The sequence below is a fragment of the Epinephelus moara genome, chromosome 6 (genome assembly GCF_006386435.1).
Source record: "Epinephelus moara isolate mb chromosome 6, YSFRI_EMoa_1.0, whole genome shotgun sequence".
NCBI classification, from domain to species: domain Eukaryota; kingdom Metazoa; phylum Chordata; class Actinopteri; order Perciformes; family Serranidae; genus Epinephelus; species Epinephelus moara.
In genome coordinates, this window is record NC_065511.1 from 12,282,781 (window position 1) to 12,354,869 (window position 72,089).

Consider the following 72,089-nt stretch of genomic DNA (forward strand, 5'->3'; position numbering starts at 1 on the left):
TGTTGCTCCGCATCTAACGTCATAGTCCACAGATAGAAATGAGGCGTTGCATGTTACTACATTGCACATTATTTAGTCTTGGAGGGTACATGAATATTAATGTCTGTCATGTCTGTCTTGTTTACATCTAAGTGAGATGGAAAACCTATGTGCCTACACATCATGCATCATGTATGATTAGTCTCCTCACTTCAGCATTAGGCCAGGCTACCAAAGCCGTGCAGAGAAGCACAAACACTTACATTTAGGGAAACTGTGGGTAAAGCATCATGGCATTATCTCAGGGTCTGAAAAGTGAAGCCAATGTGGACGTGCAGCGGGGCTGACTCCACTGGTTGTAAGAATAAGTCTGATTGTGAACAAGTCTATCACCCTACTTCTTACTAGATTTATTACTTCATTCATATTTTCCTAATGACTTTATGACTCAATCCCTTGCTTTAAGTCTTTTTCAATACAGCATGATAAAGATGATAAAGCAAGGCATGCTTCAGGGCACAGCAACCTTTTGTCTGACAGGTTGCTGCCATAGCCTGTATAAAATAATAGATAGAGCAACTATGACATTAAGCATTGGCTTGTGAACTGCTTCAAATTTGAAGCTTCAAATTTAGAATCTAGACCAGGGGTCTGCAACCTTTGCCATTAAAAGAGCCATTTTTGACCAAAAATAATTTGAAAAAATCTGTGTGGAGCCGCAAAACATGTTTGAGCCTTATAATCAAGGTAAATAGCCTATTAAGTCTAAATTAGCGTATACTTATGGTCTAAATAAGCATTTGTTAATATGTTTTACCACAAGGTGGCCACTGTGCAGGGCACTATTAATAATTATCTGGTACTTAAATTTTGCAGAGCTGGCAGTGAGAGCAAACAAATCTGTCCACGCACTACTACATTCTCTATTTTATTCAATTTACTTTTTTGGATTTGGCATCCATAGCTAACCAGCCACTGCTATCGAGGTTCAGCAACATTTGGATTCATAGAATGAATTTCCATAGACTTCTTTTCTCAAAGGCTCAAGGAGCCGCTGGACAGGGGCTAAAGAGCCACATGTGGCTCCGGAGCCACAGGTTGCCTACCCCTGATCTAGGCCATCATCATCTTGATTTTGAGGCCAGAATTTACCATATTTGAACGAAAAGGGTGGAGCTGTGGAGGAGCGAGGGGTGGATCTGACTCATACACTGTGATGATGCCTCGCAAACTGCCTGTCACTCAAGTGGACCCGCCCTTAAAGGAGCAATAAGCGAAATTCATCATTTCTAGATTGAAGGAATTAAAAAATCGCTATGTGAAGAACTAGAGGTGTAATTTAATCTGGAGTATAGCATGACCTCACACACCCTCTCTCTGTGTTGATCTCCAGCCCCTTGTTTACAAGCCGGTCCGGCTGCGCGTTCATGTACGTCCCTACTCTTCTCCGTGAATCAGAGCCCGCCAGGCTCATGGGCTCACGGAGAAGAGTAGGAACGTTAGCGTGGCAGCCGACTAGTGCTAATGCTAACAGGAAAGCAGGGAAATAGCTAAACACAGCAGAGACTGAAAGTGAGTGAAAGACATCGCTAACTGCTAAACTAAGCCAAACTTAGTTGGCTGTTTAGGTTTAATTTCCTCGCCCCTGTGGTGAGTGAATCTGCCTGTAGTGAAACTGGGGCTAACCGGTGCTTCCTCCTCAGGCTCCACTTCACTCAGCTGCCAGCACAGCCAGTTAGCCTCCGCTAGCCTCCCAGCTAGCGTTAGCCCCGGCTCTCCGTTTGGATCCAACCAGAGTACCGAGCCCTGGTTTGTTATTCAGGTTAATGTGGGAAGAAGCAGCGGGTATATCGGGCAGCTGAACGAAGTGGAGCCTGCAGAAGAAACACCGGGACTGTCTGGATGTAATAGTCCATGGAGATGCTGCGGTGCTCGGCTGCACAGACGAGACGAGTGGGGTGGGGGGTGGAGAGCAGAGGTAGAGGGAGGTGTGGCTCATGACACACTTTGTTTTAGTCTATAGGCAGTGCACAACAGCAAACCTAGCGGTGAAATGATTTTGCTTTTTGCCCCTTTATATATGCATAACTTTGGGCCTTAATAAAATTTAAACAAGTGAGTTATATAAAAATTCACCCTTCTACAGTTGTCACAAGTGGGGAAATTAACAACAAAGAGCAAAACTGTTTTTTGTACCAGGCTGTGAAAATGTTTATTTCTTCTGTAAAGCTGGGCTTTTTTAACATGGGGGTCTATGGGGATTGACTGGAGCCAGCCTCAAGTGGCTGTTCAAAGAACTGCAGTTTTTGGCACTTCCATGTTGGCTTCATTTTCAGGTTGCAGCTTGAGTAAAAAAGATGATAAGGCTGGATATGCTCCAGAGCATGGTCGGTACCACGCCAGCGTTCTCAGGTTCTCGTTCAGATCCACTTCCCTCTCTTTCACAGTCACAAGAGGAAGATGCTGACAAAACGGTTTCAAAAACAGTTTCAAAACGGTAGTCCACAACGGTAGTTGTGGATGCAGAGAGGTGCCCATAGAGAATGCAGATGTACAGGGTTTAGGGTGTCATGGAGCCTTTTGGCTTAGAGGATCGTCATATCATATGTTAGTCAAAGAAAATATACTGTATAGAACGAATGTAGTTAGAATAGTAAATTAATATTATTTATTATGTATATTGAAATATATAGCTGTATTATATCTTTTTTTTTGTTTATTCTATCTTTTATAGAGCCCCATTAAATGTGTTGGTTTGAAGTGCTGCCTGCATTAGCTACCTGTTAGGGGCTGCTGACATTAGAAGGTGGGGTGAATAGTCAAATAACTTTGTGATAAGGTAACAACAGTCTTTGGTACATAGAAATGACACTTTTTGGTGATTGGTCTTCTTACTTCAGTAATGACACAGACAGACAGACAGACAGACAGACAGACAGACAGACAGAGAGATAGAGAGATAGAGAGATAGATAGATAGATAGATAGATAGATAGATAGATAGATAGATAGATTCAGATACCTTTTGAATTTTTTATTTCCTATTCAATTTCAGCCCGGAATCCACGTGTGTTTAATTATATACATTTCAAAGACGGACAAAGGCATTGATTAAATCTTTGCCTGTTGTAGTGTGAACTAACACAAAAGCAGTTTTGAGTACTTTGCCAGGTCTGCCTGCCTGTCTGCCTGTCTGTGGACAGATTTTGTCACCGCAATAGTGTCTCAACTATGCAATTACCTGATCTGTGCATATTTCATAATATTTTTTAGTGAAGTAAAGTAAGTTTTATATGTTTTGTGCCTTCACCATGTAATCAGCTGTTTTGGAATTAATTCCACCGAACATTCCAGAAAAACAGGCTGAAATTAAGCGTAATGTGTAGCTTTTGTCTGTGAGTTGTACAGCTCTCTGTTGTTTCATACCACTAAATGATGCCTCTCAGGGCTGTCAGCGTCTGGAGCAGAGGATGTTATTACAGCAGCCTTTTTTCTCTGATCTCCCTCTGTCTCTGCTTGTTATCCAATAGCTCCTTCGTTACTTGAACAGCACCATCAACACTGTACAGAGTGGCTGCAGAGGAAAGCAGCAGGCCATGAAGACTGGGCTTATGTCACTAATGTTGTGTGTCATGACGTTGTGGTGCTTATAGGATGCAGTATGTACATTTCATCAGTGCTCATGGTGAAAATGCAACTCCTGCTTAGAGAGGGTGACTAACTGGCCAGTAGGGACGATGATGTGATTACAGTGTGTGTGCATGCACAGCCGATCTGTTGTCATTAACATTTTACACTCCTCTTTGTAACATCAGTGTACCACAGTATTATTGCCTGTGGCCTTGGCCTGCCTGCAACCCTGCCAGCCTGGTTCAGGATCACTGCTGATGAGCTGAGGATGTTTGAAAACTTCGTTAATGGGCACAACGAGGAGGAAGCGTTTCATTTTTCCAGAGCAGCTGTCTGCTTGACTTTGTACACCATCTCTTTCACACACACACACACACACACACACACACACACACACACACACACACACACACACACACACACACACATCCTTATAGTCTCTCCCTCGCTAATTAAAGTTGCCGTTTACCTGATGTCCTTGGAAGTAAATTAACTCACAATCTGCAGTTCTTGATTTTCAAAAAGTTTATTTATATTTCAAAACAACCAATGGATGCACACGTATTGAAACACCATCATCATAAGATAAGATAAGCCTTTATTGATCCTCAGAGGGAAATTTCAGGTGTTGCCGCATCACAAAGACAGAAATAAGAACAGATGATTAGAGAAGGAAAAAAATGAATAAAATAAGAGCTATAAACAACTAGTATAGAAAAGATGTAAGGACATCAAAGTTACATGTTTGGAGTCTGGTTTATATGTAAACAGTGTACACCAGAATAATTAAAGACTATCACAATACTTGGTGTTCTCTGTATTAATATAGCAAAATATAAATATAATGTGTATGATGTGGTAAGACAGTACAACATAACATAATACAGATATATGATATAATACAGTATAGTATATGTGGTATAAGATATATTAAAAGGTGCAATGTAATAGCAATAGGACTTTGTATAATACAGTATAACATATTGTATAGAATGCAGTATAACAGAATATCAAATACAATATGGCATAGAATACAGAATTAAAGTATGTTATATGGGCTACTACACCATATTACATCATATCATCATCACCATAATATAATTATACATACACATACACAGAGCACATTTTATTCAGTCAGGTTATGTATTAAGGCATCAAAAGTTGATGTACTGTAGTTGTAGTAACATCAGTGTTTTTGACCAAATTGTCTTAAGATGTAAGAAGATCTTGTTTTGTTGTGATATCAAGAATGGTTTTGTCATGATCTGAATTTCAGATTATGAACTAATACCACGATAAAAGAAGATCACAAAGGAGTCTGTCCCAGGATCGCAAATAAGTAACTGATTTCTGTTATAGATCAAAAATTGTTGTTATGATGTCACTGCTTGACATTGGTGAAAGAAGTCTTCGTATTCTTAAGTTACATTTAAGTTACAATGCCATAATTAACCAATAAATTAAATTAATTTACACGTAAAAAAAAAAAAAAAACTGGCTTTGAAATTCTACTTAAGCAGAAGTACAAATGTGAGCAAAATGTACTTCAGTTTCAAAAATGGATAAGATATGTATTTTTACCAGCTGCAAGAGCAAGGCTGGTATTGTTTTCACCTTGTCAGTGTGTGTGTGTGTGTGTGTGTGTGTGTGAGTGCATAATGTGGTCCTGGGGGCATCTATTGTAGTGGGAACTACCACAGACAGTGTTTTGAATATTTTGCCAGGTGTTTATGTCTGTTGACAGATTTTGTCAATGTCATAGTTACTTTCCACCAGTGCTACCAATAGTGCAACTGATGAGTATACAGACTCTGTGAGATAAATCAGTGATCAATACATTTAAATTGTGCTTTATTCAAATACAACATACACACAACAAAGGCAGAAAATTCAGCAGATAATGTATTCTATATTATGTATTCCGATACCTGAATACATTATGATCTCTAAAAGACTCTTAATTATGTGACAATGAAAAATGCAATGATTGATGGTTATAGGAAGACAATAGAAAACTCATTAGTAAGCAAGAGAGATCTCACAGTAGCATCATTACATGCAAATACAAAGTCCCCCAAAAAACAAAACTGTTTTTGAGACAGCCAAGAAATCTTTATCAGATGACTGCGGGTCTGGTAGGTCACAGTGGAGGCGCAAGGTGAAAGAGATCTGGCTGGAATGAAGTAGAAGTTAACATTAACACACAGCTCACCTCATTTCTTAATCTATATTCTCCATCAAATCAAGGAGGTATTTGTGGCGTAACAAAGCCCCCGAGTCATTTCATAGGATTCATTTGAAATAAATGAATCTTTGAAAAATGGGGTCTCTGAGGGAAGATGGGAGAAAATGGAAGTTGAGAGGAAGATAAAGGGAGGGGGAAATCATCAGGAGAATGGCATATTTTGTCTTGGAACGCAGCTACTTCAGCACATAACTCTGAGGTGACTGAATTGACACCCATTTTGACTGCTCACTCATGGACCCCCTAAACCACAGGGCTGGTTGTCAGATCAAACTTTCTGCCCATGTTTATCCTCACATTGTTTTAGGGATTTGCGTAAGAGTGTGATAGATTAATCCCTCTTGAGCTGCACTTTTTGTATACTTCAGTGAATTGCAAGAATTTGGTTTTATCAGGAGAAAGTGGATTTTCAACTAGTGACGATAAACCAATAAGACAGGTCTTAACCTGTTGTTTGATCCTACAAAGAAAATGTGGAATATGTGAGCTGGTATGTAGAGTGGGCAGCACCTTACAAAAGCTAATTGAGTTTTTATCCCTCTCATCTCGGATTGGCTTATGTACAGAGGGGTAACCGGAGAGATCCTAATTGCCCAAAGCGTTGGCTTGTGGACGGTAATAGAGGTATCGTCAAGTACTATCTGATATCTACATATGAAGCTCATGTTACACAGCACTTTAAGAATATTGCATTTCATCTGTCGGGAGGCTGTCTGAGCCTACGCTGTCTCTGAAGCCTATTTCATTATTCTCCGGAGCTGCTGCCAGACTGCTTTGCTGGCGTGGAGACTCGTCTCATTTCATACAGAGAATAGAAAATGACAAGATGGAGCGCAAAGGGGCGGAACGACGTACTTGACAACTGGGGGCCGAGATTGTAACTGGAGAAATGTGAATGTAAGTATTTTCACATTCACTGAAGCTCCCAGGAGAGAGGGCTCTATTTGAGGTCTTGGATATTATACACACATATCACGAGCTGACAAAGTACAGAGCCCTGGAAGTGACAAAATGTTGCAAAAGGTTATCAGACAATTCAACGTACAACTGAATACATCAATAAATAATACTGTTGAATAAATAATTAAAATGGAGTGTAAAAATAAATATAAAGCTTTATCTTTGTCATCCAGTCCATTTGACACACACACACACACACACACACACACATACACACACACACACACACACACAGAGGTTTAAGAAGTCATTCCTTCACCGCTCTGTTGATCATCCATACAATAATGCAACTGCAAACTGCTGTAACGCTACTGTAAACTCTTGTAACAGTAGCTAACACATATTTTAGCCAGCAAGCAAACATGAATGAGGTTAGCTAGTGAACATTCATTCATGATATTATCTTCTTGAAGTTCATGTCGCTCTTGTCTTCAAGGGCTGCAATGGAAAGTCTTGGATTTGTGTTGTCTTTATTATTTTGTAGACTTGTGTGACTTAATGTTTGCCCTCTCGTGGTGTCAAACTAAATTCAAAAGTTCTAAATTGTATTATTTAGCAAAGTTTGTTATTGTCAGCTTGCTGGCTTAAGTGCTTTAACTCATGATGTAATAACAGTATGCAGTATATATATGACGTGCACATGTTAGGGGAGACTGGGTTGGTTGGCACACTATTCACTCTCTACCATATTTCTTTGGCATTATTCATGTTTGAATATTCTAACCAGCATCAAATGAAAGGTTAATGTCTTAGCTATAAATAAATAAATATGATATAATGTACACAAATGTGTTCTATAATTAGGTGATTCATGATTCAAGTCGTGTTGGGTATTTGTGCCATCCAGTCCCATCACATTATGGGGTTGGTTGGCAAAATGTTATAACAAAAAATGTAGAAACTAATAGAAACAATTTGAACATTTAACTCAAACAAGAACCAAAAAACATAAACAACAATTAACTGACCATTAACAATTAATAGAACATCTACCCATTACCTACCCCTACCCAAAATCAACGTGCCAACTAACCTCACTCACATTTAACCCAACTTTGTAATAAAATTATATTTGATGTTAGAAATCTATGTATATTAACTAGAAGTGACACATTTCCAGTATCTCTATCTAACAGTTTTATAAGTCCACAATACTCTGCTCTGGACTCTGTATCATGGTGCATTGAGATTTATTACCAACTGTAAGCCACAAACTCATCCCTGTATCCTGTTTGCTTGGGTTGGCTGGCTCTCTTTACAATTTGGTAGACTTTTTCATTGGTGTTCTTTTGTTTACAAAGCTATTCATGGCCTACTCCCAGCATTCTTATGTGTGCACGTTAAACAAAAAATTGAAAATGGGTGTGCTTTCCATTCTCAGAACATGTTTCTATTGTCTGTGCCAAGGGTACGCACAGAGTTTGGCAAGCCTGACTCTCAGCCGTTTCAAATCACTGTTGCAGGATTTCTGTACACCATCTTCTATATGCCAATGTCATGGTGTTTCTTAGCTGGTCTTTGTAATCATGTCTGGTTGCCCTTTTTTGCATTGTTATGGTTCACTTCCAGTATATATGAACATACGTTTCGGCTTTTCTTTGTATTAATCTTATTTTGTGTTTTACATTGCTTGTTTTAGAGCTGTACAATTTTATTCTGTATTTTTGATCTGTGTCTGTCTGTAACTTGTGTTGTTGTCTGGCTTGGTCAGGACACTCTTGATTAAGAGTGTCAAGAGGTTTTTCTGGTTAAATAAACTTAAATAAATAAAATAAGAAAAAAATATAAAACTGAAATGATTACTCACTAAAAAAGTTGGAGACTTTTTTTTTTAACATAGTAGATGAGTGCAGGTTATAAAAGCAAACATTCTGATATTACATTTTTGTTTCTGGGACTTTCAAGGGACCAGAACATAGCTACGTGCCAACCAATGGGCATCAAGAAAAAAAGATGAAAATGGGAAATGTTGCCAATGGAAAAAAAAAGGAAAGAGGTCAGTGGTTAATGTTTGCCAATTCCAAAGAATGGGTTAAAATAAGGGGTCAAAAAAGTTTTTGCATTTCTTACCAACTGATTGGCAGCTGATGGAAAATACATTATGCACTACATTCATACTACATTTTGTCATTTGGGGGCCAAATAGCAAAGTGGGACTATGTTGTATCAATAATGCTCCTTCTTAACCTTCCCCATAGATGGCATGATCCATAATAAAGATCATATAAGATCAGGTGTAACATGAAGAGAAGAAGAAATTGTTTTCCATTCCTAAACACACATGTATAACACCAGAGTGGGGCAGGTTTTTTTCTCATCTGGCTGCCTTGTGTAAAGAGCTGTGAAATATTGGATCATTTTAGGCAACATAACAAATTCCTATTTCCTCTCTAAGTGTTGTAGCCGCAGGAGTTGAACCAGTGTCCACTTTAACACCTCTTGTACCAACAGATTAATGGCAGGAACACAGTTTTCATATTCTGTGTGAACCATGTTACACCATTTCTCCAAGGCTTGCTGAGCATTCTAATTTGGAGGGGGAAAAAAAGGAAGCGTTTTTAAATAGGAGTTTTGCACCACATGACCTTGTAAAAGCATCACAGGATGGCGTGATCGAGCTCCTCCTGGCTCTCTCTGCTCCCAGTGCCTGGCTGCTGTGTTGCTGAGGTCATTACTCACTGTGACACCCTCCGCTGATCTACATCATATTACCAAGCGTTTAATGTTGTTCCCCGCTGACCGCGCGGCCTCGCCAAACAAACACAGAGAGGACTACCAGGCTGTACTAAATGCATCATCACGAATGTTAAAGTGCCTTCCTCAGCAAATCCCTCACGCTGCTACTTCTTTTGGAAAACTTTTTAATTTTTGCTTTGCAACTTTGTTTGACATTCTGCTTGATTAATTATCGATCATGTCCTCTGAAGAACTCGGAGAAAATGCACACACTATGCAAACAAAATCTTTTTATATTTTACCACCTGAGGTGTAAAATGCTCAGAACTCAGTGTGAAAAACAATACTGGGTACAGTATAGTCTTCAGTTATTCTTTCGACCTCACACTACAAATTGGAAAGAAAATGCACGCAAAGAACAGAAAGCATCCAAGATGATTTTCTGTATAGACCTGAGGCTACTGTATTTTCCTACAGTTATTCTCCTCTCTGGATCGGTTTCACTTCTTTCCCTACAAACCTCAGATTATATAAGAACCACTTTAGCTTTACCAGATGGCAAAAATTCATCACTGGGATGTCATGGTTTATTTGGACATACGGGTGAGAAAAATTAACATGTGCTCTTGGTTGTGGTCCCTCTTAAATGCTTAGAAAGCAGACAAGAAATGCACAGACACACACACCTCAAGTGTTGTTTAGATTGGAGCGTATCCACAGGGAAATTTTAATATGTTGGAGTGGTACTAATTTTTTATTTTTAGCACTTTAGCCTGTGGAGTCTTCCTTAAAGGGAGACATGATGAAGAGAGCAGCATAAACACTAACATGAACATTTTTTGCTATCTTGACAGGGGCCCGTGTTGCATAGAATACTCAGCACATCTAAAGTCCTAAAGATAAACTGAGGGGAAAACATTCACTAAAATGTATCATGGTGGTTTCTTTCTTGTGACGCCTTCAAAGTTAATGTTTAGGCTATTACTTCAGTTTTTATTTTTATTTTTTTTTGTACTCATGGGGCTCTGTTATTGACATATTGACAAGAAATGGCGAGTTAATAATGGTGACTTCATGCAGAGGCTCTGGCTCAGGGGCCCCTTGAGCCCTAGGCCCGTTCGGTTATATAACCATGATGACAGAGAGGAAGCTCAATACTACTCACATAAAGCTACAGCTTGGAGACATGTAGCTTGGCTTAGCATAAAGACTGGAAACAGATGGAAACAGCTAGCCTGACTGTAAAGAATCCACCAACCAGCACCTCTAAAGCTCATTAATGAACATGTTGCGTCTTTATGTTGCACAAAAACAGAAGTGTAAAAATGATAGTGTGTCCTTTTACAGGGAGTTGGGTGTTGGATTATATCTTGGCCAAGTGGATTGACTTTCTGGAGTCCTGTGGTCACCATAAGGTTGCCAGTATGTTTGCTAGCAAGCTCATGGTGACCACACAGTGATCAAAAGTATTTCTCTAAAGAATTCAACCAACAGCATACAATTGTATCAACACTCTCAAAGTCATTTTAGAAAAATGATGACGTGAAATAACTGAGAAAACAGTCTCACTTGGTCTACTTTTTAGCCAGTGTGGAGGTGTCAAACATGTGACATGATCTGCAAATGGAGTTTACCAAGTTGTCATAAAACTTTCTGAGTAGGTAGCCTACAGCTGCGGCTGGAACAGCTACTAGACCCACTCACCAGCTACAGTACATGACTCACCCAACATCGGTCCATGATCAGCCCCCTTAAATCCTTGGTCCAGAAGCAGAAGCCCTGGAATGATAGCGAAGTTAGCATTTAGCTAGCTGTGAAGAGTTAGGTTAAAAGGTTAAGTTGAGGGACATGTTTGGTGTCACTGGCCTAACACACTGCGTTGTGAGTTTGAACAGCTGGGTTTGTCTTGTAGTGGTGGCAGGCATGGTTTGTAGGGACATGTCCTGTAGGCTTCAAACGCAATACGGCTGAAGCTATACATCTCATCTCAATCACGCGTGATTCAAAGCCTAAAAACAGTTACTAAATGGAACTTGTGTTGAGGTTTTTTCTTGACTGCTATATCCAAGGTCTAAGATTGACCTGTAAAACTAATACTCATATACACTGCTCAAAAAAATTAAGCAAACACTTAATCGTCAGTATAGTACAGTATAACAAGTCAGTTAAACTTTAGCGATATCAATCTGTCCATTTAGGAAGCACAAGTGATTGTGAATCAGTTTCACCTGATTTGGTGCAAATGACAGTGACAACAGGTGCAATGGAGAGGCAAAGGCAAGACAACCCCCCATTGATTCAACTGACTGGCCCTCTCATTTCCCTTACCTAAATCCAATTGAGCACCTATGGGACTTTATCGGTGCATCTGACGCCGCCAAGTACCGCCACAGGCTGTCCAGGAGCTCATTCTGGGAGAAGATCCCCCATGACACCGACTCATCAAGAGCACATCCAGATGTTGCCAGAGTCCACACAGGCATGCGGGGGCCACACACACTACTGAGTCACATTATGAGTTGCTGTGATAAAATTCACGTAAGTTGGATCAGCCTGTGATTTAAATTTTTTACTTGGATTTTCGGTGTGATTTTGAATCCAGCCCTCAGTGGGTTGATGATTTTGGTGTGCAGTGTTCTGTCATTTTTTTCTCAACAACTTATACAATGTGCAAGATTTATGTGCAATTTAAATGTTCCCCAAATGTTTTTGAGCAGTGTATTTGCATTACTTGTTAAGATAGTGAGTATGCAGCCGCTTGGAGGGCTGTGGGCATCCTAGCTTCACATATTGACTTTATAAGTGATTAGAGGTGAGTAATCGGTGTTCAGACATTATAAAATTGTGTTCACTCAGGGCTGTTTGGATTGGATCATGACCCAGCGTAAACACAGAGATGGTGTAACGGAGCTGTACAATAACCTGCCTCCGTGAGCTCAGGGTTGAAAGTGTTATCTGGTCTGGAGCAGGTTTACAGAATACTGAATCCAGCTCATTGATCTAATAATTTAAATTTAGCTTCTTTTCTCTTCTACCTCATTGTTATGCACAGACAGTGCACAATTGTTGTTAATTGGCATCCTACAAGTCCACGGACCAAGAGGTTGTTTGATCATTAACACTCTGTATTAGCTATCTGTCTACAGGGGTGATACTCACCAGACACCCATCCTGAGTCTTCTGATCTTTTGTTTCATTATTACTGAAAACCACCAAGGCCAAAGACAAAGCATTTTCAGGCCTGTTTTGGGTGTTTGTAACCAAAGATGACTGACTGTAAAAGCATCTTCTCTGCACGCCTGTCAGGCTATCAGCTCATTTATGTAACAAAGGAGTGTAAAAACACTTCTCGCTTTCTGTTTAAGAGCACTTGATGGCTGAGCCCAGCAGTAGATGTACATGTCCACACATTAATCAGTCTCTAGTGGTTTTAAAATGCAATGGAAACACCACTCATGTCCCTCACATAACATGGGCTTCAAGTTTGAGTATGTACTGAATGTACTGAAGGAAAACACTGGCTCCTGTTGAGACTGGCCCATTGATCAGCTATGCCATCGAGTGCTGAGAAATCAACACAAAAATCACCCATGTGTGCCTGATAGATTCCTAGCCGCAGCGCTCAGAGGTAACACTTCAACATTTACTATGCTGAGTGAAGACTGACTTTTAAAACATGAAAGGTTGTGGGATGTGAGATGTATCACACAGTCTGACCTCTCGATTCATAAAACTGAAAAATTAAACATCATTAACTGTGTGTGGACTTGTGTGTGTGGTGAGTTTCAGCTGTAAACTGAGATCATATTTAATTTCAGATTTTATGCTTTATTTTTCTTACAAATCTCTTCTTTGATTTAGCTTTTGAGCTGCATAATGATTTCATTCTCTCACTACAAGGATGCTTGTTGTCTAACACAGTGCATGAAATCAGCCAGTAACACACAAAGGTTTTGGCGTCTATAATCAAGGTATGTTAATACTCAGACAGGAAATGTATTCTTATTTGCGGGGAAATCTTGTGCAAATCCTGTACCACATAAAAAAGAAAAATGACGTCTTTTTGAAATGATTAAATCTATTCTCTGAAGTCTTCCAAGAGTAAAGGTTACCCAGGAAAGGTCAGTATATTATTAACATTTTACATCCTCAACTATCATGCAGTTACTCAACATTCTGTAAAAACAAACTAGTAGCCTTACCTGACCCTCAGAGCGGGAAATTCTACACATAAAGGTCATTCTCAGTGTGTATTTTGACATTTTACATGCATCACATTGACTTCTGTCTTTGTACAAGCCACCAGATATCTTAGCCTGATCTACAACGCTGCATTCGCCTCCTGATCTCTTCCTATCCCTGCATGTGTCCCTCAAGCACGGTTGGCAGATGCTGTACGGCCGAGCTGGCTCAGAGAGGCCGCGGTGCTGTCAGCTCAGATCCGTCTTCGTTTAGGAGGCCCCTTGTTCATTAAGTCCAGCACGGCTCAACAGGAGGGAGGCTTCCACAACACGCTCATGTAGGGCATCATAAATCCACATTAGAGAAGCAGAGGCATCTCATGTGGAGGGAGGCTGCAGAGGTGGCGGTTGACGACAAGTAGTCCAGGCCGTCGATGCGCAAGGATCAGGAGCAACGGTGGGTGTGTCAGAGAGGGGATTTCTGTTGCTTTTGTTAACAAATCTTTATCATAATTTCAGTCTACAAAGCATGCCCCATATGACTGCCATTTACATAGCCTGATTTTTTTTCTGAGGGAAAGGTCAGCGGCTGGGGCAACTTGCCAGGTGTTTGTGGAGCAGCAGACCAGTGCGGTGCGGTGAATGTAATTACGGCACTCTGGCAATCTGATAACCTGCCAGTCTGTCTCTCAACACTGGGAAAGTGCACTGGCATATTAAACGCGGCTCAACAAACATGGTTGTGAGCAGTGGGAGCAGTGTCTGTGCGTGCAGTATCATGGGGTAGGGGTGGTGGGGGTGGACAGAGTTTGACTGATAATCAAGTTTTGAAGGACAGTATGTTTGTCAACTGCAGGTGTTTTACTTGAAAGGGTCAGACCACTAAATTTTTTAAGTCTAAATATAACTCTCATTGGCCAATTTCGACATTAAAAAAAAATTCACAGTGATTAGAGCTGGGTTATGACTGTATATACTGTGCGACAATAGAGATTTGGCAAAACTATTTATACTGCAGGAGCTATGTAATGTATCAGGGCTGGATTCTCACATGGGCGCGTGATCTCGCAAATCCAGTGGCCCTGCAACGTAGCCTGATTTGGACAGATTGAGACTGACTGATTGAAATTATTGTTCTCAAGAACCATAACGATTTATTGTAGAAAGAATTTCAGTTTTACTGTTTTAAATCTTTTGCTTTTAACTCAAGTGTTGACCCATGAGCAGTTGTTTTTGTGTGTGTATGGAAGTTCCAAATAAAAGAAGTAAAGAATCAAATGTGATGAAGTTCAATATGGTTATTTTTTAACAATTTCTTCAATGAATTTTCAGAACAACCTCTGTATCATATTATATATACCGTTATCATGGTATAAAATTACATATACTGTGATACAAGATTTTGGACATATCGGCAAAATTGTCAGCTGTGATCATTTCTCCTTTTCATACCGGCTGTTAAGTGATCTCTTTTGCAGCTCTTTGTTCTATGACTGTTATTGGTGTCATATCGCAGTTTTTCTGCTGTTTGACTGAGTTAAATAACATGCTGTCATGTGTGTGCTTCATATATGTAGTTGTGGTACTGTTTAAACTGCACTCTATTTCATCCCCACACAAGGCTTGTGAGTCATGAAACAGCAGCGAGGGATGAGACTTTTGCTTCTTGAGTTTATCCTAAAGACGGCGCTTCCCCCCAGGATGTATGCCCATTGTCACCGCCTTTAATTCTAAAGGCCAGGAACAAAAGTCTCCAAAGTGCAGTTACAGCATGAGTTAAAGCCACAGATTACATGAGAGATTGGAACATAATTGGCTGCAGCCTTGCCTTGCAAGAGATTCATATCTGGCTGGAACAAAAATGAGGCTCCAGAAATGTGAGTTACCGAATCTAAGTTTAAAGGGTTTTTTTGTACCAAATTTACTTTAAGTGTTTCCATAGACAGTATTTGGCTCCTGAGCCGCAGGGAACGATAAGACAAGTGTGATTTTTTTTTAAAAAGTCTGTAACTTTGCAAGATACACACCTGGCCTGTCTGACTCAGACTGCTTAAATTAGCAATTTGTGCTGAACGAAGACCGTGGATTTTGTCTCTTACATTGAAGTTGCACAAGGGCTCACTTCATAGCCATTCAATGTAAATGTGGGCAAAACTCTGAACTTATCCTTTAAACCTAGAGTAAAAATAAAAAAGTACATTCATGCATATTTGAATATTAGGGCCTCCAACTGACCATCAGTGTAATGTTAATTAGTTCTACAATAAAAGACCTAGAGGTACATGACACTCATTCAACATCTGCTTCAGTAAAAGATCAAGAAATCTGTTCACAGAGGTAACACCACACACCAAGATGACGGACTGTTGAGACAAAAAAGTAGCCTTGGGATAAAAACAGTGTTTCTGTCTGCAATCATGTCATCGCCGGGGCCTCAGTAGGTCAGATAAACAACAAAGGAGAGGAGACCAAACATGGTTGACTGCAGTGTCTGCAACATGGCCTGTGTTTAGTGACAAGAACAAACAGCAGTCCTGTTCCTGCCCTAACAGACAGCTGAGAGAGTCCAGGGAGCTGCCCGAGACACACTCCTGCCTCTCTGGATCTCAGTTGACACCATAAGTCAATGACCGGCTATTTAGACGTCGAAGCTGTTTGGAGACCAGTGTTAACAAGCACAAAGGGGCCACTGAGCGAGCCAGGAGAGGTGTCGCCGCGCTTTTAGAACAAAGAGCACTCTCAACACTCATCTGTTTCACTCTTCTTCCCCTTCAACCATTCACTGTCTCGCTTGCTTGCTTTTTTCTCGCTGTAATTACACCTGCTCTGCCAAGCGTAGCTCGAGGCGTGGCTGGGCAAAATCACTCGTTAATATGAATCTGCAGAGTGTGTGAGGAGGAGGACTGCTCACCGACAGTCTCTGTGGAAACATTAGGTTGTAAGCAGCCTGCACCTGTATGTCCCTCCTGGGACAAAGAGGTAAGGAAGCCTCACTTCGGGGAATTGTGTGTGTGTGTAGTGAGACCATCCATTTCCAAAATGAACCTGCAACAATTACAAATCTGTAGTGAGGAGACAAGCCTGTAACTAACGGCTTTTGAGCTTGGGATTCAAGGCCATAGGTTTCATTTTTTACATTTGGGGGGGCACATGAATCTCGGGGTTTGGGGTCCTCCCCCAGGAAATTTTTAACCCCAAACACTTAATTTCCTGCATTCTGGAGCTTTTTCTGCATCAATTTATGGTGGAAATGTCTTTATTTCTGTTAGGATTGTTTAACTGGCCTAAATCAATCTGCAAAATCATGATTATAGACATAAGAGAAGCAGAAATGAAGGTGTGATCATCAGAATAGAAATCTGAGAAACGCACCTTGAAGCCAATGAGAGTAATAATCCTATTAAAAGAAAACTTGCAGCTACACACTCCCTGTTATCTACAAGATTGGCCATGCTGTTCCTGAACAAAAGTCTCCCAGACAAAAAAGATTTCCAGGCGGGAAGTGTGAAGCCGAAAGTGTGACGACACGTCTCCAGCCCACAGAGACAGTTGGAACGGCTGCTGTGTTTGTCAGGAGACATATAGAGCAGTAACACCAGCCAGAGCACCAGACCAGACAGATAGTGTTACACAGGCGCTTCCCTTCCTTGTGTTGAAAGGGTGTAATCAGACACATCCGGAGACAATCACAATTATTGCATTTGCTGATCACAAAAATGTTTTTCATAGTGAAACACAAAGATATGACGACACGCTGTGTTGCTGCGAGATGCAGGCTGGGGAATCTGTGCAAGAGCCATGCTGTTATACTGCAAATAATGACATGTAGCTGCAGGCTCTGTAAGGCCCAGTTGTTAGAGTTGTTGTGTGTTTGTGCGCAAATGAAGGAGAGATGGAGGGAGAGGGAAGTTATTATCTATCCAGGTGCTCTTCAAAAGGGCCAAGGAAGGTCATTCCTGTGTGCAGACACAACAAACATCTTCATTAATTTAGACTGCTAGACACCAACATGCATGGTATACCCTACAGAAGACCACAGATTAATTATTCATCCATACCATACTGGACGGCATATAAAATAGCAATTGATAGTCGAATATAAAACGCTAATGGAGAACGCTTTTTCCGAGGATGCTAGTTTCCTTAAAACAGGGTTACATGAAAAGCCGCTTGAGCTCATTTCCATAATACCTCTGTGTGCCCCATGAGAATCGCGGGTTCAGTTTGCCTTCATTTGCATGTGCCACGAAACAGCATATAGCATTTCTTCCCAGTTTTTGCAGCTGGGGAACACTGAAACGCTTTCAGTTTACTGGCAGGGGCTATCGGATGTGAAACCTGCCCACTGGCTGCAGCTCACACACGTTATTTTTGGGGAGTTTGCAGCAGAGCCAGGGATCTTTATCAGATTCACAGCAGGAAGCAAATTGGATGGGAGATAAAAAGTTTGCTCCTCTCATCACCTATAGACCTACAGATAGAAGCCCATTTAAATTCAGACAGCATGTGTCCTCTACTTAACTTCTTAATTTGACTTTATTTCCTGCTGCAGCAACTCACTTGTTAACACAATACGCCCTTAAAGGGACAGTTCACCCCAAAAATCAAAAGCAAATATTTTTCGTCTTACCTTTAATACTATTTATCAGTCTAGATTGTTTCGGTGTAAGTTGCAGAGTGTTGGAGATATCGGCCACAGAGATGTCTGCCTTCTCTCTAATATAATGGAACTAGATGGCACTCGGCTCGTGGTGCTCATAGTCTCAAAAAAAAATATCTAAAAACAGCAGTGTCTCTTTCCAGAATCATGACCCGGATGCTTAAGTTAATCCACAGACCTTGTTGTGAGCAGTTTCATGTGGGAACTACTTTCTCTCTAACTACACCTGCCAACCATATCATCAAGAGGCTCATGCTTGTTACAGCGCGAGATATACTGTAAACATGACGGCGTCCTTCTCTGCTGAGCTGTAACGTTAGCTAAGCTTAGCACAGTGGTGCTAGAAGAGCTAGCAGTTGATGCACACATCCTTCTGCACAGTTGATGGGTGTAGACTGGTAGAAAGAAAATAGTTCCTACATGAAACTGCTCACAACAAGGTCTGTGGATCATTGTGAGTCACGAGTCAGGATTTCTGGAAAGAGACATTGCTGTTGAGTTTTTCAAATGTAGTTTTTGTGTGCTTTAAGTACCACAAACCAAGTGCTATCTAGTTCCATTATATTTGAGAGTAGGACGCATCTCTACAGCCCATATTTCCAACCCTCGGCAACTCACACCCAAACAATCTAGACTGACAAACAGCGCTACAGGTAAGAAGAAAAATATTTGCTTTTGATTTTTGGGGTGAACTGTCCCTTTAAACTGATGTAGTAGTGATACTGTAGTATAAATTTACACATTGTTGAACTAGCTGACAACTTTCAAGATTTGGTGTTTGTCACATGGTTCATGCTAGGTGTGGCACTGCCTCAGGAATGTGTGTCTCTCCTGTATCAAAGCCTTTGAATCACATTCCTCAGTCTTAAGATTAAAAGGTCGTCAGTGGAGACAGATACCAGCAATCCAGAGGCGTTTTATTTAGCCGAATATCTTCACAGAAAAAAGAGCAATTACATCCACCTACTAAAATCCAAAAAAACTATGCAATGTGCACTATAATCATTCAAGAGGCATACTGTATATCACAAAATTCACATATTATAAAGAACAAACTCATAAACAAGCAGCAGAGGCATAATGAGAAGGATGCAATGACCAGCAGTATGTTTTCTTTCGCTTAAAAGTCACGTCGTACGTTTATCCTTTAGGAAAAATAAAAATAGAACATAGCACTCTTTGCAACTCTCCAGGAAAAAAACCTTCGCCATTTCATTGTCCATGCAATGTTACACGGAAGTAACGCAGTTGACATCACAGCTGCCAGGTACTTGTGTAGGACATGCGGCAGTGGTTGAATGGAGGTTGTGAGGGAGGGTAATTAGGAGCCATGACAGTTGTAAAATCTGAATAGCATCATGGGGGATAAGGAGGGAAGGGGAGGAAGACTTTCATGCAAATTTTAACAGTAGAAGTCATTTAATATCTCACTGCGGGATCCCAGACAGTGTCCCTCTTGGCTCACACATCCGAATTGATGCTCAGGTTGGCCAAACGTGGGTCAGAGTTTATCTCGTACCTGTAATGGTACCCCTCCATGTGGTCCCTACAAGCATCCCGGATGTTGTACATCCACCGCTTGATGCCTTTTCTGTTCAGGTAGAGCACCAGCAGGAATATGACGCCAATGAGGGCCAGCACCAGGCCCAGGAAAACATAAGAGGTCTCCAGCACGCCCTCCATGTCGCCTGAACACTTCAGCTGTGACAGCTCTAACTGCAGGAGCGGCTGGCGTCTCAGGGCCTTGGGGTCTTTGCAGGTCAGGTTCTGCATGTCAATGATCTGAGTGGAGTTTTTCAGCCACAGCAGCATGTCGTCGATGAAGCAGTCGCAGCGCCAGGGGTTCCCCGCCAGCCGGATGTGAAGAGCAGGCTTGAGGCTGAACTCTGCCAGCGTGGTGGTGGGCAGGCCACTCAGGCTGTTGTCCCTCAAGTCAAGGTCACGCAGCGGTGGCACCTTCAGCGTCCCGTTAGGAATGGAGACGATGGAGCTGTTCTGCAGGCTGAGGTTGACCAGGTTGGAGAGGCTGCCGAAGATGCCATCTGGGAGAATCACAAGGTCATTGTTGGACAAGTCCAAGGCCGTCAGCTGGAGGAGGTTTCCACTCTGTAGAACGCTTAAGACCATATCCACAGTGGAGTAATTGTGGAAACACCTACTGAGGTTCAAGAACTGCACTTTATTATCATCAGGGAAAGCTCTTTCACTGAAATCCTGGATGTTGTTGTTGCTCAGGTCCAGCCGCACAAGGTTTGGCAAGTTATCAAATACCATTGCATCCACAGACTCCATCTCATTCCCACTGAGATAGAGATCTGTTAATTGTTCCAAGCGGGTTGGGAAAGAGTCCACACTGATCCGGGAAATGTTGTTTCCAGTGACGAACAGGAATTTGGTATTGGTCGGCAAAGAATGCGGTATCGCGTCCAAGTCCTGGTTTTGGCATTTCACAGTTTGTGAGAAGCACAAGCATTTGTCCGGACAGCCTTGACAGGACAGCACGGCCGCGAGGAGGAAGAGAAACTGAATCATTCCGGTCATGTGTATTCTCCCTTGGATTTCGCCGCGGTCACATCCGCACGACGTGCTCAACAGGCGCATCTTGGACTGTACAAATCTGTCTGCGCAGACCGTGCGTAAAGATTACTTTACAACAATCCAACCCACTCGCCACCGTGACTCACCAGGGGGAAAGTTTTTCGACTGTGTCTCCCGCCTTAATCCTTTCCAAAATCTCACCCAGTCCCAACTCAGACTCCATAAAACTACCCCCAAACCATCCTTGTGGAGGGGAAGTCTACGTTTCCATGAGGATAAACGTGATGTGGGCGAAGCTCGCAAACTCTTCGTTTGTCTCCCAAACCTCAGGCGTTTACGGTGTTTTTCCAGTCCTTGTAAAACAATACAGTCCACTGTAAAATATCAACTTTGCAAAAAACTTACTCGAGCTGCTGGTTCCGAGACAGACAATGCTCCTTGTCTCCCAAAGGTGGCATGAATTACTACATGCGTACTTCCAGCCTGCCGCTTTCCTAAACGCTGGGAGTCTGGAGGGAAGGACCAAACACAGCAGCACAGTGCAGACCAGTGGAAGGAGGGAGCGTACCATTTCCCAACAAAAGGGGGGTGAACAGAAAACTCATACAAGTTTCGTTCATATTTTTATTCAGATTTTCCACTTATGACGATGCCAGACATGGTTTTTAAATTGATTTTTATTTGACAGTCAAACATGTAGCTATAAAAACCACAGCTAGTTTTCTTAAAATGACCTGTAGCATACTAGCGCTGCTACTGAAATTGAGCCCGGTGTCTTGGGGTCCAGGGACCTCTAGGGGTACCTCAGGGAGCTCCAGTGACGTCCCAAACAATGTAAAGAACAATTTAGCCTCACTGCTTCACTCTTGGAGAAGGCTGCAGTCTATACAATACAGTGTAGAGAAATATATAATCTTCTGTTCAGACTTTTATACAAAAGTGATGATTTTTGCAATCCCATATTAAATCAGAACCAACCACAAACATCTCTTCAGATGGCATTTCTTGGAGTAAAATATTTTTACATAATGCTGTTGCATATAAGCAAATGACTTCACATGTAGGAGAATAGGAAATGTTGTGTTTCCCGAGGTAAAGCCAGTTTGATCTATTAGGCGTATCATAATATCTGCTATCTTATCCAGTTCAACAAAAAAAACATTTAGTACGTCATAATCTCAGTGGAAAGCAGCTTAAAGGTATCGAGAAGCAAAAAGAAAACTGGTAAAGGAAACACATTAATCATGTGATCCACTGATAATGTCACTTTGCTGCTATTTTGAAAAGCCAACCCGTTTTAGGATCTGTGAGGATTAGGTCTCTGTAGCCTACCATACCCGATGAAGCCAGGGAAAAAATATTGTCAAGATTTATTGCATGTTTACTTGTATGTTGACACAATAGAGAACCACATAGATAACAAACTCAAAATAAGAGCAAAGATGGCTTGTAAAGATTCGAATGAAGGTGTCAGGCTTAGATTTTTTTAAGTGTTGAGGTAAAGTTTTATACAAATTTCCCAAAAAGACAAAAGGTCATCATCCTTTAATGCAAACAGTCATTTGAAACACCACATTTTGGTGAAATAAAGTTTCCCATTTTAGGGGGAAAAATCGTGAATGTATGAAAATACTACATGTGACCTTGAAAAAACATTCTCTTCACACTGTCATCTCTGCACTTAAAGAAAATTGTCTCAGCTTTTGGTCCATGGATGGAGCAAAGATTTATGATTTATATTTTACAAGTGTTACTGGTGCAAAGAAATGTTTAGGAACTCTTGGATCTTACCAAAATGAGCGACTGCATCAACGGTACACAAACATGATATTATTGTAGAAAACAATAGAATGGTCAAATTCCTTTATCTATTTTCATGCTCTGTATTTTCAAAGCTCCCTCTGAGAAATTACTTAAGTGGTGACCTTGTCTGCTGGATTGTGCACAACTGTGGATATGTTCATGTATGAAAGGTGAGGGAGGGCGAGCTCATCAATATGTCATATTTGGAAGCCCCTGTGTAGATCCTTGTGTAACCCTAGCTTTACCCTCCTTTGACCCCTTCCTATTCTTTGCCTAGGTCAGTGTGACAATCATCTGAGTACTTCAATGACACCTGGATCAAGGCTGTAAGTGATACTCCGCCCGAAGTCTATCTGTTGAATATGAAACTATTGGAACAAAAATGATGCTCTTGTGAAATATCAACAAGCCTTTTTCATTCTTTCATGCCCACACTAGCCTACTGAAGGTGTGGTGTGCTCAACAGATAATGTTTGGGTGGAAGATCGAACAAACTTTATTCTCTATTAAAGGCACAATCCATTATCTTGTGATACTTGTGCAGAAATTACTTTAGAACAACTCTGAAACATTTCCCCTGCTTCTCTTGCTTCTTATTGCATCTAGGGGGAAATATAGGCCTATTTAGTGAGAATTTCAATGTCTGTTCATTAAAGCAAATGGCATCAACGCTTTGTAAATTAGCTCTAAATAATACAAAAAGTGTTGTATCATTTAAGATTAATTCATAAGGTATACACTATTTTTTGAAGTATAGTTTTTAGTAAGTTATTGTATCACCCTGTTTTCATATATGTTTTATTTCAATAATTATATTTTCAACGTAAACCATAAAATAAAAACAGTAAAGTAAAATTTCCTATGACATCATAGATGCAGCAACAGCACATTCAGAGCACAGCTAACACCCCCCAAAAAGAAACCAATTAATTATCGGGATGTACAAGCTCTGACCAATCAGAAGTCTCGACATTACCGAGTTTTTTTCCCTACCCTGCAGGCTTACAAGCGTTCAGTCCTGTCAAAATTTGCACCAGAAAAATACCGCTAGCGTTTTCTGTTTGTAGTAATGACACAGTGGATGTACGTCGTTGATGCTACTTTCTCCATGTCATCTTTTTTCTTTCACTAGCGGAAGGTAAGAGATGCTGCGACGTTAATTTCCCTTCGCAAAACAGCTGGCTAACGCAAAGTTAGCTTTCGGTGATGTGTCAGTCAAGCTAAGTTAGCTGCTAATGTAGCATTAGCTAACGCCAGCTAACAATATTTGACAAACGTATACGTTTATAGGTGTTTTTTCCAGGATACGCGTCTAGTTAACTGTCAGAATTGAAAATACATACGAAATTACGATGTGACTTGACATAACGACATCCAGTTTGGGCACTATGAGCTAATATTTGGGTGAAGTAGCGGTTAGTTAGCCGTCAGTGCCTATGCAAAGCTTGCTAGCAAGTTTGTCATCTCTGTAGGCAATGGGAGCGAGTTAACGTTATTTTATTCTACCAAAGACGTAGGTTTCAATAGCTTCAACAAACTGGTTCTATTACGCAGACCAAAATGGGGGGTTGAATTCTGCAAGCAACATGGAAAATTAACAAGCTAATGGCTAACTTAGCCTGTTACATAATTCTGCAGTGTAGTCAATATTAAGAATCTCTCTTACCAAGGCTAGAGCACTATCTTCACTAAAACATTCCCCATAATGCAAACTGTATGTAAAGTTTAAATTTGCCTCAATCTTATTTGCACAACGTTGTCAAATAGCTGTCTTGCAAACCTGCCAACTCAGCTGGTCTGTGCTTTGTGAGTCTATAATTAGGTCAAACTTGCCCTGACCTTTGCACTTGCAGTTTTGGAACTCATGTCAGTTCTGCGTTCTGCACACAAAGCTGTAGTTGCATTTTGCAGTTTGCAAGTACTCAAGTGTGACTGTAGGCCATTATTTTTCCACTGAGAACTCTTACATTTTCTCCCTCAGGTGCACTCTACAATTATGGAGTTTTGAAAAGGAAAGTGGGAATTTTGGGGGGAAAGGGGGCCTTTCCCCTCAAGTTTGATGGTTGGACTGCTGGACGAGAAGGTCAGAGGGTGGTTTAAATTTTTTTGCCTTTTGTAAATGATTAAAAGAATATATAAAGGAGAAACTATTTTTGCAAACATTGAAATGTACAATTTTGTATAAAATGCACAAGAGGTTTTCTATTTATTGAATTCTTGATACCAGTGTCATGCTGCAAGCACCTTAGTTTGTGTTCAATTCTTGGTTGAAATGGTGGACTGAATCGAGTCGCAGGAAGGCTCGGGGGTTGCTAGGGTGCAGTGGAACCTCAACACAAGCACAATTCTAGCACTCCAAACCATCTCGACCTTTTGTTGACACATTTGTTTTCTTTGTTTTTTTTTGGTAGTACTTTACTTTTTTCTTCTTGGAGAGCAGCTCTGTTACAGTGCGCAGTTTTCGCGACAGTATTTTTGATTCGTCACCTTACATTGTATTGTTTTTGAGTTTTTTCTTTTGTGGGTGGTGGGCTGTCACGGACTTTGTTATACACAAGGGAGGTGGGTTCACTGTGAAGATTTGGCTGAGGTCAGGATGAGTCTGGCACTGCCTGACTGCGGCCCCAAATGCCGCTCAGAGCAGCATGCAGACGAGGTGATGGCCGCACTAACAAGCGGCTCTGAGGGGCAGCTGCGGGCGTTCTTGACCTCACACTGTCACAATGCGACCACCTTGCGGGATGCCTATGGTCGCACTGCCCTGCACATGGCATCCTCATTGGGAAAGAAGGCCATCATGGAGTGGCTGTTGGAGCATAAGGGTGCTGACCTGATGGTGAAGGATAAGGAGTCCTGCTGGACCGCTCTGCATCGCAGCACTTTTTACGGACATATCCACTGTCTCATATCGTTGATCAAGGTATGTATTTAAAGCACATCCCAAAAAATGTGCTGTCCAGATTTGTTGAGTTGTTCAAGGTGTTCCCATTTACCAGATTAGTCAAATAATGCAACAATATGGAAAGTAACCTGTGGTGCCATCAAAGGAAAAATAAGGCTTGCTACTTGCTAATTGTAAAGATTTTGGCTTCGCTTTGAATATCTCTTTTTGTCTTGACTTTGTTGTAGCATGGAGGACTTCTCTCCACTCAGGACAAGGAAGGTCTTTCTGTCCTTGACCTTACAATGAAGGACCGACCAGCACATGTTGTGTTCAAAAACAGTGGTAAGAAAAGCTGATGAGTTCTTGCACTTAAGTTGAGTAGAGATTTCTGGCATTGAGAGGGGGAAAAGTCAAAAGAGGTCAAAACTCCTTTATTTTACTGGGTAATTCCAGGGTTGGAAATGAACTTTTTTGCTCACTTGCACTGTGGCTGGTGGATTCCAAAACCTACCAGCCACTCAGTAGATTACCATTGGTTTTTTTTGGCTGATGAGTGAGGTAAATTTAACAGCCACCTGCATATTTTACCAGCATTTGGCTGGTGGCTGGCACTAATACCCAACCCTGGTATTTCCAGAGTTTTCGGGAAACTTAAGGCTTGAATTTGAAGCATAGTGTAGGATTATCGAACCTGAAACAACCCAGTCTAAAAAGTTAACTAGAGACCTTTTATGACTGTATAACATTAATGTTTTTATGTTTGTTTTTTGTGTATTACATGAAGATGAGTTGCTAATAGCATTTCCATGTCATTCACTATGTCTGCATGCTTCCTAGCCTAGGCATCAGGACCGCAATGGAAATAACTCATTCGACTTTATTGCTATATCCTGAAGAATTTTAGTACAGCATATACATTTGTGTACGGTATTCTAATTTAACAACAACAAGAAATCAGTCAATTAATTGTGAGACCAACAGGTTTGGTCCTGTAGGGTCATCATACACCACTTTACAAAGAACATTGTTCCTTGACATTATCGTGCATCATGACGTGCGTCATGGTGACTCATTCTATTTTAATGATGCGTTTCACACTTGCAAATGCATGGGATTTAACGCTCCCTGTGCTACATCACATCTTATGAGCCATTGTGATTTGTGATTTTTACATTATATAGAAAAGGATGTAGTGCCCACTGTGGATGAACATGACATCTTATGTTGGATCTGTTTTACTCTATCGTAGCTTATTTTTATCTTCTGTTTTATTTAACCATTATAAATCCTGTCTTAATGTGTCTTTTTATATTGCCTGGTGTTTCTTTTCTTAATGCCTTTCATGTCTTATGCAAAACACTTTAATTTGCCTTGTTGATAAAAAGTGCTATGCAAAAGACCAGTGGTTAAATCAAGCTTGAGGTAGAAGCAGTCAGTGTTGTGGATGTTTTTGTAATTGTGTTTTCTTCCTCATTACAGACCCAACTGAAGTATACACATGGGGAAACAATACTAATTTCAGTCTCGGGCACGGTAATCAGGAGAGCCGACAGCACCCTGAGCTTGTGGACGTGTTTGCCAGGACTGGGGTTTACATCAAACAGGTAGACTTAACAACATGCTGTTTTTCTTCCAGCTCTCCAGGGACTAAGAACGTGTTTTCCAACAGCATAGGGCTTCCCTACCCTGATACCCCACTCACATGTATCACACCAGTAATGGCCTCATGCTTCAACTCTGTGCCAACATGTGTGGCATTAGGAAAAAAGCCAATGCACATGGGTACTCCAGATAAGGCACACCACCTGGGTAAAACAGCAAAACACTCCCTCCCTAGAGTCCTGTATTACCTAACCTTCTCCTCAGGGTAAATCATCTTTTGTAAAAAATGTTTTGTACGCCATGCGTTGCTCACACTGGCCCATACTTTCTCAAGGTGATGCCACTGATGTGTAAATGTTGGTTATGCTCAAGAGTTATAAATTGTATGTTTGATGAATGAATTAAGTTTGTGGTTACAGCTAGGGCTGCATGATGTGAAAAAAATGCGAAATAACATTCAACAATATTTCTTGCGATTTATAAACAACAGATATTAATGTGTACTCAGTTCTTGACTCAGACTTACACAGTCCCTCTGCTTGTATATATTCATGTTTATTTGGTTCTTGAGGAGCAACAGTGTTTATTTAAGGACAAACTGAAACCTAAGCTGTACATTTCCTACTACTAAACTTGATAAACTTAACTGATAATTTCTTCTCTGTGCCAAGTGCCAATACCTGTCTTTTTGGAGCACTCGTCCAAATGGGCAACAGACTGAATATATTTACTGGCCCAACATAACTTTTTACTGGCGCCCACACCATCAGGAAATCCTTATTGTTGGATGCTACCTAGAGAGATAACAGCATGGCGAGTATCAGGACAAAATAGGGCCTGCAGACAGTGTCATTTTATACGTTGTTAGTATATTCAAAGTGCAGTATCACAGTCTGTAACAGTGTTCTCACTGCAGAAGTTATAATCATGATGACAATATCTATAGTGCAGCCCTAGTTACAGCCATTATCACGAAAAACAAGAGACTATCAGTAATATTGTTTGAGTCAAATAGAGGGCATAGTTGGTGTGTCAGGTGTGGACTTATAAGCTTTGTCTTCTCCTGTATAGTCTTCATTTGACTTTCGTTAAGCTGGTCTGTGCATGGTTAAACCATCCTGCCACACTGTGCCAGCCTGGCTACAGTTTCATGCATTTGTTGTGTGGATCCTCTTAGTGTGATTAATAGAGCCACTGGCAGCAGTACAACTACCCCCAGTGGTGTGTACACACACCAGATGCTAGTTATAGTAGATTAAATAATGACTGTGTTAGATATGTTGTCATTATAATCCATTCTTAAGACTTGGTATTTGTGTGCGGTTTGTGTATTTGTTGATAAATGATTAATCTGGGCTTCATGTCACAGTGTTATTGGTGTTAACAGAGGAAACAGTGTTTGAAGGTTTTTTTTCTGACATGCAGGACTTGTCGTGCAGAGTAATTTCATAAAGCCTAGTGGGGGACAGATGGATCTGATTTCATGACCACACAATGACCCAGTGGCACTGCGTATACTCTTTGTCTTCCTGGCCCAAGCCAGCAGGTGCCAGAGGTTAAATATTAATTCCACAATGACATGTTTTTAATTAAATGAACTACACTGGTGTGTATGCATGTGTGTGAATGTCCACATCAATGTGATACTTTGGGGAACATCCCTGTGCTCTATTGAAAGCTTGAGGGTAGCAATGCATTAGTAATGATGTTTGCTTTTCCACTTGTGCCCTGGCCTTTATTGGTATAGTGTTTTACTATCACTACAAGAGGGCTTGGCCGAGGGACGTGGAAAGAGATGCATCGCAGCCTCTGCCATGAGGTCAAAATTATAATGACAAGAGCCTCAATCAGCACAAACTTCAGACTTTTTCTTTTAACCTTAAAATAGGTAACACAGTGTATTAAATAGGGCTGGGCGATCAATCAGAAGAAGAAGAAATACTAATATAAAGCAAAAATGGAAAAATGGCAGTCATGTTGATGTTGTTGATGTTGATGATCTTCTTCTTGCAGGTGGTCCTGTGTAAGTTCCACTCTGTGTTCCTGTCTCAGAAAGGCCAGGTCTTCACCTGTGGGCATGGACAGGGAGGACGACTTGGCCACGGAGATGAACAGACTTACCTGGTGAGACTTGTTAAAGGGCATTATATGGGTTTAAAATGTTTGTATGTACAGTTATCTTTTTCAATGTTAGGAATATGAAACTGATAAAGGATTTGTGAGCTGATGTCTCTGCCTTCATTTTAAAGCAGAGGGTTTGTAAGTTGATTCACTTGAAAAGGCCAATTATCCATCTTGTCAAATTGCAAAAAGGAATTATATTAGAGGGATGTTAAATTTAGGCTGTGCTTGCTTGCACATCATGGCTTTAAAGGCCTGTTAGAAGATACTGATTAATCAATTTCAGTCAGTCATGTTGTCCACCACTGATAAATGTGTGGGTTCCTCCCAGACCGCAGCTGCATACTGCTAACACAGACTTTAAATTTCAGTGGATATGTGTTTGTTTTCTGTCTCCATGGTTAAATGCCTGAGGCTGCTGATGCTGGAGACTAACTTCCTAAGATTCAGTGTTTAAATGCTATTTCTAAAGTATTGTCACTCCGAAGAAAAGATACACAGAGTGGCCACTTTATTAGGTGCAACAGTAAAATCTAATACAGTTCAATACAACAGCTCAGTCAGTTCTACCTTTACAAAGATATTAATGTTCAGTTTTTATTGACACTGTCAGAGAGATGTTAATTTAATTACATCTTCATCACTGAGGTTGTACTTGCAGTATTGATGAACTGGATCACATATTATATTGAGAATTGTTTAACAGATCTAAATGGTACTCTAGCTTCATAAAGGAAGAGTATGTGGCACAGTCTTTGTACTGGATTGCATATGATTGTTCAATTGTTTGTAATTAAATACAAAGTAATAATGTATTTTTAAATGTGATTGTTCACTTTTGGAACCTGAAGTCTAAAAAGTGTTCTGCTAAATTGTTTAAGGCATTGCATGGTGGGTGGCTATGAATTGCATGGATTTTGCCTTAATCACTTAAGGTAGAGCAGTCGCTGCCATCTCCTCTGCAACAGAGTGGTGCAAGGATGATGTTTTATTTTGTAGGCCAACTCGAAACTCTGTGTCACCCTGGTAACCCAGAAAAAAGACAACAGGATTTTTCCATTTGATTTTGAATTACTGCAGGAGATAACATCTGTGGCACACAAAAGTTTATTATACTTTAGCCGTATAAACTTCACAAATGAACACCACTTTGTGATTTGTGAAGCCTAAATTCAATCACCAGAGGTAAAAAGCTAATGTCAGGCTATAAATGAACTACACTTTAGTTGCATGGCTACAAAGAGGCTGTGTAACCTCGTTGGGCCTTATGACATTCTGTGGTCTCATTTAGCTACTTTAGCCACATAAAACCTTCAAAATTCACAAGTGGGGTATTAACTGAAGTATTTTATGTTGGAGAACAAAATGTGAAAGTCTATTAATCTGTGTTTACCACAGACTTTATTTTAGGCATCTAACCAAAATCCAATTTAAAAAAAACCCACTGACTTCAAGACGGGGGCTCAGGGAGTGCAAAAATGCTAACTCATTTCCACTGTTTTTGGACTCATTCCTGCAGCACCCTGTACACATTTGATAACTTGTAAAACTTGTAAAAATGAACCACAGCGCTTATGTTGATTGTAAAGAAGGAACATGTTTATCAGTGTAGCAGTGAGGGTCACTGGTGTGTTTCTAATAATGTTTTAACAACTATGGAGCTCCATGGCACAGAGGAATAAGATATATCAGGGTTTGGATACACCCACAGTACTTGTTAGCAGGATCAATTCATTGATTGTTTTGCTCTTTTCATGGGATTTGCTGACAATGAGAAAACAAAGCTATTGCCAGACTTGTCCTTTTAAATTAGTTTTTTCAGCAAATGAATTTGGCATAACAGTAAACAGCAGGGCTCCTGCTGCGACAGTGCCATTTCAGTGGCAGAATAACTGGCAAAAAAAGTTATAAATAATGCACTGTTATACACAGGGATGCATTTGTGCCAAAAATTCAGGCACTGGATGCTGTCAGGAGTAAATGCACAGAAAACTCTGCAATCGCTTTATTAGTTAAACACAAACTGATACATTGAGCTTGAACTGTTAAACTGTTTGTACACTCACTTGTTTCTCATGACCTCCTCCTTCTCGCTCCTCTCCCCAGATTCCTCGGATGGTGGAGGGTCTGATGTCCCACCACTGCTCCCAGGTGGCGGCGGCTAAAGACCACACAGTGGTGCTGACAGAAGAAGGTTATGTTTACACTTTTGGCCTCAACACCTTCCACCAGCTCGGCCTGACTCCTCCTCCAGGCTCAGCTCACGTCCCTAAACAGGTAAAAGGTAGCAGGGATGGAAACGGAAAGGGGCAGATGACAGCTTGCAGTATATGTAACAAGCATTGTTTGTTTGCCAAAAGAGATTTGGTGGTTTTGGTGAATGAGATGATGTGCTTGGAATTCTTCATCTAGAAACTTTTAACTTCTGTACACCAGAGTTTTATTCTCCTTGTGATATGCTGTGTATGTAGGTGTTCTCCAAGACGCTAAAAGGCAGGACAGTGATTGGAGTTGCAGCGGGAAGGTTCCACACAGTGCTGTGGACCAGAGAGGCAGTCTACACAATGGGACTCAATGGAGGCCAGTTGGGTAAGTCTCAACATTGACATGTCAGCAAAGCCAGTGTTATGAGAGAAAATAGCACTGCTTTTGAGATACCAAATGTGACCTATAAGCTGTGGTAAATTGGAGCTGATAAAAATGAGACACACACCCTGTGTACACCAAAGTGTTACCGTGCCAGCGTGAAAATAAAGCTGAAGCTAATATTTTTAGCATGCAAGCATGGCTAATGATCTTGTTGCAATGGTAGAATGGTACAAATGTTTATTTGCTTCTGTAGGAGGTTTGGTGAGGAAGGAAGACCCTCCACCATGTCAGAGGTCGATGACCCAAAAGGCTATTATGTGATTTTATTTTTATAAATGTTATTTGTAAAATAAAATAAAATAAAAATAAAAACACACACACACACACACACACACAAAGACACACCATATATTGGTAACCTGGTATGCTAATGTACAGTGTATTTTGTACTTTATTCTGTGTTGATGTCCAGGTTACTTGCTGGATCCTAATGGTAAAATAAAAATAAAAACACACACACACACACACACACACACACACACACACACACACACACAAAGACACACCATATATTGGTAACCTGGTATGTTAATGTACAGTGTATTTTGTACTTTATTCTGTGTTGATGTCCAGGTTACTTGCTGGATCCTAATGGAGAGAAGTGTGTGACAGCCCCCCGACAGGTATCAGCCCTGCACCACAAGGATGTCATCATAGCTATGGCTGCAGCTAGTGATGGAGCAACAGTGGTTGTGACCGAGAAGGGGGATGTCTACCTGTTGGCTGACTACCAGTGCAAGAAAATGGCTTCAAGGTGAATTGGACAGTAGAACTTAACACACCTCTCATTACACTGCACCAATAATAAAGACTCAGTTGGCCTTGAATCCTTCTTTTCTTAAAATTTTTTAATTTTGATTGAAGATCCCACTTCACTAAAAGACAGCATACAAAATGAACATGACCTCAGTTTAGTTTCTTTTTTTTTTCCATAGTAGTATTTCCCACATGTGATCAGAGCAATGAAAGAAACAAACTGATCAATAAAATCACAAGCTGAAGACTGACTCACACACCCAATTATAAAACACACATATTACATTGATTTTGAGCAGGTCTGCCTCTAATATCCAGCATGCCACTAGAGAAATAGTCGGCATATGTCTTATTCAGGTCCAGTATTGATTCTTAACCAACAAAGGACTGCACTTTGTGATGTCAGACAAAGCCCAGTAATGCAGGTATTTGTCAGGCATATGTAAAGATGTAGTCTCTGTAAAGAATTAAACGCTGTAGTCTGCTGTGCTCATAGATGTTATTGATATGTGCAGCTTTTTCATGCCAACAGAGTCTGTGCTGCATCACCTCCAGTATTCTAATCAGACCTAATTTAAATGGCAACATGCAGTAAATCACCCACTAAACTGGAAACAGTTATCTCCTTTTTAAATTTGCATAGTGTAGTGCTGCAGATATCTGTTGGGAAGTCAGGCTCAGTGCAGGCCTGTCTGTTGAAGCGCAATAACATTGGATTTCCTTGAATGCAGAAAAATAAGGACTGGTAATTGAATGAGGATCTTCCACCAAGAAATGAAAATCTTGATCCATAGATAGACAAATGTATTTACTGTATTATACTTATGCTTTCAGTGTGACACTTAGTATTCTTTTTACCTGATTATTTATTTTTCATTGATCTCTCTCAGGCAGCTGAACATAAAGAAGGTTCTGGTCAGCGGTGGTAGTCTGGACCATCGTGTGGTTCCACAGATCCTGAATGAGGGAGGAGGGGAAAAGGTGACCATCTTGGCTTTAGATGAAGCTGGGAGGGTAAGTGCATTTAGAAAGTACAAGAGGAAAGGCTTTTACTCTCATATGTAGACACATGTTGCTGAGAAGCATAATTTGGTCTAAATCAATTGCGATCAATTAAACTCTACTTAAAGGTAAGTTCTGTATTTTTCAACCTGAACACTATTTTCACATTTTTTTGTCTATGTGACTAATGGAACAACAATTTTTAAACTGGCCCCTTATTTAACGAGAATGCTGCAGCCCACAGCAGCGAAACAGGCTGCAATCCGCAAATTTACATCTACTAAAAGTGTTTGTTTTTTCCACTGTTTAGATTATTATTCCAAGTAACAGCATTAGAGAGAGGATCCCTAAAGAGATGGATGTTTTTGTTAAGGAGTAAGTAACTCTTTGTTACCCCAGAAACAGCCCTAAAATTGCTACCTCCACCATACTCCATTAAAAAAAAAAAAAAAAGTCATTTTATCATTGTTAATTGCACTACATTAAAAACTGACATTAAAAAATAGAACTCAAACAATAGTCTTTGATAGTCTTTTCACGGTTTCAACAATAAGAAACTTCATTTTGGTTGAAAAAACTCTTAGTTCACCCAGTTAGACGTGAAAATACATTTGCTCTATACTCACTTAAATTACTGTTTATTTAAATGTGTCTGGTGGGTTTGGTGATAACAATTTTGGGGCTGTTTCTGGTTAAACAAAAAAAAATCTTACTCTTTAAAAAAGGTCTATTTGTGTAGGGATGCTGTTCATATTGTTGTCAGACCTGTGTCGTTACAGTCTCAGCCTGTTGGTGGCAAATACAAGCACTTTTAGTGGACGTACATTGACGGTCTGAACATGCCCTGAGTGTTGACCTTGTTTTGCCGCCTCTGGCCATTAGTCACTTAGACACAAAAACATGAGAAATTTGGTCCAGGTTGAAAAATACCAAACTTACCCTTTAAATCTCACTTCTCTTCCTGTACTAACATTTAGAAACTGAAGCAGAGTGTATAACATTGTTATTTTTACTTACCCCTATTGTTATCTAACCTGTGGTGCTTTGTAGACAGTTATACAATGAATGCTAGCCTATATGGAGCCCTATAGATGAAAATGGTGACTAAGAACTGTCTGTGTAACTTTCCTTAAATTTACTCCCTCCCCCATTTCCATCTCTCTGTCAGGTGTTTTGCTGGCGTTCCTCCGGCAGTTCGGTGAGACAGTGCCGGTGGGCGTACGGACGTCAGGTTTTCATGTCGGACATAGCTCTCAGCAAGAACGACATGATGTTTGTGACTCAGGAGGGGGAGGGCTTCAGTGGCGTGTGGGCTGGAGAATATAAAAAGTACGGGGAGAAGAAAGGTGAGGTATTTAGGAACATGGTATATTGCATAGTAAATGTTTAACAATTGTCAATTGCAAATTATTTAAACCATTTTCATTGGAAAAACCAAACCTTAAACTGGTGTAGCCAATTCTGAAGTTTACCAACTGCTTTAACCCATAAAAGGAGTGACCTTTAAGTCTCATTGACATGCCTCCCGTAATCTTAGAGGGCAGTGTGGAGGTGTGTGGCCATTCTGATGCTGGGACAATGTATGAGCGAATCCGCCTGGAGAAACTGCCGTACGTCCACAGAGCTGTCAGCATCACCATGGACTCAAAAGGCCGAAATTTTGGAGTGCTTCAGTCAGACCCCAAAACAAGGTAGTATATCTCGCGTGAAGCGTAAAAACTGCTACGCTCAGTGGTGTGTTTATGTTCTTATGTCTGAAGATATTCTTGAAGCCTTAAAAAGACCCTTTGGGACCAGTTACACAGGTGAAGTGTGACAAAGCTGTTTTGCAGACAGTGTAGACAGCTGCATTGGCAAAAGTTAAAGCATATCTGCTCTGTCAGGCAGACACGAGACAGGCGACTCATAAAAGTTTAAACACATACTGTGTAAACAGAGTGTAAAAAACTTATTGAGCTGCAGGAAATAAATCAATAGAATCATCATAACGTGACTTTTAAAGGACAGATATAAGGTATGAAAGCCAAACATCACCAATGAGGTTATGCCAATCAGTGGACAGAGGAGGTTAGAGCATCCTAAATGAAGGATGGATCATCTGATGAGGTGACGGAAAATATTCGGTTAGTACAATGTCTGATTACCAGCACTCTTGAGTCTGACTAGCTTTGGTATCCTTGTGGCTTACTGTACTGTATGCTGGTAAAACATCAGGAAAGGTTAAACACTTGAATACAAAGTGGGTAAAAAGTATTTAGAGAAATTACAAAGAATGTCTTTCAGCTATAAAACATACTCCTATCTTACAGTTCATCAGCATTAAGAAGCTGATGGGAAGCAAAAGAAAGATTGACTTTAAAAGCATTATCCCCCCCAAGGGACTCAATAATAATTTGCCACTGAATATTATCTTGGGTGGTTCCGCATAATGCAAAATAGTGAAATATTGATCTCATCTGGTCTGTCTTTATTTTTAGATCTCTTTCCTGCTGATAATACACACTGCTTGATTTGAGCCAGTGATACAGCATGGAGACTTCTTCCCCTTTTATATGATATTACTGTTCTCTAAACGACATATGGCTTGACAGAATGTAGGCACCTGCTGTCTGATAGACATTGTTATGATGTTATTGAAAAGGTCTGTGCTCGATCTACATTTGTCGTTTCTATTTAAATAGGCGCCTGGCCTTTTAAGGATGTATTGCCTCCAGTGTAATTAACATGCAGTTGTCACAGTTGGTACTTTCTGTGTTTGTGTTCTTAATTTTTATTATCTTGGTAGAATGATGTCCTTCCTGTGTCTTTGATCCAGCTTGTATGAGATTCCCAGCATCTCTCCAACCTGCTTCTCTCAACACTTTCGGAGCCTTCTGGAAGAGGCAGACGAAATGGACAGCATCCACGATGTGACCCTCCAGGCCGGTGATCGCACCTTTCCAGCTCACAAGTACATTCTGTCCATGAGGTCCGAGTTCTTCCGCAAGCAGTTCATGTCTGAGCATTGCGGGGTTGTTGAGGAGCTCGACGGAGAAGTGAAGAAGAGCGAAGATGCTGTAGGCTGCGATTTGATCATTTTGGAGAGGATCCCAGCAGACATGCTAGAATATGCCTTGCACTTCATCTACACAGACTCCTGCGAGCTGCTGGTGCACGGGGCCCGGCCAAAAGTCTCAGGGGCCTTTATGGGTCAAAACCAGGTGAGGAAATGAAAAGAATCCCTTGTATATTATTCACTTAAGCTCTCAGCAACGGACAGATAATACTAGACTAGTCTAAACAACATATTTGCATTAGCCTTGTAGAGCTGGGCCTCTGACTCAGCTTTGGTTATTTCATGAAGACCCACTGTCTCTGTTGCCAGAGCCAGGACTCGGAGCAGGAGAGGCTTATCAGCAGCCTGCAGGACTTGGGCCTGAGAGGTCGCTCAGCCCTCGATGTGTACCGCTCCCTTCCCCCTGCAACCAAAGGCGATGGCGACAAGGCCAAGAGCAAGTGTGCCAAGCCTGGCAAGAAGGGGAAAGGAGGCAAAGGTGACAAGGCCGGGGCCAACGAAGGAGGGGCCAACCCCGTGAAAACCTTACAGGGTGTTGCAAAAAAGCTGGGCCTGGGAAGCCTGTCTGCACGGTGAGAGACAGAGTGGGCCGTAAACCCTCAGGCAAAATCAGACATGATATCATTTACAGTTAATCATGCTTTCTTTGTTCCTTCAGACTGGATGGAGTCAAATATGAAAGTGGAAAGATCAATGTTATAAACAAGAAACCTGGCAACAAACCCAAATTCTACCAGAAAAAATGGTACGTATGAGTGTATATTTTATATAAATATATATATATATATATGTATATATGTATATATACACTGTGTATATAAAACAGTTCCAGTTATATATTAGATGGAAAACAATATATTTGACATGAAAATGTAGATTTTCTTATACATATACATACTTATCTTTTTTTGTCTGTACAGCTCCTATCTGTGTGATGTCACTCTGAAATCTGAGGATGGAAAAGAGTTTCCATGTCACAAAAGTGTCCTTTGTGCAAGACTAGGTAAGGTCAACACATCAGCAGAGACCCAAAAACACAGATGTTCTCATTCATTCTGTCTGATAGAGAATGCACTGTTGCTATTTTGCAATATTGAGTGTCATTCATCAGCACGTGTGCCTCATGATGTAGAGCCCAAAATCCCTAGTTGAAATATGATTAGTCCATTTAAATAATAGCCGCATGTAAATATTTTTGATGGCGATTTGATGTTTTGGAGTTATAGAAAGTGAGTCAACATTTTTTTTCATTTTTGTGTCCATCCTTTCTGCAGAATACTTCAACAGTATGCTTGGAAACCCCTGGATTGAGGTATGCCATTTTTTTATTTCATACTGCCTCATTCATTAACCTGTCCCTCCAGGATGTTGCGATCACAACAATTAATGCAAATTCAGCTAATCCCTGTGCATTCTGCATGTCAACACAACTTTATTTCAAAGTTAAGTATTTAAAACTGTTCAAATTCCATTTCATTAGCCCTTTTTAAACAGGAATTGCGCAAATTTGCATGAAAGCCCAATCAGTCTTCTTTCAGCATTGGCAGTATAAAAACAAAATGCCGCCTACCTACTTTTGTTTATACAGAATGTGCCTTTTTCGGGGCAATGTGGGGCATGAGCAAGTAACAGAACGTGTAGCTCAGCGTGTGACGTAACCAGTGACGTGGGAGGGAAGCCGCGGCTGGTCAGTCCTTCGGCAATTTTCTCGTAAGTCGGCCTGTTCTTCACCGTTCCTGTCATCTGACGGTTAATGGCCTCTTCGTTTGCGAGGGCAAGGACCGCTCGCAAATTCCTGCAATCAGTTTCCTGTTTATCCACCACCAGTGGGTCGCATGTGTGGCGTCATCAACAGCCCCTCCCGTTGCGGAAGGCCGCCTCGGTCTTTTTAAACTAAAAGGGTTCCGCCAATATGATGGATATGTGTCTAAATGCTCGCAGCTTGCCGGCAAAACGGCCCAACATTCGCGGAAAATCTGGCAGTGTAAAAGGGGCTATTGTAGAGCTGTGCGCAGAGACTATGGCCGCAGGAATGTGAGCTCTGTGCCTGGGAAAGGGTCACACACACACACACACACACACACACAGTGACAAAATGGCTAACGTTTCTCAACGGTTATTCGCAGGTTAAACGACAGAGTCAAGCTGTTTCGGTGTTACTGTAAGATTGTTGGTACTGTTTAACTGCTTGGTGTTGGATGTTAGCTTCTGCTGCTGTGTTAGCTCACGCTAACTATGCATGGAGAGCAGGAGGAGAACAGCTCACGGAGACAGTACTTCAGTGCTGCTTCAAATGGCAGCAACAGCTGAAATTCGGTGATCGAAGTTTCACTTGCCCCACCGATGTCATCACAAAAATTATTATAAACATTAACGTGTCAAATTTGTTTTAGAAAAGCTGCTGTGAAATCAGGTCTTTCAGGTCACTACAATCCCAAAAACAGCCAGTGAAATCCTGGAGGGACTAGTGTTTGTGTGGATATAACCACCGTGGTACTGATGATAATGTTATCCTGCGCCCCCACAGGCCACATCCTGCACTGCACTGGAGATGCCCACCAGCTCAGAGGTTCTGCAGGTCATTCTCGAGTATATTTACACTGATGAGTCTCCCACCATAAAAGGTAGCCTCTCAAGTTTTATGTTGACTAGCAGCACATGTTGACTTTAAAATATGTTGTTTTGCTGAATTTGCAGAAACAGTAAAAGGCAATATATTAAAAGGACCTACTGTTCTCTTTCTTTGCTTGACAGATTCTTTGAATGTAGAGTTTGTCTGCAACGTATTGGTTGTGGCTGACCAGCTGCTGATCACACGACTGAAGGAGATGTGCGAGGTCGTCATCACTGAGAACTGTATGCTGTGTTTGTCTTTTCCTCTGTCATTTACTTTGCCCTTAGCTTTTTCAAGCTTCTTTGCTTCAAGCTTATATCTCAACATAATGCTGCATTCACGATGTGAAAATGATAATTTCATGAATGTTAAGGTTAGAAGCAAAGAATAGTTGAAAATACTTTGATCATCATGAATTCTGGGGGTTGTATACTGAGTGCTTTCACTTATATTATTCAGCATTATTATTGAGATATTTGATCAGGTGTTCTTGTAAATATCAACTTTAACTTAATTTCAACATAATGCGTCACCATCTATATCAATAAATACAGACAGTCATGATTAAAAAACACAGCGGGTTCAGATTTTAGTCATTTTTGACTCTTCATGTTGGATTTTTCCATTTGTAATGGTTGTGACCACACATTTCTTGTGATGTGATGCAGCACAATTTTACAAATGGAATTCATAGAAAGTATTTCCAGACACAGTTGCCTTTTTGAAATGATTTCCATGAATTGTCAGTGAAGCTGCTTGTGTTGTGTTTCTCAGTGACTCTGAAGAACAGTGCAGAGCTGCTGGAATTTGCCACCATGTACAACGCAGAGCAGCTTAAACTCTCCTGTCTCCAGTTCATTGTACTCAACATGGCTGCCCTGCTGGAGTCAAAGTGAGAATCACAAGAATAACCTCAAATGCCCTTGGACCTTTAATAATTGGTTTAGAGCATTTCAGCATTTTTTCTTTGTGTATCAATTTTAATACAGTGCTACAATGAATGTCAATAAGTGTTTTTGTACCCTCAGAAGTACACATTGTTTGTTATCTTGAGTATGTGTTCACTGAGGTTGTGGACATTCTGATTTACTGTACACAGCAGGACAAATACTTGCCCCTGCAGGAGGGAGCTAAAAATATCTTTTCTCATCTATATGTGTTTTGTCTGTCTGCCCCTTTGTTTTTTGTGTTGCCCTCAGAGCACTGGATATTCTTAGTGATGAAGTGCTAGTGGAGCTTTCTGCAGCCTACAGGAGGATGGTGAGTCACCTCTCCTCCACCCTGAGAAAAAAAATCCCAGTCTGCATCATCCTTTCCATTACTTCATTGACTGCTTATTGTTTGTCTTTTGTCTTTTTTTTCAAGATAAAATAGTAATTAAATACGATGCTGGGAAAAAGCTTTTTGGAAGTCAAAGAAATGACTCAAACACAGCAGTACTGACTGTCAGACTTTGCACTGACATAAAAAAAAATCCATCTCACCAAGTTGTTTCAGTAGACTGTAGTCACAGGGGCTGTAAAAATAAAAAGGGGTGAGATGGGAAAAACTTAAGTAACTGTTGTTTTTGTTTCTTCTATGACTTGCAGCTGAATGCAGCAACCTCTGGTACTTTAATACTTCTGTGCAATATGTGGTGTTTTATATAATATAGTCGAATGCCTTATGACTTTAGACTGATTGCAGTAGAATATTTCGGTGCTTGAACTTTTTTACTTATGCACATAGTATTGAATTGATTTCACCATGTTAGTCTCAATTCTCAAATCTTAATGTACATTTGTGCAGGGTCAGATTTTAATGATCTTTTTTTTTTTTAATTTCAGATCCCAGCCATGCAGAAGAGGATTATCACTCCGTATCGAGGCGCCCCAGACCTCAGTGTGTATGAGGATGAGGATTTGGACTCAGCGTTCAGCCCCAAACCAGAAGCAGAAGTCGATCACTCCTGCAGGTACACCAACAGAAATGTTTAGTATCTCCATATTTACTCTTATGGTTTATTTGTCTTCTGATCTGGCTCCTGCGCAGATGTTTGTATTACTTTTCATTTGGGTACAGACCAGAAGGAGCATTCAGTTGTGACGGCTGAATTTATAGACTTAAATTCAAGAGAAGCGGGAGCTTACTGGACTATCTGCAAGTCCTCGCAATCCCCTTTAAACATCTTAAATGTGGAGCTCCAAATAGATATCTGCTAATGATTATACTCCATTACCCCCCTCAGGGAAATCCTGTTAAAGAAGGCCAAGATAAAGGCTAAAAAGAAACCAAGGAGACGCTCTGACAGCTCAGGAGGCTACACTCTCTCTGATATCATTCAAAGCCCCCCTGCTGCAGGTACACTCAAACACATGTTATGTTCTTCATTAAATACCATCATGACATGATCCACTTCTGCCACATCTAAGGCTTTTTTCCATCAGCTCCTTTCAAAAGCATCAGATTGTTGTTAATATGTATGTTGGATAATATGTACTAATTTTACCACTACAATCTCTCTCCTTTCAGTGGTCTCCCCATGCCTGGTAAAGTCAGGGAGGGCTAACTCAACAGAGTCCCTGCAGGAGCTGCTCACATCCGACTCTGAGGGCAGCTACATGGGGGTGGGAAGTCCCCGAGATATGCAGTCACCTGTCTTCCATGACAGGGCTGAGGTTAATGTCCGTCCACTACAGCAATCTTAATATAACGGATGTTGTGTTTTTTGGTCTTTTTACTTTTCTGTCCAGTTAGCACTCTGCTAGTAATTAAGTAATACTTAACTTATGTTATCACTTTTGATTAAGTTTCCATTTGCCATTATATGGTCATGTTAGATAAGTAAAAGAATGTGGCTGCATGACATGGATGTAAAATTAAAAAAAAATACATGAGATGATGGATATAATTGTTGTGTATCACTTGTAGGATGAGAAGGCTTTCAGTCAGAGGCTAAAGACCCCACCCAGCACCCCGACCTCGCTGAGGGACTGCCTCCCAACTCCACCCAACTCTGCCCCACAAACCATCCCCAAGGTTCTTCCCTGGTAAGACAGACTTAATGAAACCATATTTCAAAATGTAGATAGAACATTCATCACTGGTTTTACATTTGTTGGAAAGCAGGTTTGAGATTTTAAATAAGGTACCCTGACTTAAACAACAGACCCTCTATTCTCCCACTTCATTTTTAGAAGTAGGTTTGATGAAAGTAGGAAATGCTTTTAGATAAGTAAGTGTTGAAATTTGAGCTGTATGTTCAATGTAGTATGTGTGACTGTGTTATTACAATCTGCAGTCCTGCTCGTCCACCCCCAGTCTTGGATCTGAGAACCATCATGGACATGGAGGCCAACTCTCAGCAGACTCTCAGAGCAACTCCTAAAAGTCCTGGAAGGTGGTTATTCTTACTGAGGATATTATATACAAACAAATCATTTACAGAGACCCCTTAGACTTGTTGATCAGAGGTATAAGTGGCGATCAATTAATGATTAATTGCTGTGAATTTACAGATGAGCTGTTGCTTTATTTATTAAATGTGATGCTTCTTTTTGTTCTATACTGCACAATCTGAAGGAAAGCTCGACTGCCACACGACTGAACGTTATTTATTTTTACTGTTATTCCCTCAGCTAACAGTACATATTTTTCCTCCTGCCTGCAGTGTCAGCACCAGTGTTAAGCACTCCCCTGTTCCCACTAAACTGTCCCAAAAGCAGAGGAAGATGTTGGCTATGGCCAACAAGGAGGCCAGTGTGGAGTCCACTGCATCCAAACCAACCCCCACAGTCACCCCATCCAAAAGCAGTGGGAAGGCCTGGTGAGTGAGCCCAAATATCAAGACTGCTACTGCCCACTCCTCACAACTTAAAAGAAATAAGTTCCTCATTCCTGTTGATGGGTTTATAGCTGGTCACTGGTGTGACAGTTAATTTTAAAGGGACTACATTATGTTTGTTTGTTTTTTAATTTAAGGGTTAGTTTGGATTCACCAAAGTCACAAAACCAGCAGTCATAGACCAGCAACGTCCATGTTCTTTGAGTTAAAGTTGATGCTTTTCTCAATGGAGTCTGGCTTTGAAGAGAGCACAGATAAGCTTCTGTTCTCTGTCGGAAAGTGCTGTCTGACCGCAGGGTAAAGCAGTAAATATTTTCTAACTTAAACTGATATAGATTGTTTTTTTCCTGTGAGACTTTTGTTAGGTGTCTAAAATAAGTTTTGCTGCTGACAGCAGCAGTACATTGCTTAGCTTCTGTGGCAGTACTCCTGTCTGTTTCCTCTAACTGGGGGGATGCTGACTGTCATCTACTGTCTTAGAACCCCACTTCAAAAAATCCAAACTATCCCTTTAATAAAAGATGACTTTGTGGATTTGGATGCTTGGAGCAGAGACTGATCACCCAACTGCAGTTGCTCTCACTCTACAGAGGGTTCCGGTGTCTTTAAGCTAATTTCTTTTTTTTATGGCCGCAAAGTAACTGTTTTTCACTCTCATAGCTCTCCCTAATGTTTTTTTGTTGCAGCGGGTAGTTGTTTTTTCATAAACCCATTTTACACCAGCTGCCCAGCACCAAACAGCAAATGACAAAGTTAGCGACTAGCTAGTGAACATAGTGGAGCATTTAGCAGATAGACAGACATTTCAATGAGGAGGTGGGGGAGACCGAAACGGAGCTCAAAAGAGAGTAAATGTTGAACTGATTTTCATCACGTGGCCAGAAACACAACTCTAAATGAATGCTAATATTCTGTGTTGGCTAGGTGCATAAGTAGGCAACTGTTAACTAACATGTTGTCCAAACAAAGTTGGTAGTAATCACCATTAGAGAACATACTGACAGCACAGTCACCATATAGCATAAACCAGTTAGCTAAAAGTTGAAAGCAGATGGATGCTAAACAGAGAACAAGCCAGAAACCTGTCATATCTTTTTTTTTTTTATCCTGAAGTTAATGTAGCCTTAATGTGAAGTCAACATTATTTGACATCACACACACAGATGGGAAACACATTTAAAAACATGCTTTGAGAATGTATACACAGAGCACACACTGCAGGCAGAACGTCATCTGGTCTGCAACAGGATTCCTCATTCCATACATTATTAATGTCAAATTTTTTTGCGTGTTCCAAGTAGTCATTGCGTGGTCAGATGCTCTCATTGTGGGTAGAAACATCTGCACAGCCACTTAAGAGAGTTATAAAGTATGATCCTCTCCGCAGGAAGCAAAAAGTAAGTTCTGGCTACAGAGTAATGGCTTCTGTTGACAGTAAATCCTCCCTACACACTCACCTGCTTAACATTATAGATTTAAAATAGCCATCTGGACAATATATCAAAATGAAAATGATGAGTTTTCACACTTAGAGTATCTAAGCTTTTTATGCATACTTAGCTGGACAAATAAATTCCTGCACCAACACAGCAGCAAAGAAAGTTCAACCATCTTTTACTTTTATTGTGAATGAATGTGTCATGCATGCCTTTTTTTGTTTGTTTGTTTGCATCTGCAGGGCAACGGCAGTCCAGTCCCCACCTTCCTCTTGCTCATTTCGAGCGCTGCTGGAGGAGGAGGAGAACCGCTTGATCAAAGCAGGACAAACAGGAGCCCAGAGGGGTCAAGTTGCCCAGGTGTCCCCCGTCACCCCTACTCCTGCAGCCAGGAGGGTCACGTTCAAATGTGCCGAAAGCAGTGAGCCAGAGAGACCCACTGGGTGAGCATCTATACATAACACACACTGGGGTACAAGCACACAAGAGAAGAGGTTGCTGCTCTGTACAGCTGTTTTCCACTTGGTGGCACTGTTGAGGTGTCTTCACTGAACTGATGCTAGGTTTTTTTTTCACTCACTCACTCACTCACTCACTCACTCACTCACTCACTCACTCACTCACTCTCACAATATATACAAGATACCACATTAATTGAAGAGTCATTCCTGTAACTCTTCAGTACTAACTAACCTCATTACAATGCCTGATATAAGCCTTAATTAAAAAAACCTAAATTATATCCATGCTAATTCTTTTCTCATCTCATCAGACTGAGAAAAGTTTTTTATTTTTTTATTTTATGGGGTCACTTAGAGATTTAAAATAGACCTGACACAAACACATACTGGCTTTGAGATAAAGAAGTGAAAGGGGAAGTAATGATGAGTGTTTATCTGAGACTGATTCTCCAGGGAGGGCAATAAAAAAGATAAAATATTGAGTTGTGAGTTTGACCGGACAACTTGTTGAATATCAGTGCTGACTGACAGGATCTCCTCTAGTTAGACAGATTGAGAGAGGTGTGACACTCTGGTCAGAGTGAGGTGAACAGCTCTAAATGACCCGATGCAGCTGGGTTGACCTGCCCGCGGACACTGAGTCACCATGACCTTTACAACATCCGCCGACAGCTGGACAAACACAACACACACAAGCACAGCAGTATGAGCTCCAGTCTGTAAATATGCATTTCTAGTTGAATTACACACCGCTGTTGTCCATCAAGGCAGATTGTCTTTTATTATATTTATTCTGATGCAGGCCTGTGTGTGAGAGAGTTAAAAGAAATTCAGCCATGGAAGAGTCAGGCCATTTCAGGTCTTAAAAGTGAACTTCATCCTCCCAGCTTTTTGAAAGCGCATCTCTTTTATCTGATATCATACTTCCTCTTCTGTATCTTTGCAGAATGAAGCGTGGGTAATCTTTAGAGCAGACTTCTAGATATTAAACAGCTGTGTGAGTCACTCTAGTGAAGCCGGTGATGTTAATCAGTGTTGATAAGGGCAGCCCTTATGTCACAACAGATCACACAGAACAGGGAGCAGGTCTCAGGTTCCTCTTGGTATTTGGATGAGCAGAGAGACGGACGAGTTCAAGGCTCAGGAAGCAGCGGCAACCACGTATATTCTCATCTCTGCCTTCTGGGACACGTTTTCCATATCCCTAGTCAGAATTAATAGAGATGCCTTTATAATCTTGTCAGACTCTTTTTTTTTCCCTCTCTCTTTATGTCTTCTATGAATGTTTCCAGAGGTGTCTCTTGGCCGGATTAGCAAGCACACGCAAACACAGATTTTCCATATAGCTTTAACATGCATCATAGTGAGTGATTAGGAATGTTTTTGGACGCATTTATAACAAACTATTAATGCAGCGTGTCTCCAACCCTCACGTAGCAGCTATGAAAAAGAGATCACTTTAAGCACACACAAATCAGACTGCAGGGAGCTTGTGTCATCTATGTGACATGTCATATTTTACATGTCATGTCGAATAGATGTTCAGGATCCTCACGGAATGGGGAAAAACTAAGACAGGTTATGTATTTCAGAGTAGAAGAAGATAAATATTCAGAGGGAAAATAATGTCTTCTGCAATCGTTTTTTTTTTTTCCCGAGGAAAATGTTCTTAGTTGCGTGTAAAAGGCAGATTTATTTATACAACACAAGTCATGCTTCAATGTGCCGTACAAACATTTAAACTTTAAAACAACTTTAAAAGACTGAATTAAAATAAAAGATCTTGTATACAAATTTAGGGACAATCTTGATGTAAAAATAACGACTAAAAGGAAAAAAGCAGTAAACGCAACATTAGAAGGCAGCGAAATTGTTAGATCATTTCGAGATTTGTTCCACATGTGTGGCACATTGTAACTGAAATAAGTCTCTCGGATCTTTGTTCCAACTCTGCAAACATCAAGCTAATGTTTTGCAGAGGATCTAAGGGGTCTGGCTGTTTTCACATTGCACAAGCAGGTCATATTTTGGGCCTAAACCATGTAGTTACTGATGCACAAGCAGTAAGATTTTGGATTCTTTTTTGTGTATGAGACATATTGGGAGGTTAACCAGGACCCAGACTATTACAGTCGCCTAAGTGGTAATAACAGCATGTAGTTTTTTCACGTACACGCACATTGGGTCTCTTTTTTTTGTAGCAGTTATAATGACTATTTTTTATAATAATAGTGGATCGAATGACTGAGATGTGAATGGAGTCTGTGGTAGGGCTGCACAATATGCAAAAAATGATAGTGAGAATAGTAATTGGGAGTGGTAGTTTTTGCATTTTATTCTCACTGGGAAAAAATAGAAAAAATGATGATGGTGAGATTTTTGCTGGGGTCTGTACCAAACAAGAATGTTCCCGTTGTTCTGTATTATGGGTGGGACGATTCATCGACGTAATCAATGCCATCGATTACAAAAATACATCAATTTGCAAAACATGCGTCACAATAAAGTAGGCTGCACGAAGTGAAAGCATGGATGCCTCCCGGGAACTAGCTGTAGTCTACGAAGTGAAAATGACATTCACAGTTGTGCAACTGCAGCACACAGACACTCCAAGTGAAAGCATCCCGGAGTGCTTTGAGACGGCAGCAGAAAGCACTGTCCTCTTAACTTTTTGTCCCCACCCAAGCATGATATATCAGGATTACCAACATGCGGATTGTGTTTTCTGTTAGTATTAGTCACTTTAACTTTCTGCACCGCCACCAATGATACCGCATACGTCATCTAATGTTGTTATTCGGCTGTTGTATATTTTCTGTTTAATGAAACAGGCATGCACAAGTGATAAATTGGCCTAAATGAACATTATAGACCATTGCTACAGTCTGTGACTCATTACAGTTATTTTCCTCGCCCCACACTGATGCAAAAAATACATTTGCCAGTAATTATCTAAACTGCATATTATGCCAGTGATGAAATAAATCCATGTCATAATCATTTTAAGTTTTAAGTCAAGTACTTAAGAAATAAAAACTGATTCTCATGTTCAGGGTGCAGCCCTAGTCTGTAATATGATGTGTAGGCCGGAACGTCTCTGTTGCACCATAATGATTCATTTTTAATGGTATTTTGTGATACATTACATTTCAAAAAATTGCACTTCCTGTGATTTGGATATTGCACTTAGCCATATTGCAGTTTCAATAATATTTTGATTATTGTGCAGCTCTAGTCTGTGGCAGAGATGGATCCACTGAGAATTGCCACCTAACTCTGCAGTTTCCATCAGATCTGTGAATCTTTATTACATCTTTTCAGTCATTGTTTTGATTTTCCAGTTGCAACTTTTTTTGTAACAGTTTTGGTTCACTCTCAGCGGTCTCGTAGTGTTTAGTTCACCGCAGGCAGCTGTTTTAAGAGAAAAAGCTAAACGGTGTGCTAAACGGGCCCAGCATCAATCTGCAGACAAATGTAGCAACAAAGTGGACTTACATAGCTCAGGTGGCCAGAAATGCAACATTTGTGAATGTTAATGTTGCTCGTATCTGCTGGATGAGTAAAAACTGCAGTAGGTCCACACTGGACTCAGAATTATGCCAGTAGAATTGGATTTGGCTGTTCAATACGACTATTTGACTATTCCTTTGTCCTTTTCCATGTACAATTATGGTGAAAGTAAGGAATGCTCACCCTGCAGCTAAATCTGAGGATAGAAACATCTCCAGTAGTACACTGACTGACAAAAAGCAAACAAATAAAGCATAATGTGAAAAGGAGCTTCCTTTTGTTTGTCGGGGGGCTCAAACAAACAGTTGGGGTTCGACTTGAAGGACTCTGAGTTGACTGAGGGGTCTCTGACTGATGATTTAGATCTTCGACTTTCAGGGAGCAGCCCTAATTGGCAGCTGTTTGCTAACATTTTTGACACATGAACTTTAAAGTTGGTCATATGTCATTGTCTTGTTCACAGCTTGTTTCTGCTGTCCCCAAAATACTGCCAAAGAAAAGTATGAGGGTACCCAGATTCTTCATTTATGTTACTCCAGCTTTGTCTCTGTTGAATTAGAGAATGTGCTGGGACATCAGATTATTAATCTGGTCAATGCGCTGCATCAGTTTTGTATTAGGATGGATGTCATTAGAAGCAAGGGATAGGTGTAAATTTAAGTATCTTCTGCATAATTATAACCGCAAATATTTTTGTTAATAACATGCTCTACATATGACTGGAAGCATATGAAGATTGATTATAACAGGACTGAGAATCGTACCCTGTGGAACCCCGCATGAGGTCTTATATTCTTTAGACCTGAACTTTTAATAGACCCCAAAAAGTTTCCGATCTAAGTTAAAACTAGTTTAGATCATGTCTGAATCTGATCCCCTTGGCTATATGCGATTTTCCGGTCAACCCACCATATTTTGAGATTCACTGAATCAAAAGTCGTGCTGACATCTGTCCTTATGCAAAAATCATTTAAAACTTTAATAACAGCTGTCTCCATACTTTTATTCTGATGGAATCTGGGCTTCATGATAGAGATTTATTTTAACTTCAGTCTTGTTATGCAGTCATGTAAGAGGTTTGTGAAGTCCAGGTGGCCAGGCGACCGTTCACACACAGGAGCTTGTCAGTAGTAGTTGACTCAACCTTTGCCCATGCACTTCAACTCTTGTTGCTTTCACTATCACAGCAACAGGCACTGATACCCATCCACTGTCTTGCTCTCTCTCTCTCTGTGTCACCCGTCTCTCCCCTCAGGCCCTGGGTGCTAGGAGCAGTGGGCAGCCCTCCCCCCTCCTCCCTGGTGACCTTTGCCTCCATCGTGGAGGAGGAGAAGGAGCAGGAAGCTGCACTGATCCGCAGCCGGGAGAAGCCGCTGGCGCTCATCCAGGTAACGCATCTTGTCTGTGTGCATTAGCGCTCGCACACTCACCCACACATGCAGACCACACTCCTGCCATGACTGAATGTATAGCTCATGTTAGCAGCATCCAAGTGGAAAATATAATGGTGGTGTTTTAGGGTGGTTAATGGCCACAGCATGCATATCCTCTCTATCCCTAGCTGGCAGGCATGTATCTAATGAGCATCACGTTGTGTACGGTGCTGGTTAGAAATGAGGTGCCTCCAGTTTTGTCTTTTGACAGCCCTCTCTGCTCTTCTCCAGCTACCGCCAGGCTTCTGTCAGCTCCTTCTCAAAACACTTTTTCCCCTATGGCTTTCTGGTTGCCATTACATAAAACACTCTTATTATCATTATGCTCTCAGTGTCAGCGTTTTCTCTTTTACCCTCCAATGAATTGTGGTTTTGTCGCCCACAGTATCTCCCAATCTCCTTTCCTTGTCTTTTTCTGTCCTTGTAGATTGAAGAGCGGGCAATCCAAGACCTTTTGTTCCACTATAAAGCGCGGGACAACCCTGACGAGCTGATAGTGGTGGAGAGGTCTTCCAGAGGTCCTATAGCAGCCCCGACCTGGAACAAACACTAATGTTTAACAACACAGCTGCTACATACCATCAAAGTGAGAACATCCCCTGCAGTTATCTTTCAGTATCATTGGCAGCGTCCCAGCTGCAGCTTCCCTGGAACATCCTCAGCTCCATCAGTCTGTGTGGAGAAGTACCTCAGACTTCAGCCCAGTGTGGGATGAGTCTGATGCAATTATATGCTCGTCTCTGCAGTGTTACTTTTATTTTTATTGCTGCTCAACATTTAGTTTCTATGAGTGAGTGAGACGGAGTGAGTGTATTTCATAACTGAATGTGGTCTTGAAGAGAAGTTTGGGGTCTTTACTTGGCAAAGCAGTGATACCTAAAGTAAAGAACTTTCCCAAATATGTATGTGAAGTTTAAGTTGCCAAAGAAATGGAGGTGTTCAAGCCACAAAATGGGTCCAAAAGACATCACCTCGAGGGCTTGTGTGCGCTTAATCCCTGGAAGCTCTCAATGTGATTAAGAAAGTGAGAGTGCCAATTATCAACCGCGGCAGAGCGTCATTTGTACTAAGAGCTATTTACCAAGGCAGCATGCTCACTTTCTTTTTATGGTCCTTTGTCTTCTTGATACTTTAATTGTTTTGAGTGATTGCTTCAGCTGACATGCAGTGACAGTGCAATCCTGCTGGACTCAGTTAATACATGTATTTTAACTATGAACAAAATATGTTTTTCATATTTAAAATACATTATTTGATGCAGTTATAGTGAATGATTGTGTTGAACTGGCTTTCTAGCCTTTGAAGTTATCACTAGTGTTTTAGACAAGGTGGTGTGCCTTTATTAATGCATACAGATACAGCAGCTAAAATACCATTTTCTCTCCTCATTATTTAGTTGTTCTAGTCTCCAGCTTTTCTCCTGGAGCCAGTTTAAGTTTGCTCGGTACCCCAGTTCCAGACCTTGTAATTTAGGTTGCAATTTTTGTGTGTGTGAGATGTATGGATATGAAGAGAAAATGGCATGTAATAAAACATCTCACCTGTGCAATGATCCTGTCTCCTGTCTGTGTTTAAGTTTAGATTGCAGCGGACAGAATGAAAGGTGAGAGATTACATTTTCTCAATTATCTCCTTGCCTTTTCCTGCCTTTTAATATTGCAGAAACTTGGTGCTTTGGTGAAAAATGCAGCTCTCACTGCATCTAATAAAGATTTAATCAGCCCGTCTCCTGACACTTTAGCTGCCCTGCATGAACAAAGGACCATTATTGAGTCTCAGCCTGTGATTAACTGTGATGACCCTGATGTGAACAGCGAGTGTGGCGATTTAGGGATTTTATTGGCTGTAATTGCAGGTAGAGCATCACATCGCAAGTCAGGGAGAGACAGCTCGTGGGGGAAATATTAATTACACATTAGGACCTATTAGTCAGTGCAGAGATGACACATGAATCAAAAGCGTTGGAGAAAAAGTCTGCCGCTTTACATCACTCCACAATGAGCCAGGCTGATACCACAGGCCTGGAAACCAATGTGGGATTTTTCAAAAGGACTGCTCGTTCTGAGCGACTGTGCTCTGAATAAAAATCTAATGCTTCTGGATGAAGTGCCACATTACATGATTTAAAATTAGACATTGAGGCATAAAAAGCAGCCAACATGATGTACTTGAACATGTGCAATCTCTCTATGAGTGCTTTTAAATATGCATTAAAATCCAGGTTTTGATCTTTTCCTACATATGATGTTTACATGAAACATGACACGAGGAACCTTGCCATTCATATCCCTATATACATCATGTTAACACTACAGGTTTCTCATTATCTGTGTGCAGCTGTAACTCTTGATAGCTCACCTCTCCTTCCTCAAATACTCTATCAATGTCGCCTTTCATGTTACAAATGCGTTCATTTGAACTGATTTTGAACTGAACATTATTTAACTATGAATGATATTAAAGCTAATATTAATGACACTATTTCTTCATACAATTAAATATAATATTCAGGTCCCTTTGGTCATTTTTGCATTCATATTACCACTTGGAGCAGAAGCTTGATGTTTTAACAGTTTAACACCATCCATTACTTTTAGCTTCAATCATTATCTATTTATTTTTTTCCATTCCATTTTTCCATTACCAGCTACTCATAGCTATCTGCTAACAGTTTATCCTTTACTTTGGGCTAGAACCATTTAGCCATTAATTTTAATTATTTTAATCATCTATATTTTTATTTCAGACATTTATCCAGCTGTAACAATTCAGCCATTATTTTGAACCATGGCTGACACAATATCAAATTTTCATAACACAATTGTTGTGGCCAAAACAGCTCACGATAACAATATTATAATGACATCTGTAGAAAATTTAAAAATAATACAATAATAACGCTATCCATCAAATTCAACTTTGTTTATCGGGCATTTCCTCTTTTTTTAACAAATGCGATTTTTTGGTTTTGATGTCATTACTTAAAAACCTCTGGTGTGGTTTGAATACAATTTTTATGTAGACAACTTGTATCTGTGCTCTACTTGCTGACAGTCATCAATTGTTTTTACAAGCAATGTTGGAGTCCCAGTATTGATTGAAACATTAGAAGTCAAATGCTAAATCTGCCCTCACATGCAGGAGTGATTGTAACAGCACACTAAATACTGTCATATAAATACCAAGAACAACAATAACGTTCAAGGGATACAAATATACTTAAAACAATTCAATATCCATTGAACAATTAATTCCAGTTTATTTAAACAGTATAATTAGTCATATCAAGTATGACACATCAGTCTGTTGGCAGGTAGACGGTTTAACCACAGTTGTGGTTGTAAAATATGTGTCAAGAAGGATGCCTCGTCTTTTACAGCAAACCAAATTTACTTAAGGGTAAAAGTAATGTTACCTCACCAGAGAGCACCTGCAGAGTTTCATGGTTCTGTCTCATCTCTGCTATATTAAATATCACAAATGCCCCTTGTAAAAAATGTCTAATGTTTTTAGTTCAGGTCTAAAGAATATAAGACCTCATGCGGGGTTCCACAGGGTACGATTCTCAGTCCTGTTATATTCAATCATCATATGCTTCCAGTCACATGGAATGGCTCAAACCAGATTTTGAATCTAAGTTTCTTTGCGGAGCTTGCATGTTTTCCCCATGTCAACATGGGTTTTCTCTGGGTATTCCGGCTTCCTCCCACAGTCCAAAGACATGCAGGTTAACTGGTGACTCTAAATTGCCCATAGGTGTGAATGTGAGCATAAATAGGTGTCTGTCTCTATGTGTTAGCCTTGTGATAGTCCGGCGACCTGTCCAAGATGTACCCCGCCTCTCACCCAATGTCAGCGGGGATAGGGTCCAGCCCCCCCCGAACAGGATAAGTGATTACGGAAAATGAGTGCTTGAACTAGGCTACAAATAAATTGAAAAAAGGGTATATATAGGCACTTAAACTGTGCACAAAAAACTTAGATTATTAGGAAAAAAATCTATTTTGATTCTAAACTGGACACCATTTTCGATGACCCCGACCATACCACCCATGTCACAAGCTACCCTGCTGGCTAGACACAACAAAGCAAATATTTGACAAAGATATCAAACGTCAGACAACAGAGTGGTCTTCAAAACTAGACAGATTAAATTTCATAATCATTAAAGTTTATGACAGTATGAGGAAAAAATGGTAGATGAAAAAAAAAATGACTTTGATGCCTCAGACATGTGTCTTGCCAGAAAAACTTTAATGAGTATGAGACATGAGTTTGTCCTTTGGCAGGCAGAGAGAGATCAGTACAGATCATGTGCATAATAATTTAATGCTTCTGTCTCATTTCTGATTGATGCATTTTGAGATGTAACAATTGCCCCTGGTCTCCCCTACACTGGAGTGTAAGGAGGTGGAGAGAGTCTGTAACCATAATTGTACAAAACCACACAAAAAAGAGCAATTATATTTAATGGATAGGGAAAGGCAAACAGATGGTGTTGGTGAGGGAGGCAAAGAGAGAATGAAAAGAAACTGAAATGATGTAAGAGGCGCTGGATTACTTGCATGATATTATAATATTATAATTTAGCCTACATTTAGCTATAAATGATTACTTTAAGCTCTGTATTCAGCCTTTAGTTAACTATTTCAACATCTCTGCTCATTAGTTTTCATGCACTCTATCAAAACACATCTTGGTCAGGTGTTAAAGCTGACTCAGTATGTCAATTTTAGATTTTTTACTCCATCTTACCCCCTGGCAACTGCAGAAGCATCCCCTGGACAAGCAGCCCAGGCTAGTAGTCACTGCTTTAGCCTCAAAGAACACACAGCTTTGCAGAGATGGGCGGGACAGAGCAGTGGAGCATATTTGGGGAAGGTGCACTCTTCCTTTGTAGAGATGGCGAAGAATAGGCCCTGGCCATTGAGCATTCCTGCCGGGCAGATGGGAAAGTCATAGGGCTGTCCTCCAGACGGTGAGGATAACTTCAGGATTAATTTGTTTGTGGAGAAGAAGGTACGTTCAAGACACTCCACGGAATACCTCCAACATTCCCAACCTGCTTTTACTGGATATTGCCAGGTTAAAGCAAAATGAGCAAGGTCGAAACCCACATTTATCAATGTCTGTCATCTGTTAGGCTCTAATGATTGTAAATGACTCTTAAGTAGTTCTCCAACTTTTTTTTACTGTAAATATATATAGCAGTCCAGTGTGCCTGGGAACAACAGAAAGGAAATATTACACTTGTAAGAGCAACTGAAACAGTTCAGATTTTTAGCTTTTTCTGAGGAGATTGGTTTGTCGTGTATAACTGGGAATTAGCAAGTTGAAACCTGCTAATTTTGCTTCGTAATTAGGAAAGGTCATATTGTAGGTCACTTTTTTTAACGAAATAGCCAACACTGCAGCATCGCCTTTCTTTCTTTTACATAGGATGTAGGTATAAGTTGAAGTCATGGTCAAAATAAAAATGATGAGCAAATAGTCCAGGTGTCCCTCTCCCCAGCAGTGTTTTACAGCTCCTCCTGTGGGATCCCAGATGCGTAATATCAACCCTCCAGCGTGTCCTAGGTCTGCCCTGGGGCCTCCAACCAGGTGGACGTGCCCCGGACACCTCTAATTGGAAACACCCAAGAAGTCTCCTGATCAGATTCCCGAACCACTTCAAAAAACTTAATCTTACTAAAATGTATTTTTTATAATCCCTATATGGGGCCATTAGATGGGACTTAGAAAGGGCATCTATCCAAGTATTTGAATATATACCAGTATTTCCTGTAGCGTATGTGTGTGTGTGTGTGTGTGTGTGTGTGTGTGTGTGTTTAACAACCCATTTACACTGCAGTTCAAAGGTTTGAAATCTCCTGCCACAAAAGCTTGATTGGTTTCAGTCAGATGGCTGAGAGGACTATTCAACATTTTTGAATGTTTTTTTCATGTTTTTAAGTTGTAGAGAGTCGTCTTTGCAAATGGATGTTATTTTGCATGGAGGGTTTTGTACATGGAGAACAAAACGCTGTACAATGGTTCAGCCAGACTGTCAACTGAAAAGGCATAAAGAGACAAAGATCCTTCTGAGCAACAGTTGAATAGAATAGAAAAAAATCACCAGTCATTAGTAAAAGCATCAAAATCAGTGCAGATTTAAATAGGAACAGGTCCCTGTTTCAGTGTCATGGGCACAATAATGCCGATAACAAGCCATTAAAACTTCACTATTAAAACAGAAGATTTGTGTAGGGTTAGCACTGTTGGAGCTGGATCAGGGAATATCAGCTGAATACACCATCAACCAACAAATCACTCTAAACCTATTTAATCTAACCACTGAGCAGACTGCAGAGGGCCAAAAGAAAATCAGCTTCACAAAATATTAAGAGCCCGATTGCTCTGCTGCGGTTCAGTAATGATCGACGGTAACTAAAGCGTTTCTGGACTGGAAAACAAATTCAAAATCGAAGGTTATTTTGGGGAAAAATGGTTACAACTGTAGTCTGACTTGTTATTCAACACTGGAGATAGTGACTGAATGGAAGTTTGAATCATTTAATTCTTCTTTTGTTGCCACAACTATTTTCACATTTGGTGTCTGAATTATACTGTTTTTTATCTATGTCAAAATAACCGTTATTGAAGGCAAAAAGTCCAAGCATTTGAACAGCAGTGTATGTCAGGCTGAAAACACATTCAGATTATTTCTATTTGATGGAATGGTGAAGCCATACAAAGACACCAAAAATATCTTTGGCTTGAATATTACACCTGGTTAAACATTATATAGTTGCGAAGAAGAGCTGGCACAACATGATGCACAATATAATGTATGAACAGACAGAGTTAAATGTATGGAGCCTCAGAAAGAAAACCTTATTCATGTGCACAATTTAATGATTTGTGCACTTAAATGAATAATTTGTGTTCACAGTTTATTCATTTTACCACCTCCTGGGCTCCATGGGAATGAAATGATTTTAAAATTAAAGCTGCTTAAAGTAAAAATAGAAGTTAAAGTATTCGTATACTTTACTCACAGAAGTATAAATTATGTTTTCTTATACTGGAGTGTATGCAAAGTTTTCATATGGAGAAAATAACATCTAGCATGTACCAATATACCCAAATATCATCAGTCAATGTCACATGCATTTTAACCGCATAGGAATCAGACATATTGTTATGTAATATGAAATTATATCATGTCAAATACCAGCCTGAAAAGTTGCTCAGATTTTATTACCACTTAGCCATATTTAATATGACTGCAGGGGAATATGAAAGCACACTGTTTTTTGTGAGATGATTGAGATAAATTTCAGACATTTTTAGATGACATCTAAGGGACGATATGTGGCGGTGCAGAGCTGGAACAGTAGGTCATTAAGGAACTTGACGGCTGGTCCTTCATAATACCTTAAGAGTTACTTAAGAGTTATTCATACTCTTCTTTGGCTTGAATGCTGACCTGTGGCTCAGTCGGAGAGGGGTAAAGGCTCCACTAGCCCTTTCAATCCTATTTAGTGGACATGGAGCCAGTTAGCCCTGGATTACCTGTCCTCTCCACAGCCGTCACTGTGCTGGCAGCTTTACAAAGATCATTAGGGCCTCAGGAAGTGTTTTACTCTGACAGTGTGACCAGAACGTGCCGGCCCTCCTGCCGTCTTGGCTGTCGTTCAGCTGACATCCTCTTGGTTTTCTCTCGCTGTCAGTGTGACAGCCTCGGAGCCACGTGTCTCCTGGCGGACAGCGTGGTCTTGTGACTTTGTCAAAGCTTTGTCACAAGGCATGCGCCAAACCAGTGGATGTGATGACAGTTGTTGCAAATGCGCAGGAATGTGAGGGATTTTTTTCTAACACTTCTCCCATCATTGTCATAACTCACACTTGCGTCTGCATTTTTTGTTTAAAACTTCTGCACCTTTGTATACACACACACACCCTTTTCCATTTTGACTGATATTTCAAGCACAATATACTGTATTTGCACACATGGTTGTTCAGAGTTCATGGAAAATTTATTTCTCTCAGGCATGCAGCACCAGGCCTGCATGCTGATTTTGGTATAAATACAACCAGACCATGGTCGTCATTCTGGCTTTGCTTGTTCCTTTGTCTTACAAGTTAATCGTTTTAAAGTAATAGTTCCACATTTTGGGAAATAAACTTATTAACTTTTTTGCCAGATGAGAACTTTGATACTACTCATGTCTTCACAGTAAATATTAAGCTGTAGCCAACAGCAAGCAAGTTTAGTTTAGCATAATGACTGGAAACAAGGTAGTGTGACTCACCAGATGCAGACTGTGGCTATAGTCCTGCTATTGATCAACTATTTTCCCTCTCTTCCACTATCTGCGTGTTACCGTTTTCAAAATCCCCTTTGCTACAGCAAACAACAACTTCCACACTTAAATTTGGAAGTTTGGAAGATTTGGATTGTGCAGTAAAGCATGCTTTGTTGTTCTGGTAAGTTGTTGTAAAGATCTACAATGAATAAACATCTTGTGGACGCACCTTGGAAAAAAAGCCCTCACTCCGTCTTGCAGGACTCCCATGCCTGATGTTGATCCGTTTTCTGACAGGGCCAGAAGGAGTTGATTTGCCACATCTTTTAACCCTGGCTTTGAATTCATCAGTGTACCGATGCGTTCCACTTCAGACAAGCTTCTGTGATATCATTGTAATAATGTTCTGCAGAGCCTCGTGCAGCAAAGCGGCAACCTCCAAGGCTGAAAAATGACGCCAACACTAAGTGCCAATAACTGCAGTACTTCGAACGGCCACTTGAGGCTGGCTCCAAAACAGATTTAATACATTAACTCTAAAGTTAAAAACTTTACAGCAGAAATAAACATGTTTACAGCCTGGTACAAAAATGGTTTTGGTCTCTATCGCTAATTTCAACATTCATGATGACTGTATGGGGAGTTGAATTTTTTTCTATCTCACCCATATACATTTAATTAAGGCTTAAAGTCACACATATTTAAGGGCATCTCTTTCACAGATATGATCATTTCTGTCACTTTCGTCACAAAAAACCAAGCTGGGGACAGCCGAAATGCTGAATTCAACGCCTCAAAATGGCAGTCCACAAACCCATGGGCGATGTTGCAGTAGCTATATCCATTATTTTATGACGTTTGCTAGGCCTACTTTTGTTTTATGGTGTTTTCTTTTGTGTAGAGTTAGCTATTTTATTTAGAGTGCACACCTCTCCATGTGCAACAGAATAAGTTCCCCCTCGACACTATTTTGAAATTGCACCATCGCTACATCCTGGGCTTAGCACTGTCCAAGATGATTGTGATTGGTTTAAAGACATACATTTTTCCCTTATAGCAGAATGATAATGCGTGCTTCTTGACTTTTCTTTTGTGAAGGCAACAAAATCCCCCCGCTAGCGCTTCCAAAGCTCACTCATTAACATGGCATATCTTGTTTGTTCAATCTCTTCAAACACTGTGAGTATAATGATACACATGTTTTTATTTTTTTTTAATTTGTGGTTAAGTGTTGCTGCTGGCAACCTTCACAGTGATGACAAGACTTCAAAGTTCCTGTGCCTGGCCAAGAAATTGTGCCGCCCATAAAACTTGAATTGTCAGTTTTGTTGCCTTCAGACAGAGCCAGGCTAAATGTTTCTTGTGTTCCCAGCCTTTATGCTAAGTTAAGCTAACCAGCTGCTGGCTGCAGTTTCATATTTGCTGTGCAGATACCAGAAAAATATGGATTTTTCCATCTCACTCTCTGCAAGAGGATAAAAAAAGAGTTTCCCCAAAATGTCAGCCTATTCCTTCAAAAAAGATGAGTGATATGTTTGTCGCATGACCCCACTGATCCTCCTGTCTTATTTCATCCCTCCGGCTTGAATGACTGCAAAGACATGTTGTTACTGTAAATGGACACACCTGTGAAACGCTCAGGGTGCAATTAAGCATGTACTTATAATGACAGATTAGAAAACCACACTTGGGGTGTGGCTGTATGAGGTGGACGTTTTCCAGCGTGCCTTCAGCATGGTTTGGACAGACCTTTAAGGTGGATCTGCTAGAGGCAAGTTAGCCAGAGACAGCACATACAGTACAGAGATCACAGCATGCCTGTAGCATCTATTAGTCTCTCAAGTGCTTCAGCAGCAGCATTCAGCTCCTTTACTGTCCCTGGACCTGCAGGCTGTGAGATCTCAAAGACCCTATAATAAGGCAGATGAGGTGAGATGGGCCTATCTCTCTGTGAAACACAACCCCCTCTGTAACCACCAGCATTAATCTGCCAGTTTAATTTGAAACCAAGCTCATCACACACGCCGGGATCAAAAAGATCTGAAATAAATGGATCCTCTGTGATTGCTTCTTCTCTCCACAGACTGTGTATAACCCCATACTACTTCTCCTTGATGGTGGAGCGATTCTCCAGCTTTTTGTCACGGGGGGTCAGAAGCAGTTTGACTGAAAAGGACTGGAAATCCCATTTTTGTCCTCGTGCCTCTGATCCACAACCAAAACTAACTCTGCCGTCAGCAGTGGGAATATCTCCCCGACAGGCGGGACAAACTAATGTGACCATCCTGGAAATCCAGTTATCTCTGTGAAAGGTTGGTAAGGAGACTCAGAGTGGATGGCAATGACTGCATCTTTGTTTTCTAGTTATGTCGTCGCCTACAGTTTCTCAAGCAACACTGGCTCAGAAGCTGCTCGCCTGTATGTGAGGCCACTGTCACGCTGCATAGTTTCTGAGGTTGAGTGTTTCAGATTGAATTGGACACCCTGTTATTCCTTCGTCTTTACGTCTATCGCTCGCACTCGCAGCAGGGAAAGGATTTCCACTTGTGCTGACAGTTTAAAAAATGAAATGTCTATTGGTTGATATGGCATTTCAATCCCTTACTGTCATCGCAACAGACTGTGCACACGAGCCAACAGAGCTGTTTTTTGCACCTTGCATACATTGTTTCATCTCTCATCACTGCTTACTGGCTCGCACAATATAACCAGCGGCTCTGTTCTCTGTGGGGCTGGTAGAAAAAGGTCAGGTTTTAACTGGATTGCTCTTAATGAGACAGACACTCTAATAATTACACTGGTGGAACCTGAACGTCAGCATCTCCTCTGGCTTATACTGTAAACAAACAAAATCCCACACAGCTCATTCCTTAAGAATTGCTGTAATTGGAAAATAGGTTGAACATCAAAGTGCACCAGTGGTGATATTTTTTGACAGGCTTTCCTTATTGCAGGCCCATTACAGAAGGTAACCTTTAACCCCAACCCTGCCAATAGGCCCATGGATTTTTGCTGATATGATATGAATAGTACTACTTTTACACTGAAGTCAGTGATGTTATTATTCATATTGAATGTGTCACAATTATGCAGTAATTCAGTGTGTTCTCAAAAATGTTTTATCTTGCAAAAGAGAAGATTATGAAGCCCCAGTGTGTTCAATATTAAAAAAATAGAACATTAGAAAATAAAATAGCCATAGGGAATAAAAAGAACAAGTCAATTCTGAAATAATTTGAAGAGTTATTTAATTCCATTAATTCTTTTTAAATGTTATTTCATCACTCTTGTATCAAAGGAATATGTCACCCACCCCCCAGATGAGCATCTAAATATCACCCCGTTACTTTGAATTGGTGAAGAAAGCTTTGTTTTTCTTGCATGCTATCACTGCAAACAAATCCCACACAACTTGTGCAGTGAAAACCAAGTCTCATTTATCCAGTCGTATGCTCATTACTTCTCAAACACGTGCATTTTTGCAAAAACATAACTATTGAAGGCACTGTTAAAGTGACCAGGTGCGCTACTCGTCTTGCCTGAAGTGCAGAAATGTTTTAAATCTTAATTTTTCAATGAAAATACATGTGATTGGGAAGTACTGAGCACACCACTAGATAAATGAGACCTGGATTATACTGCACGAGTTGTGAGAGAGTTTTTAAACAGATGTTCTGATATAGTTTTGCTGTTTTAAAAGCAACTCCCCTATGACTTCAGTTCATCAAGAATTTTCTCCTTTTGTTTGGATTCTTCGTTCACCGTGGAGGCATGCGAGGAAAACTCATTTTTCCAGGTGAATAACTGACATGCAAATGATCATTTGGAAGGGTGAAGTATTCCTTTAATAACAACAGTTTCTTTTTATCTCTAATAGCCCTTTTTCAGAAGACTGTTTTTATTCCATAACATCACTTTTCATGACAATGGAGTTTTCAGCCTTAAGCCAATCACATGCATCCTCCCAGCAGGCTAACTGCTGGCTAGCGAACTAGCTCCCATTGGCTACAACAACCCCAGAGAAAGACTGTGTAGTTTTACTCTTCGCAGTGTTGTGTGTCTCTCTGAGGATCAACTAACTTGAGAATCAAAATACTGTAGAGGTAACTCTGAACCAGCCAGTTAGCAGCAGCTGCTAACAGCAGCTCTTCATTATACAGTTACCTTGTTTATTCCACCATCTGCCAGTTCTGCTACTGGGGATAGTAACTGCAAAAAAACTGACATTGATAGTCTTTGGGGATAGCTACTGATAGTTACTGGGGAAATCAGAAGCACTGACCTCTTCGTGTTTTGGTTGCGCAATGGCTGACACTGTCTGTATATCGAGCCTTGAGATTGTACCCGATGGCAGACAGAGCTGCACAGTGGAAGCGAGGCTTATGGACAGCCAGTCTAAATGCTGATGGTCTTTACTGTAAAGCCATTGCATTATGCAAATAACATTTCATAATAGTAAGTTAAAGTAAAATTTGTCAATTTCCACTTTAACAACTTATGAATGTCAATGCAGAGTTCAACTGAGAGAAATTATTATGAGTCGTTGTGTTGCATCAGTGCTGTCAATATATATCACGTCATCAAAGCTACAAGAGAAGCTTTGATGGTCCATCCCAGCAGACTGTCCTGACCTTTGAGGAAAAAGCTCAAAGGCAGTGGGGATGTTACACTTCATGGAAGATAAATCTAACTCATGCAGTCAGATAAACGGCACTGGAAAACAAAACTCTCTTTTTCATTTTATTGGGCTGAACTGTCCAAAAAACAGTTCACAGACCCCAGAGACACACACTGTGCTGGTTAAAGATTGCTTTATGAGGAACAGAAGAAGAAGGAGGAAACAGCGCTCTGTTTTGGAAACATTCTTCTTCACTTTCCATATTTCAAGTTGCTGAAGTTTTTGATGAAAAGAATACAAACTCATCAGATGACAGGGAAAGACATCAACATCACCAGGGGGAAGAGGCGTGTGTTGCTTTTGAAATCTTGTTTCCATTTGATTTTCTGACAATATAATCTCATTCGTGTCTTTCAATAACTGCCAGCTAATGAATCATCCATTTCACAGTGAGTAATGAGGTGCCAGGTAGTATTTACACAATACAACTCATCAGCAGGGCTGCATGTATACTGTATGCATATACCTGCTGTTAGTCTCTGACAGCCGCTTTGATTTAGCTTTGCACCGTGCATGGCGGAGGGACTCGGCCCAATCCGTAGCAACCATCTCTCCACACCTGGGAAACACATTGACGAGGCAGCTCTCGGTCCATTGTAACTGACTAATAGTTCCATGTACATTTCCAGATGTGGGATTCAATTTCAGAGACCTGCGATCAACCTGTCTGACACGCGCCAAAGCAAAGTAAGAAAACAAAACAAAAGTTATATTTAAAGAATGAACTGAAGGCCCATTCTTCAAAACTATTGCACCATATTAAAAAAAATACACTAAAATGTTCTTTCCTTGCTCTTAATTTGTTATTTTAGGTGATCTAGGAGCTCATTTTCCTGCTGCATTCACCGTAAAAGCTGCAATACGTGACTGTAAACTTGAATAAACTGACTGTGGGTGTCCCGTCCTGCAGAGGGAGTGACACTGTGCAGAGGCAGAGCTCCTGTGTGGGAGTTGGAATTAAGACAATAGAGTAAATGGGATAATCAGGGTTTACAGATCTGGGTGGCTGTAGTGACGCAGGGCTTTACGCTGCCTAATGGGGCATCCGTGACAGCTGCCCCAGCCTGACATAGCTGTCCCTTAACCCTTCCTGGCCTCTGGCCTCGCCTCCACTTTCATCCGACCCCTGACCCCCCTGACTTATGCTGCCTGAACCAGGGACTGTCTGGAGTCTGGAAATGAATAGGAATGAATTGAAAAGGAATGAAAAGAGCAGGGATACAACCTACGCTAACATCATACAGCAGTGTTACCTGTTGCATCAAATATCCTCAACGTCCCATTAAAGATCTATATGTATATTCAAAGGTGTGTCTAACAGGTGTTTTTACAGTCCAGAAGGCAAAGTGATTGTCCATGCACGTCGACAGAAGCTAAGGCTAACCTATCAGGGATAGGCTGCAGACCCTGACCTGACGGTGTTGTCTGGGGGTAACAGGCTTACGGGATTACAGAGAAAACATTTCCTGTTTGTTTTAAACGGCAAAAATCCCATTTCCTTGATGGCTTTTTCAGTTGTTACAAGTCTAATGCATAGTATAGCGCTTTAATGTGACACTTAAAGGAAACAGTCCCTGCATAGCACTGAATTACTTTATGTCAAAACCTAAATCAGCCCACAGAGGGCGACATGGCAACACCATGTGAGCTCTATACGCAGATCAGCACCAGCTAAATCTGACAGTGATAAAAAAAAAAAAAAATCATATTTAATTATTTTATTTTTATTTTTTGAATTTATATTTAGAGAAGGATGGTGACATCTTATTGTAATTATGTTGTATTTTATGAATGAATTTAAGTGCGTCAATGATCTTTTGGAGCAGACAATATTTAAATGAGTAATATGTTGTGGAGGTAAATGAACACTTTCAGGACTTCAGATTAAAAGCATTATATCGTTAAAGGAGGATGGGGAGCTGGTTCCTAAGGTCTTACAGTGTGATCATGTTGAGCAGGGTTTTCAGTGAGCAGCAGACTGTCAGAGGGGGGCGGGGTGAAGCCCAGCTGACATCTTCAGACTACAGAGCTGACTGTTGCAGAAGGATGCTGTATGTCAAGCGGGCAGGTAACAGTTAACTCTGCCACAAGTGGGAAAAATATGTTGAACTAAACAAGAGTTGGGGAGAGAAAGCTGGATTTCCTGAGCACATTCAAACTGCATTAACGGGATTATTATCTCTTTGGCGGCGAGAGGAGAAATTAAAAAATATGTAGGAGCTGTGCGTAAAAATCCACAAGATTCCTGCGAGGGGTTGACCGTCGGAGGGAGGATTGTGCCAAAGTGCGACTTGAGGAGCAGCTTATTCATGCAAATTCATAAAATCATAGGCGTGCCTTTGGGCGATGGAGTCACAGCCGGAAAAGCAAACCCCCTCCTGGATCATCAGCGACCTTCAAAGACTGTGATGCGCAGCGCTCGGACGCATTGACAGTGGCACCGGGGACAATGTTTTAAAAGCGCAGAGAAAGAGAAGAGAAAGTTAGGTCTCGTTTTCTACACGCTCCTAGACTGGCTGCACTTCTTCGTCAACACAACCACCAGCTCAGTTGCTGCGCCACTGGATCTCCAGCCACAGACTTTTTGCGCAAACTGCTTCAACTATCACTATTTGCCTTGGGTTTTTTAATTTCTTTTTATTTTATTTCTACATGTTTACAGTCAATTCGGACGACTTCAGATACTAGGAGTCCTGATGCGGATGAAGTTGCTGCCACCCTACTTTAAACAATCCACGCAGTAAAGAGATCACTGATTTGTTCCTATTTTCAGAAGACTATTTAATTATTTTTTTATTTTATTTAAATCGCTGAGGACTTTTCACTCTTCACCATGTCAGAAGACGACAGTAGCTCCACCACCAGCTACATGTCTGACACCGAAGGCAGCAACGTTAGCGTCCTCAACTGGGAGCAAGTGCAGCGGCTGGACGCCATCCTGACGGAGACCATCCCGATCCACGGCCGGGGGAACTTCCCCACTCTGGAGATGCAGCCGCGGCAGATCGTTAAAGTGGTGCGTAGTCGGATGGAGGAGAAACAGATCCACGTCCGGGACGTTCGGTTAAACGGCTCTGCAGCCAGCCACATTCTGCACGGGGATAGCGGACTGGGTTATAAGGACCTTGACCTCATATTTTGCGCAGATATGAAAGGTGAAAGTGATTTCCAGACTGTGAAGGACATAGTTTTGGACTGTCTCCTGGATTTTCTACCCGACTGTGTGAATAAAGAGAAAATAACCCCGTTAACGTTAAAGGTACATTCACTCTGTCAACTTTGTGTTGTTGTTTTTTCTTGTTTCAGTTGTTTACGTTTAGATACCTGATAAGAATTAATGGCGTTTGTGCCTATTTGGCTTCATGACCATTACGCGCAGCTCAATGTGCAGTTAGATTAGTTTAGTGATAGTAAAATGATGGTTTTCTATAGTTAAGAGGATTGACTTAAACCAATTTGGAAAGGATCCTGAGCTCAGCCACCTAGATCCCATATCCAAGTACATTCTATGGTCTTTAATATTGGGGTCAATAGTAATAACATAAGATTTAAAACTCAGAGTCATGCAGCTATTACTGAAACATACAGAACATAGCTGCACAATGCAAACCTTAATATGCATGCACATCTGCAGGATTCTTTATTATTGTACATTTAAGGTTATCTACCTAATGTGTATGCTCTTTCTCTCTCCCTCACACACACAGGAAGCCTATGTGCAGAAGATGGTGAAGGTGTGTAATGACTCAGACCGCTGGAGTCTCATCTCCCTCTCCAACAACCGAGGAAAGAATGTGGAGCTGAAGTTTGTGGACTCTCTCCGGAGGCAGTTTGAGTTCAGCGTGGACTCCTTTCAGATCAAATTGGACTCCCTGCTGCTGTTCTACGAGTGCTCAGAGAACCCAATGGCCGAGACCTTCCACCCCACCATCATGGGCGAGAGTGTGTATGGGGACTTCAGCGAGGCCCTGGACCACCTACGTCACAAGATCATCTGCACCCGGAACCCGGAGGAGATCCGAGGCGGGGGACTGCTGAAGTACTGTCACCTGCTGGTGAGGGGTTTCCGGGCCGCCTCCGAGTCAGAGATGAAGTCCCTGCAGCGCTACATGTGCTCACGCTTCTTCATTGACTTCCCTGACATCGGCGAGCAGCAGCGCAAGCTGGAGTCCTACCTTCAAAACCACTTTGTGGGCCTGGAGGACCGCAAGTATGACTACCTGATGACCCTCCACGGAGTGGTCAACGAGAGTACAGTGTGCCTGATGGGTCACGAGAGGCGGCAGACCTTAGGGCTCATAGCCATGCTGGCGGTGCGCGTGCTTGCAGAGCAGAATGTCATCCCCAATGTGGCTAATGTTACATGTTACTACCAACCTGCTCCTTATGTGGCAGATGGCAACTTCAGTAACTACTACATAGCACAGGTTCAGCCGGTGTTTGCTTGCCAGCAGCCTGCATACTCCACCTGGCTGCCGTGTAACTGAGTCAGCCCCGAGGAAAAGGTGGAGGGAGAGAGTCTGATTTGTTTAAACAGGAGTGAGCAGCATAGTCGCCGCCTCAAACCTGCCCAGTGTTTGACAGCTGACAGAAAAAAGGAGTCTTCTTTTTAATGTTTTGCATCAAAGCTTGTGTTTTTGTTCATACGTTAAGTATGAGCAGTTGGCTTTCACTTCAAGTACGTATCTCAATGTGAATATCTCACATTTCTTGAAACGCCAACATCATTCTGATCCTGCCCAGGCCAGCCAGGTTTGGAAAAGACTAATTTGGGTAGCTTGGAATTAAAGGCTAAATGCAAAAGTGCGATGGCCTTGAATGCAAGCAGCAGAACTGTCATCAAAACTGCACAAGACTGATTGAATCTGTCAAGAACTGATTAGCCAGCACGTTCCGGCAGCAGACCAAACGGCTGCATCAGTGCCCTGAAGTTGACAGCTACTCCACACACACACTTACACACTCGAGGTGAAATCAGAGGTGTGTGTGCAGGGCTCCAAAACGAGCACCCTGGACTCTGCTTTACGTCAGCTCAACTGAGGTGAGATGAAACTAGTTTGGGTATCAAACTGGCATCTCCGCCTTGCATTTGGATATAATTATGGTTGTTTACAGACCAAAGATTTTTTTGATTGTTTCTAACATTAAAACCCGATTTTGATGGGGGAAAACAAACAAAATATGAAGCTATGTCTATTTGTATATGTGAACATCTGTGTGTTTTAAGTGCCTATAAAAGAATGAGCAGGCCATATGATTTTTGTGAATTAGCCCCACTCTTGTTTATAGTCAGGCACACAAGACAATAGCACCCCAGAGGCTTGTGAATGTATAAGTGAAATCATGCAGTCAGTGTTTGCGTATGTTTGGATGAAAAAGAGCACCGTGTGTTAGTGTGGATTTTGCAGTAAAGTAGCAGTCACTTGTGCAATTGTTGCAAGATTCACATTTTTCACGCAGATATTTGGACATTTTTATCCAAACATGCTGTATTGCATGTCCCAAATTAACAAAGGCGATGTGCATTTGTTATGAGAACGGATGACAAGCATTTCAGATCATCAGCAACACAGAAATGTTCACTCACACAAAATTTCCTGTATATTTTGTACAGTGGTGCTTCTCTTTTTCTCATCCGAGAAAAAAAACAAGTTCACACAAGAAGTAGTTAGGAGACTGAGGGAGAGGAAAGACTGCATTCAGAGAGCTGGTGTCTGTTCCCTACGCTTCCTCCTACAGTAGAAGGATATTTGCAGAGACACCTCAGATGATGAGACACTATTTGCTGTAGCACCCTGGCAGGGAATTCCTCAGCTGCTGCTGAAGAGCTTGAACTTAGCTGGGGTTGGGTCTGCAGACGCTCTGTTCAGGGTTCAGAAAATGTTGTGCCAAACATTTTTTTGGTCCCACTTATAGCCCCTGAAGTTTAATAGAGCCATATGTTGACGTAGAGAAAGTTGCTGTGTTGATATAGAAGACGGGTAAACAGACAGGAGAGGGAGAAAAAGGGAGAGAAAGGAAAACGTTAAAAGGCAGGAGGGAGAGTGAGTCGGTCTGGAGAGATGGGTGCAGCTGGTGATGGGGTTTATCTCTCCGGGGCTACCATGCTTTACTGTACAAACTGTCTCTGTTGAGGTCAGACTACAACTTCACGGACAGTGCTGCAGCTCTCCCCTTTTTTCAGGGAGACCAAAACTTTCTGTTATCAGCATTTGCTCTCTGTTTTAATCATGTGATTGTTGTTATAAAACGAGTGAAAGAAAACTGCATTCAAACCAGCTTCAGGAGACTTTAAGTTGCAACCTGTGTTTCATCTGTGAGGTTGCTTTAATGACGCTTATTCTTGTTTTTTAAGCTTCATTTCACACCATTTTAAAGAACTGTGTACATATATGATTACATGCTTCAGCTTTGCCAACTCACTTACTCCTTGCAAACTATCCTGCAGCCTTTACTGATGGCAGATAGAGAAAATAAATGGTAATTACAAGCATAAAAAATGGTAGTTTAGGCCCAGAAGACCAGCATCAACTCAATACTGAGTTGAAAAGAGAAGTTCTCTTGCTGAAAAATCATTTCTTTCTCATCTTCTGATTCTGATAATCCATAACTGCTCTGTTCAGCTGTTTCATGTTCTCAGCGACTGTCCACGTCAATGATATCCTTTGGATTGTGCAGGCAATGTATTGTCATTTTATACTCAGTGAAGTCCAGCTGACTAGCTAGCTAGCTCCAGTCTGCCTGTCAGTTAGTGATCGTGCCTGTCAGTTAGAGATCGTGGGTTACTGCATTGTCTTGTATGCGTCGTCTCAAATATCTGTTTCTGTCCATGCAGTCTTTTGCAAATCACACTTTGAAAAAGACAGAAAAAAAGATCTTTGTCTTGTATGTATATTTTTTATGATTGTTATTTTTATAAATGTATCAGACACTGCGGGTGTTGCAGTGCTTTTGAATCTGTGATTGGGCTTCAAAGGATATGTTCTCAATAGCTTTTTTGCTATATTATGTTATGTGTCCAATGGGTCAAAAGGTTAAAGATGTTTTCATCAATAAAATATCTGAAAACCAGATTTGTCACGCCTCTTGTTTTCCTTTTAATTGTCTGATTTTAAATGAAGTTGACTGCACTGGTTTGGTCCAGAAGGAAACCTGCCAAACATGAGAAAACGCTCATGTGTTGACACACTTCAGATTTCTTTCTTTTTTCAAAGGACAGTGAGAGTGTCTCTTTTCACTGACGTTAGCCATTCAGTGGCTTTCAGATGGGTTTCCCTGCCCACTAACTCAGAGAGGCAAATCCCTGCCATGGCCTGGCGGGCCCAACAGGCCCAGCCAGAAACCCGTCCAGAACTGGCCCGCTGCTGCCAGAAAGAGCTGTTGTTGAATGTGAGGGGATTTGCATCCACCCAAAAAAGAGACTTCGACGCTTTTGTAGAGTGAATATCTTTGCCTGCTCATCAAATTCTCTCTGTTAACAGCCCCCCCATACTCCGACAGCAATGCAGTGACGATCAGCGCTAAGGCCTGCAGAGACCAGAGTCCAAATGTCTCATGGTTGTCAGGCTGAAACAAAACTCTCCACAACAGAGCTGACACTGTCACACAGGTCACATGACAAACTGTCCTAGATACAGAGGGATATAGAGAGGAAAACACAGAATGAGTAAGAGATGCGCTGTATGACACAGTGCTATATATAGCAAACATGATAAGGACATTATCGCTTTCACTTAAGCGCATTTACAGCTCATTAATCTGAGACACTGAAGGAACGATTGACATGTTGAGGCTGAGAGGAATGCACACAGACATAGACATAAACATGTATGTTCAGCTGGTCTGGCTAGTAGCATATTTAATGTTGTAATAGCCCTCTTTGAAAAAGGCTAGGATCACATTTTTTCCAAGTCAACCTTAAAACAACGCAAGCATGTTCATATGTGCATTAAAAAAGCGAGAATTATGTAATAAATACACTAACTTTGGAGGATAGCAACTTAATTTGACCACAGATTATCATGAACTATGGAATATAACTTTGCACAGATCGAGAGCTGTGGATTTTCTCCCTGTCACTTACACTGGAATCACATGAAAGGATCTTTTAATGACCAGTATGGACAGGAGGAACAATTACAGCAACCACAAACACTTTCAATCCACACAAGGGTATGCAAGTATTGTTTTAAGACACACTTTAAAATGTTCACACCATGACCCTGTGTTACATGTTAATGTTATGATGCAGAGAGGTCATACTAATGGAAGGCTACCTGTGTCAGCACCCATTTCTGGCATATAAAGATAGATTTGCTTCTTTGATATCTTACAAATTTGCCCCAACTCCATCAGTCGCTTTTGTTCAACTTTTGACACCCACACACTTTACGACTTTCAAAGTTTTCAGATTGCTTTCCTGATCACATACAACAGTCTGTCTTCAAGTTGTTGTAGTTCACACTTTACATGAGTTGTCAGCGTCAGGGTATCACACATAAGACATTTCACTAGGATTAAACCTTGACCGTTCTGCTTGCTAATGTTCTGTTGCAGGTGTTATGACTCCTACCCCTGATATTTCCTTTGGCCCATATTTCGCGCTATGATTGGCTTTAGAATTGTGGCTGCTGTCATTGCCGGTCAAAGCAAATTTCACACCAAAGGATTTGGACTTGCAGACAGGTCCAGACATTTGACCTGCTAATAGCTCTCGGGCATCTGCGACACATCGGTGGATCTCTCAGATTGCGTCTGAGAAAGTGCTGATTTGCCTCTGATCTGAAGCTTTTGTTGGAAATTTCTAAAAACTGTTGAGGAGTAGGAAATCAGTGCTTAAATTGTGCTCCGTACACTTGACATCAAGTGGGTTCATATTTTCAGCAATCTCACACAAAACATTGCTCTTTAAAACCGCAATAATCAATTCACAATGTTTAATGTGAAGGGTGTCACTTGGAGAGATGAAGACACAAAGAATTACCACCTGATTCTGCAGTCATCCTCCACTGCACAGCTTCTTTCAGCTCATTGTTTTGGTTTAAAGACCCAAAAACTTTATTGTTTTGGTTCACCTTGATGCTCTCATCCACTTAAGCTCTAA

The 72,089-nt window shown here is 40.9% G+C and overlaps 3 protein-coding genes across 3 annotated transcripts; 2 read left to right on the plus strand and 1 right to left on the minus strand.

Moving 5' to 3' along the window:
* Positions 1 to 19,230: 19,230 nt before the first annotated feature.
* On the minus strand, positions 19,231 to 21,385 carry tpbgb (trophoblast glycoprotein b). Its single transcript, XM_050046394.1, has one exon. The coding sequence runs from the start codon at positions 20,932 to 20,934 to the stop codon at positions 19,795 to 19,797; it is 1,140 nt and encodes a 379-aa protein (XP_049902351.1). The 5' UTR covers positions 20,935 to 21,385; the 3' UTR covers positions 19,231 to 19,794.
* A 2,269-nt stretch (positions 21,386 to 23,654) lies between these two features.
* On the plus strand, positions 23,655 to 51,572 carry ibtk (inhibitor of Bruton agammaglobulinemia tyrosine kinase). The gene is made up of 29 exons (XM_050046247.1): positions 23,655 to 23,812; positions 24,656 to 25,594; positions 25,804 to 25,900; positions 27,038 to 27,162; positions 29,174 to 29,284; positions 31,388 to 31,558; positions 31,753 to 31,870; positions 32,504 to 32,684; positions 33,577 to 33,700; positions 34,857 to 35,034; positions 35,226 to 35,379; positions 36,504 to 36,888; positions 37,053 to 37,315; positions 37,402 to 37,488; positions 37,664 to 37,746; positions 38,018 to 38,055; positions 39,271 to 39,367; positions 39,498 to 39,599; positions 40,132 to 40,249; positions 40,557 to 40,617; positions 41,184 to 41,311; positions 41,585 to 41,697; positions 41,869 to 42,014; positions 42,268 to 42,386; positions 42,638 to 42,736; positions 43,007 to 43,162; positions 44,859 to 45,059; positions 49,843 to 49,975; positions 50,448 to 51,572. Exons 2-29 carry the CDS (start codon positions 25,271 to 25,273, stop codon positions 50,571 to 50,573), a joined length of 4,038 nt encoding a protein of 1,345 aa, XP_049902204.1. The 5' UTR covers positions 23,655 to 23,812; positions 24,656 to 25,270; the 3' UTR covers positions 50,574 to 51,572.
* Positions 51,573 to 65,060: 13,488 nt separating this feature from the next.
* On the plus strand, positions 65,061 to 70,022 carry tent5aa (terminal nucleotidyltransferase 5Aa). The gene is made up of 2 exons (XM_050046467.1): positions 65,061 to 66,245; positions 66,694 to 70,022. Exons 1-2 carry the CDS (start codon positions 65,820 to 65,822, stop codon positions 67,471 to 67,473), a joined length of 1,206 nt encoding a protein of 401 aa, XP_049902424.1. The 5' UTR covers positions 65,061 to 65,819; the 3' UTR covers positions 67,474 to 70,022.
* Positions 70,023 to 72,089: the final 2,067 nt, after the last annotated feature.

Bases quoted from the DNA above. Each gene is read 5' to 3' on its own strand.
- ibtk (XM_050046247.1), top strand. From the start codon at position 25,271: ATGAGTCTGGCACTGCCTGACTGCGGCCCCAAATGCCGCTCAGAGCAG. The intron at 37,489-37,663 runs GTACGTATGAGT...TTGTCTGTACAG, and splicing joins AAATTCTACCAGAAAAAATG to CTCCTATCTGTGTGATGTCA. The intron at 43,163-44,858 runs GTGAGTGAGCCC...TTGCATCTGCAG, and splicing joins AAAAGCAGTGGGAAGGCCTG to GGCAACGGCAGTCCAGTCCC.
- tent5aa (XM_050046467.1), top strand. From the start codon at position 65,820: ATGTCAGAAGACGACAGTAGCTCCACCACCAGCTACATGTCTGACACC. The intron at 66,246-66,693 runs GTACATTCACTC...TCACACACACAG, and splicing joins TAACCCCGTTAACGTTAAAG to GAAGCCTATGTGCAGAAGAT.
- tpbgb (XM_050046394.1), bottom strand. From the start codon at position 20,934: ATGCGCCTGTTGAGCACGTCGTGCGGATGTGACCGCGGCGAAATCCAA.